The following is a 72,089-nucleotide window of genomic DNA, read 5'->3' as shown; positions in this document are numbered from 1 at the left end:
AATCATCCTTAAAAGACAATTATCCATTGCCTAAAGTGGATCAATTACTACAAAGAGTTTCAGGTTCTAATAGAATTTCCATGCTAGATAGTTTCTCTCGATAGAACCAGATTTTGGTAGCTCTAGAAGACAGCAAAAAAACAACATTCACAACTCCCTGGGGTACATTCATGTATGCTAGGATGCCATTTGGCTTAACCAATGCAGGAGCAACATTTCAAAGAGCAATGGATTTAGATTTTGTTGGTAAAATCAATAAGTTTATTGTTATTTATCTGGATGATCTAAGTGTGTTTTCAAACTCTGATGAAAAGCACTTGAGAAAGTTTTTTGACAGGTGCAGAAAATTCAGAATCTCACTCAACCCAAAAATATATCTGTTTACCATAAAATAAGGAAAGTTACTTGGCCACATCATCTCAAAAGGAGTGGTAATTGATCCAAAACGAGTCTCAGCTATTGAGGTAATTGGCCTCCCCATAAATAAAAAGGAAATTGAAGCTTTTCTAGGAAAGATTAATTTTCTAAGGAGATTTATACCAAACTATGCTGAAATTATTAAAGATATTACTGATATGTTGAAGAAAGATAATGAGATTAAATGGACAGTGCAGGCTAGATATGCATTTACACAAATCAAAAAGACCATTTCTGAAGCCCCAATATTAGCCAGCCCTGATTATACAAAACCCTTCAAGATTTTCTCTTTTGCCTCTGACACCACTTTAGCTATTGTTTTACTACAAAAGAATGATAACCAAGATGACCAAACAATTGCCTTCTTTAGTAAAGTTATGAGATATGCAAAGCTAAAATATGACATCATTGAAAAACAAGCTTATCCCCTTGTACAAGCTCTAAAAGCTTTAAGAAATTATGTCCTTCATTCCCATATTACTGCCTATGTCTTGAACAATGCTATCAAAACCATTTTGACCCAACTTGATACACATGTTAGGGGAGGGAGATGGATAGCTAAAATTATTTAATTTGATCTAGACATCAAATCCACTAAGTTGGTAAAATGACAGGGTTTGGCCAAGCTATTGGCTGAATCTAATTGTAAAGTTCTAGGAATAAGCACCATCATGCAGGTATCAAGAGAGAAGAATCCACAAGAACCTTCCTCTAGTTCACTAGAGAAGAATCCACAAGAACCTTCTTCTACAGATTCAACTCCTCTTCCACTTCATATTGAGGAAAAGTTCTTGTTATCTGAATGGTATGCTGATATTGTAAACTTTCTTCGTGATTTTGAATATCCTCCTGGTTTCACAAAAAATCAATGCAAAACTCTTAAATTAAAGGCTATGAAGTATTGTATTATCAATGCTAACCTTTATTGGAAAGATCCATTAAACATATTACTTCTATGCCTGACTGAGAGTGAAACAGAAGGAGTTATAGATCAGTTTCATGAAGGAATATGTGGGGGTCATTATGCTTGGAGAGAAACAACACACAATATTTTGAGAGCAGGTTTCTATTGGCCAAAGTTGTTTTCACAGGTTGGAGAAAAAGTCAGAAGTTGCACTCCCCCTTGTTCTAGTTTTGATCCATGCACCTTTCTTACAATGGGGACTAGATTTCATTGGAGAGATATACCTAGCATCTAGTAATCAACATAGATGGATATTAATTGCCACAAATTATTTTACAAAGTGGGTAGAAGCTATCCCGGTAAAAAATGCTACAGATATTGTTGTCATTAAATTTATTGAGGAAAATATATTATCTAGATTTGGATGTCCTCAGCAGATAGTCACAAATAATGCACAAGCATTTAATAGTGTTAAAATGATAGAATTTTGCTAGAAATATTAGATCCTATTGCATCATTCTACTCCATACTACCCTCAAGGAAATGGATTGGCATAGTCATCTAATAAGAGTTTGGTAAAATTCATAAAAAGGGTACTTGCAGATCATAAGAGAAACTGGGACAATCATCTCAAGTATGCAGTTTGGGCCAACAAAATTTCACCCAAAAGAGCAACAGGTAAATCCCCTTTTCAACTTGTCTATGGCACTGAGGCTATTCTTCCTACACAGTTAGCTTTCCCTATCATGAAATTTTTACAAGAGACAAATGAAGAACCTGATGATTTTTCTAGAAGAATCAATCAGATTATAGAATTAAATGAAGATAGAGACGAAGTTTAGTACAAAATTTGTCAATATCAGAACAAGATGAAAAGTTTGTTCATTAGGAAAGCCAGAGAAAGAGATTTTAGATAAGGAGATTTAGTTTTGAAATGGGATGCCCGAAGAGAAGAAAAGGGAAAACATGGTAAAGTTGATAATCTCTAGTTAGGGCCATTCAACATTGCAAAGGTCAAAGGAAATGATACTTTCATTCTGCAGAACCTGGAAGGGAGGTATTCTTCATTGCTTGTCAATGGAAAGTATCTCAAGCACTATATTCAGTACTGAAAGAGGTTACAACCATAATTCATTATACACTTCATGTTTTATTTACATTTTCATGGCAAGTGTGATTTTCACAACAAATCCTCCATAGCTTGAGGAGAAGGCACATGGATATGCATGTTCTCTACATCTCATAGGGAAATGCAATCCCCAGTTGGAGCCGATGTTGTAACATTATTCACATTTTTACATTTATATGTAAAAAAAAAATGAAAAGGGATAAAAATTAAAAATATTGAGAAAAAAAGGAAATGAAATCCCTAGAAAAAGAATAAAATTAGAGATGTACATTTAAATACCACTATCAGATTCAAAAAAGTTAATTTTGGATAAGTTAGAACTTTAGATATTTAATTTATTTGATTTTATATGCATTTGGTAAAGTTGTAATAAAGTTTTAAATTGAAGCGAAATTTTTGTCATGTTGTGATATCGCGGGCGTAATAACTGACTGCCACGATCTTCTCTGCTCGATCAACGGTGGAGAAGGCAGTTCAGCCCCCCCCACCTCTCCAACATTTAACTGGGGGGGGTGTCTGAAAAGAAGTTTTAAACCAAACCATATATGAAATGTGTCGAGCGCGGAGGCAGTTTGGACCCCCCCCTTTGTAATCCGCCAGCGACCGTTGCCAAAACCGCCCACGCCTATTTCGACCATTTCTGCTCCTGCCATATCCACTACACTACTTCCCCTGTATGATTCCGATTACATATTTCTGAAGTCGTTACCCAATCATAGTTGTGTCTCCATAAATACCCCGCACCCATATCAAATCCCATAAATGGTTAATTCCCTCTTTATATAATAAACCCACAGTTTTCCTATTACACCTTTACGCATTATGTTAAGGAAAGTTGTGTACCAAGCTCCAGTACAACCTCAATAGAATGACCCAACGTACAACACCTGCAAGCTGACCAATTACCTGGTAACCATCATTTCTTGTCCTTGTATTCTTTCCAATATCTTCTTCGAAGGGAAAATCCAAAATCACTGAGGAAAAACCCATGCTTCCGCATGTGATAGACCTGGACCAATTTCCATTAGTAGACCATGTTGAAAATGCAACAAGATGATGGAGCTTAGTGGAAAGGAGTCACCTTCACTAAGTGGGCCCGCAGGCTATTTTTGGCGCAAAGTCTATTTTTAGACATATGGATCATGGTCTATGAGTTGCAGGATGTTGTTTATGGATGATTGGTCATGTTGGGAAAAATAGATGGACTTCTATTTTTGGTTCACAGCGGAGTGATCAGAGTCTATTTTTAGACTGCAGGCTAAAAATAGAAACAGTCAAATATTATTAGCCCTTAGTAATATTTGGACTCTAAACATTATCTTATTCTCTTGGAGCACTTCAGTTCGAGCTACGGATGTGGCACATGCAGCTGACAGAAGGAATCACGTGGTTTCTTATGTGTTAGTTGAGCTATTGCATGGAGGACTTCAGTTAGAACTCATGCATGTGAGTTCTGTGGAGTTGGATGTGGCATTGTGGAGTTGATGGAGTTGTGTTTAGTTTGACTTAGTTGAACTAGTTGTATTTAGTCTAACTAAAGAATACACTAGTGATGAGTTGTGTGAATTGATTGTTAATTAATTCACTAATTATTAACTCATAAAGCAACTAAAGAATACATCAGTTAACTTAGTGCATGGACAGTTCAACAGAGACAGGTGTTAGAGGTAAGTGAAAGGGTGAGTTGTGACTATCAGTTGTGCATGAGATTTGCACATGCATGGGATTGAGTTATGACAATGAGGACTGCGTAGTGTGGGCCAATATCAAGGCAATTATAGCTTGTGCTCACGTGATTTTCAGTGTGTATGATTTTCACAAGGCATTGTGCAGTGGAGGCAAGCAAAGCAACGAAGGAGATTTGAACCTGTGACTTGTTCGGATCTGAGCTAGTTTTGTGTGTAACAGGTGGAGATAGTACTGAGTACTTGTGAGGAGTATTGTGCTATGTATTGTTACATATTCTCAATCATTATAATATACAGATAGTGTGGGGTTTTCAGCTGTATGCTTTCCCCGGGTTACATACTGTGTTAATGTGTGCATGCGATTGATGTTTCATTGTTTTTAATGCTACTAAATTGATGATCAACGTAGAGGAGGTTATGTATTATGCATGCATTCCGCAATAGTGTATAATTGGGATAATCTCTGTGAATAAGTGTTTAATTATTCAAAAATTTTACATGGTATCAGAGCTCTTTGATTTGTAGAAAAAGTTCTACAGGATATCAAAGTGAGGATTGATCATCAGATCTATTATTCAGAAAGTGATTACATTTTATTTCTTCAGGCAGAGTCTGTAATCGGGCCAGGTAGCCTCTGGATTCATCCTTCTTTTGGAAGGTGAGATATCCGGTGAATGCCCATATAGTCAATCTCTGTACGAGAAATACTTTGTTCTCATGAATTTTAGATCAAAAGCGGTTGAGTTTTGAGCTGGTGGAATGGCGCTCAAGGATAAACTTAGAAACATCTAAGTGTGAGAATGGAGATAGTATGCCCCAGTATCTCACGAAGTTCACCCAATGCCGGGTTGAGCTGGGAAGAGTCGGGGTGACTGTCAATGATGAGGACTTGGTGAGATTGGCTCTCCTTGGTCTTCCGAAGAGTTGGCATTCCTATCAGGACTCTGTCAATGGTCGGGAGAAATTGCCAGGATGGGAGAGACTTTGGTCGGATCTTGTGCAAGAGGAGATCAGACGGAGCACCAGAGGCAGTTCTTCATCCATGCATGATGAGGAGAACTGTGCCTTAGCGAGTAAGGTGAAGAAGGGGAAGGAGAAGGGTTCTCTTTCCGAATCCAGTTCTTCCAATGATGGGAAGAAGGTTGACAAGTCGAAGGTGAGATGCTTTTGTTGTCATGAGTTGGGCCATTATGCTACTAATTGCCCAAAGAAGAAATCCAAGAAGGGATCTGGGGGAGGATTTGAAGGTGAGGCACTTGCTTCGCAGTTTGAGTTGGATTTCACACTCTTCACATGCATGGTTTCATCTATGGTGGGAAGTGGTTGGTTTCTTGACAGTGGAGCTTCTTTCCACATGACCGGTGACAAAAGTTTGTTCAGTACTTTGGAGGAGAAAGATCTCCAGATACTCATAGGGATGGGTAATGATGAGAAGTATAGTGTCTCAGGTGTAGGCACGGTTATTTTTTAGAGGGAGCATGGAGCTGGCCTTACCTTGACTGATGTCAAGTATGTACCAGGACTGAAGAGAAACTTGGTGTCAATCGCGATGCTGGAAGACAGAGGCTATGATGTAGTCTTCAGTAAGGGAAAGGTTTTCCTTAGACACATCATCACTAGACAGGTGAAGTAGATTGGTTCACGGGTCAAGAACCTGTATGCTCTTGAGGTTCAAGATGCATGAAAAGGATTGAGCAGCGAGGCAACTGATGGAGACTTGGTAGTTGAGAGGGAGCGTATATTACCTCTTAACATGCAGAGCCATAAGAAGTCTCAGATGATTGTGGAGGAGCCATGATTGGTGCAACAGCTTCAGGAGGTTGTGGAGCAGCCACAACAAGGGAAGCTGAGAGGAGATCGAGTAGAGACATCTACTCATGCAGACACCTCCAGTAGGGGGAAACTTCGAGCCAGGTGGGCTGAGGGATCGCATGCAGCCATACCTCCAGGTAGGAGGTGGGGTGATGTGGATTGATCGTCCCAAGGAGGAGGGGCAGGATCCTTGAGATACCTAACCTCTTGGATGAGACCTTGCTACGAGAGACCCGATGTGGAGTAGCAGGAACTAACTGATTGGGTAGAGACAGATGCGGATGGAGCAGCAAAGAGAGCGATAGTACAAGGAATCCCAGGACAGCGCATAGCTGGCAGGCTGTAGCAATGCGAGAGGCATAAGTGTTTTGCACAGTGCTAGGTGGCACAGAGAAGTGTGCAATGGTGTGAGATGCATGGAGATGTTACAGTAGTGCAAATGTCAGAGAGGGAGCACTTGTCAGCAGCAGGTAGAGCTTCAGCATCAGAGTATGTTCCTAGCCCAACATAGTGGTCAGTTGGGAGTGTTTTTGTTCCAAGTGTTGTTGGAGCAAGTGGACCGGGCAAATGTGTTGCGTGCAGAACATTCCAGAGTTGCAGGATAGGGGTTGCAGATAATCCATATATTGTTGAGAGGGAGTGTTGAAAATGCAACAAGATGATGGAGCTTAGTGGAAAGGAGTCGCCTTCACTAAGTGGGCCCGCAGGCTATTTTTGGCGCAAAGTCTATTTTTAGACTATGTCTATTTTTAGACATATGGATCATGGTCTATGAGTTGCAGGATGCTGTTTATGGATGATTGGTCATGTTGGGAAAAATAGATGGACTTCTATTTTTGGTTCACAGTGGAGTGATCAGAGTCTATTTTTAGACTACCAGGCTAAAAATAGAAACAGTCAAATATTATTAGCCCTTAGTAATATTTGGACTCTAAACATTATCTTATTCTCTTGGAGCACTTCAGTTCGAGCTACGGATGTGGCACATGCAGCTGACAGAAGGAATCACGTGGTTTCTTATGTGTTAGTTGAGCTATTGCATGGAGGACTTCAGTTAGAACTCATGCATGTGAGTTCTGTGGAGTTGGATGTGGAGTTGATGGAGTTGTGTTCAGTTTGAATTAGTTTAACTAGTTGTATTTAGTCTAACTAAAGAATACACTAGTGATGAGTTGTGTGAATTGATTGTTAATTAATTCACTAATTATTAACTCATAAAGCAACTAAAGAATACATCAGTTAACTTAGTGCATGGACAGTTCAACAGAGACAGGTGTTAGAGGTAAGTGAAAGGGTGAGTTGTGACTATCAATTGTGCATGAGATTTGCACATGCATGGGATTGAGTTATGCCAATGAGGACTGCGCAGTGTGGGCCAATACCAAGGAATTATAGCCTGTGCTCACGTGATTTTCAGTGTGGATGATTTTCACTAGGCATTGTGCAGTGGAGGCAGGCAAAGCAACAGAGGAGATTTGAACTTGTGACTTGTTCGGATCTGAGCTAGTTTTGTGTGTAACAGGTGGAGATAGTACTGAGTACTTGTGAGGAGTATTGCACTATGTATTGTTACATGTTCTCAATCATTGTAATATACATATAGTGTGGGGTTTTCAGATGTATGCTTTCCCCGGGTTACATACTGTGTTAATGTGTGCATGCGATTGATGTTTCATTGTTTTTAATGCTGCTAAATTGATGATCAACATAGAGGAGGTTATGTATTATGCATGCATTCCAAAATAGTGTATAATCGGGATAATATATGTGAATAAGTGTTTAATTATTCAAAAATTTTACAAACCAAGAGTACAAGATTTCAAAAACACAATGTGAATTTGATTTGTATGAGTTACATAACTGGATGAAACAAAAATTCGTTGACTTCAGTGATGAATTGAGTCTATGGGATTCTTTCCTACCTCAATTCATATTTCCCCAGACTCACCCCTTCCCCAAATTTGTGTCATGGTGTCATTTTAGGTATATTCCTAGCCAAAGGGTTGTTTTTGCACATAATAACGATGTTATGTTTACAGTTACAACCCAATCCATTTGTCAAATGTTACAGATTGAATCCTCAACTCCATCACATCCTTTTTCTGTAGAATCCCTCATGGATCTCTACAAAAATCTTACCTTCCCTCAATGAGCTAAGATTTTTGAGATTTTTCTACCTGAAGATGCTGAATTACCTTGAACTAATCCACCTTACCCAACTTCAATGTTTCCATAGATGACCAAACAAATCATTTCAATAATTTCTTATTTGCTAGGTTATCAATCTGACCAATGGGTTGATGACATTATCCTAGGGTTTTTGTCAATATTTTCTAAAGATGAGAAACCTTCTATTATCTTCAATTACAATGAATTCTTAACACAAACTATCCATGATCAGTTCATGAAGTTTTCTACAGAAGGGGCTTTCAAACATGCATCAATCCTTGTATATTTGTTTTTTATTCTATCAACGAGACATGTTTTCAATTCCACTGCAAAAGTTAGATGAACAGGGAAAACCACAATATGTGATTCATTGGACCTCACTGGTTAGGAAAAATACAAATGAATTCTCTTTCAGTGACTACACAGATCAGTTTTTATACACAATTTCCTGTTTACTTAATAGTGATCTAATCCCTAGAATTTCTCCTGAAATTAAAAGGATTCTTCATCTTAGTGAACAAACAAAGAGAGGAGATTGGTATCTATACCAAAATTATACAGAGATTAGAGTGTATGGTTGTGAGCTTCCTCCATACAGGTTGCCAAAGTTTGTACCTATCAGAATTTTTGCACTAGAATACATCAGGCAGATGATAAATATGGATGAGCTGCACTTTGTGTCAGCTAAGAAAAAGTCCCAATTTAAAATCAAAACTCAAGTTGGACCTTTCATCTGTAATGCCAGAACAACAACAAAGGAGGCAGATCTTCTCCTAAAGGAAATGAAATTTAAACTGAGTTTTTCTTGGTCTTATGATCCCTTGGGGATCATTTCCAAGCTAAGGGTAGAACAAAAAACTACTCCTTATGCTCATACTCCTAGACCAGAGATTGAGCAGTATATGAATCAAGAGGAGTGGCAAGAGAACACATTGCAGGAAGTAGAAGAGCAAATTTTTACTCCTACAACATCTCAGACTCCAGTTCCCCAAGAAAAACATGCAAAGAGAGTAAGGGAAACTATTTCCCCTTCAGTTACAAAAATTCAACAAACAGAGTTTGTGATGTACAAGAAGAAGAAAAAGAATCCTCTTGAAGACTCCTTTCCAGAAGAAATCACACAGACTACACTAGTCCTAACAGGCCCTCATGTTACCACTTTTCCTCGAATTGAAGAAATTTCTACAAGCTCACCAACATCTTCAGCTTCTCATGAGCCATTGGAAACATCCCAAACAAGAGAATTAGCCCATGGTAATACTTAACCAAGAATTTTTGCTAGGTACAAGGAAATCAAAAGGAAAAATGAAGCATTGAAGACTACCACTTATACAGAATTTTGGAAACAAACTTCAGCTTCTCAACACAGATTACTTTCTACCTTTGACACTGAAAAAGGGCTGATGCAAATGGCATTCCTTGAACCGAAAATCCCATTTCCCAAGACTGTTGAAGACTATAAGAAATCTATCTTTTCCTTTGACACAAAGGAGATTCATCCTATTGACCATATTGATTTACATAAAAAAGTTGGGGAAATGATCTATTCAACTTTAACCAGTTCAGCCATGGAAAAATCTAAGTTGCAGGTTTCATTGAGTAATATTCAATCCTAGCTAAAGATGGAAAATATTTCTTCTCTAGCAAAGGATACTAAGATAAAATCTTTGGAGGATCTAGTAATTAAATTGGGATATGATCCCAACAATGTTAAAGTTGTTGAGGAAATGATTAAGAGGAAAAATGCTGACATTCAGGCATTGAGAAAACAATTAAAACTTCCTACTACTGAAGATCCTCAGACTAAAGAGATTGGTGAACTAGAGAAGGAAAAAGAGGACATGTTCAAAATTATAATTGAACAGAACACACATATACAAAATATGGAGACAGAATTAGAGACTTTGTTAAAGGAGAAAGAACAACAAGAAACTCAAGCAACAGTTATTCCTTTAGTAGCAATTCCAATTACAGGTATTTCAATAGCAGGGGCTTCCACTTCAGCAACTACTACAACATAAGAGATACAATCCACTGATTCAACAACTGATCTAGCCAAGGCCATGGGAGATCTATCATTAAAGGGACATGAAATTGAGAAATTGAAAGCACAACTTCACAACCTCCAAGAACAAAAAATTAAGATTGACAATGCATATGTGGCAGAAATCCAAAAAAGTCACATGTTGACTCAAAGAATAGAAACTTTGGAAAATGAATTAGCAATTTCTCAAACACTTGCACAGGCCAAAGAAAACATATGGCAAGACATAAATGAATCCATGACAGATTTGTGGCCATCAATTGAAATTTTGTTTGAATAGGAAACATTATTAGAAAAATCAAAGGAATTAATAACAGAAGTTAAGAAATAATTGGGTAACAAACTAGGAGAAGCAACAACATTAGTCAGGATTTTGAATTCAAAAACAAAAGACGAGCTTGAAGAATATGATATATATGACAAAACTAAAACAATTCTGGAGGTTAGAAAGATTCACATCAAAAGGAGTTTAATGTTGCAACTTGAAAACAAATGCCACAATTTAGAAGCCAACCTCCAAAAGTTTCATAGAAAATTTAACGTGATGTATGAAAAGGGACTGCTAGGTTTAAGGGGAATTGGAGATAAGTTGATTACTCTTGAAGAATACCAACGAAGGTTATATTCAATAGCTAGAGACAAAGCAAAAATTTCCAAGATCAGATGGACTATTACAGGGAAGGCTTTCATTGAGGATTTGACTTTTGACTTGTTGATTCAACATGAAATCAAACATTTGTTTGTAGTCATACCCAATTTTCAGAAGTACATTTAAGTCGATGAGACTTACAAAAAGTTAATCAAAGGCACCATTCCAGATGAGGAAAGATGGGAGAAAATATGTTTACTCATTGATTGAATTAGCAAACAAGTTTTACAACTGTAATTTTGAAGTTTTCAGCAACAACAAGCAGGTTTAGAGGAAGAAGTGAGAAAATAATTAGAAAAGGAAAAACAAAACAACAACTTTTTAGGCCCAGTCATCAGCAACAACCTCAAATTCAGTGCTAGACAACTTAAGTAGTTTTATTTTCTTATTTTTTTCTCTATATTTAGAAATATCTGTGTTTTCAAAATAGAAATTATTTTGTAAATATATTTAGTTTGGAATTTGATATCAAATTTAATATTTTTCTATAAATACTTAGAAATGGTTGAACCATTGTGATAGAATTTTGAGTAGACTTGTATCCTTCAAAGTTATTTCTGAAATAATAAAAGGATTCTGGATTTTTTTGAAAACAGATTGTGTTCATGTAAGTCTTCCTTTGTTATTATTTTCACTCTGTTTTATCTGCATATGTTTGAAGTTTATGGGAGCTTTGGGTAAGATAATATTGAGTTTCAATTTGTCTGAAATCCCCCATGAAGTTATAATCTATTACAGAGATTAGTTGATTAAACTGTCTGTTTGATTTAACTCCTCTACATCAATAAATTGTCATCTTCCCTTAAGTTTCTTAATATATATTGTTTGGCTGTAAAAGTATTTTACACACATCCACTGTATATGATAGTTAGATAATCTATTTGATGTTTAACAAATCATATAGTTTCTAAATTTTCAACCTTGCACATCTAAATCAAAGCTAAATTATTGTTTAGAGGTGAAGAATCAACCCTTCTATTTAATCATAACTAATTAAGAATTGCACCTATTCAAATAGTTTAGATCTTTGGTCATCCAAAAAACTTTAAAAACCACCAAAACATTTTAGATGCTTTGGCATAATTCCTAACCTAGAATTATCTATGGAGGTACAATAGGTGCCAAGCCGAGATGGCTTGAGTTTTGGCTTGTTTGCAAATTAGACTACTCCATCAACACTATCAGTGATATCTTCAAAGAATCTCTTCTAAAAGTCGCGTGGCAAGTTTATCCTAAATCAAGCAACGATGCATATTTCCATGAAGCAAGTGAAGCATTAAATAAGTATTTAGTTACTCCAATATCGCAATGTGCCACAACATAATGAGCGGATCCAGTTTCTTTACCTTTCCTTTTATATGATAATTTTCATTTCTCTTCATCCCTGTCATGTCTAATCCTGTCCCATGAGAGCTTACATGTGGAAGAATCGTGTCCATTTCTATTGCATTGTATGCAATGAAGATCATATATTTCTCCTTGGTAATGTTGCCACCCTTGCCTCCATTATTCTTCCTTTCATGTCATGTTCTATCACCTCTTCCTCTAGAAGAATCCTGTGCTTTATTCTTCTATTTCTATGCAAGGCACGCAACTTCTTTAGGAGGCTGAGCAACTGTCTTCTTCTTCCCAAAATCCTTCTCTCTTTCAGCAAAATTCTCCACAAGAGAGTCAAAGGAAATCTCCTTAAGTTTTCCACTAGCTTGTAATGACTCAAGATAATGGGAATAAGTGGGATACAATGCCTTGACGAAAGCTATGAGAGGAACATTCATTTTAACACTAATGGCTTTTATATCATGCATAATGACTCTTATTTCAGAGGCTAAGGCAAGGGGATCATCATCTTTTAATTCTAAATTGAAAAGTTTGATCATAAGTTGGACTACTTCCAGCTCATAGTGTGAGTCATATAAATCCTTCAACCTATTCAAGGCTTCAAAAGCATTTGTAAATGACATAATATAATGACTCACCTCTTCATTGTCTGATGATGCAATAAATGCATAGGCCTTGGTATTCTTGTTCTCCCATATGGAAAGCTCTTTGTCTGAAGTGGGCTTCTCAGGAGGATTGTCAACTTCTCCTTCACATACTCCTTTCGATAACTCATTAAAAATAAGGGTATGACTTATCTTCTTGGACCATTCATGATAGTTCTTTTTGCCAATGAGAACTACTCCAACTATGGAGATGAGTGAATGCATCATAAAAAATTAAGAATTAGAACGAAAATAATCACGATATTGGTAACAAAAACTTATATGTCTCTGCAATAAAACTAATTGGCATTCAACTATAACTTCAAAAAAATCATCAACTAAAGATGCAAACTCTCAATATTCATACTATATATATCTTGCAACATATATACCATCCATATACCATGCAAAAAAAATATATATATATATAGGTATGCGACCATTTTTAAAAAACTCAACACACAATCAATGGAGCACGACCTTTAAGAAAACGCATGCAGCATATACCACGACCTCAACATAATAAAAACAGATTTTAAATGCATAAAATTTATCACTATCATAAATGATTTGGAATGGAGGGCTTCAATCAACAAACTACACCATATGCAACGAATGGTTTTGATCGAACTCAACACTAAGGGTTAGGACTATCAAAAGTATATGCCCTGATTCATGATTTCCAAAAATCACCATACACAACCCATACAACTAGCTTTTGACCAACGCATATGCTTTCACCATACATAGCCTTTAAAAAAAAACTATTTAACACATGATAACATCAACCATAGTATATGCGATAATACATGCCATCAACCATAAAAAAAAATCAACGCATTGTGCCCACTATAATGCATATATCAGCCTTCAAAAATGAGTTAACGTAGAGATGTTAATGCATCATGGAATGTGACCCTCGACTTTCAATAGGAAGTTATAGCATACAGTGTTTGAATGTACATACCATGGCCTTAAAAAATATACAACTAACGCACAACATTCACCATTTAAACACACACAACTCGTTCTTGAACGCAAAATTTGTGCCTCTCTCATCCATTAAATTGAAATGAGCATCACACCATCTCCAAACTATTCAAAGCAAAGAACGCTCTTTCCAAACACAGAGAAAATAGGGACATATGACAAACTATGGCAAGGAATAATGGCAGGAATATGAGTTACACACAAAGAGAGGCTAATTTGGGCCATGCGTTATGATACCATGTTAGGCCAAATTTGTAATTCTAAATGAAATTGTATTTGTATTAAGAGAAATCATGAATATATACAAGGAGAGGGAGACTATTGAGATTCATCTTCCAATGTCTCTTCATCTTCTTTACTTTTTTATTTACAATATTTGCACTAATTTCCCAATCCCTTAGGATTAGGTGTCCACAGTTTGTCATCCATCTCGATGCTTTCAGAGTGGAAAAAGTGGAGAAATAAACTTACATGACCATTTTTATGGGCGGGTCCCAGTTTGGCAAATTGGAGTTTGAAACCTTCTAGGAGCATTTTGAGGCATCAAACAATGTTTTTTAGGGGTAAAATTTGACTTTTATTCATTGCATATTTAACTTGTATTCCACACACCTAAACCTTTCCAACGGGGCAAGAATCATCTTAGTGGGAGTCCGTATGCAAATTTATGCCACTTAGAAGTTGACCTTCTTATTTTGACCACTACAATTCGAGAGGATGCCACATCAACCCCAATAACACATGGAAAAGGGGCTAGTCACATGATTATGATGAAGAAGCCTCTAAAAGGGCCCATATCGTAACTCTGGTTAAGGGTTGAGGGAGTCAAACCTAACCAATTGTAGACTACCAGATTGCGTTATAACCGGGCCACTCGGAGGAAAAAGGGTTTTGTTATTTTCGAGAGAATTTATTCCATAGATGAGTAGTGTAGTTGAGAAGGATAGGAAGATATCACATTGAGAGAATTGTGCACTATAGTAACCCACAAGCCACAAGCAATACTTCTTTGTACTCGCCTTCCAGCTAGGTTTTAACCTAAAAGGGTTTCTAAGGATATATCTTATGTCAATTATGGTTTGTGAGTTTTTGTTCCATCGTTCTCTATTTTTTGCATCATTATAATTTACATGCATACATAATAAACAATAATTTACAAATCCATAAATATAAAAAATATAAACTCTCATAGCGTAGCGTTGGTTCCCAAATTGTTCTGGCAACTAAGAGCAATCCAAGAACACATTCAACGAGGATATGCATCCTCCTACTTTAGGTTAAAAGGGTTGGCCTCCCTTCGCCTTAGGGGGCATTCCCTATTTCTATTCTAAAAATATGTTCAACAAGCATGCACACACACACACACATGGCTAGGTTAATGATACAAAAACTTTTTTAAAAGAAAGAGTAGTTAAGTTTTGAGATTTAACGAAACTTATGTAAATAAATGATTCTTGAACTTGATGTAAACTTCAAGATGCAATTATGATCAATAATGTGAAACAACAAAAGAATATAACATTGTAAAATAAAGAGAATAAATTAAAAAAGAAAATGTAAAACACATGTAATCTCGGTAATAAATTATATTTATTCTAGTAGATGTAAAGAAATAATATCAATATAAAGTATTATGGAATTTCTATTACACAATTTTTTTTTTTAGGTTGTGGTTCACGGACACCTTGGTCAACAGGTGGTCGCTACGTCCACGGAAAAATCTGGGTTAATCGACCCCGAAGGGAATCTAGCCCCACGGCCCACTATCAAGGCCTAACCCCAAGGGCTTCGGGCAGAATGGACCCTGTGACCTCCCGAATGGCGAGGAACTGATTTTGATCAATTGAGCTAACCCTTGGAGCTATTTCTATTACACAAATTTGATAAATATATATTGAATATAAAATTCTAAATAATATATATATATATATATATATATATATATATAGATATATATATATATATATATATATATATATATATATATAGATATATATATATATATATATGAGAGTAAATATTCAAGTTATAGTTATAAAAGAATACAAAATTATGATTTCTAATAATGTTTTTTGTGAAGGGTACAACCAAATATTAATGTCATGCATTATAAATACAACCTGCAAGCTATCAAAGAAACATGCAATTAGTATAAATATCTAGAAAATGATCCAAGTTGAATAATGTAGATCAATATGTCATCTAATCAAGTTAGTCTATTTAAATTGTTCATTGCACTTAAATATAAAACACAAGAGTGAAATAAAGAAAATGAACATTAATTATCAAAACATATAAAGAGTTACATTATGCTAACCTCAATAGTATAAATATCTAGAAAAGGATCCAAGTTGAATAATGTAGATCAATATGTCATCTAATCAAGTTAGTCTATTTAAATTGTTCATTGCACTTGAATATAAAACACAAGAGTGAAATAAAGAAAATGAACATTAATTATCAAAACACATAAAGAGTTACATTATGCTAACCTCAGATAATATAAATATCTAGAAAAGGATCCAAGTTGAATAATGTAGATCAATATGTCATCTAATCAATTTAGTCTATTTAAATTGTTCATTACACTTAAATATAAAACATAAGAGTGAAATAAAGAAAATGAACATTAATTATCAAAACAAATAAAGAGTTACATTGTTCTTGAATTTGGTTCACACAACATGTGTATAGGAACCATAGCTGCATAAGTCTCCTCATCTCTAAAGCTTAACCTAAAACTCCTCAAAGCTTAACCCCCCTTCTTCAAATAATCGTTTACATTCTTTTTATACTAAAGGGAGTTAGTTTTTCATTTAGTTTTTATACCTTCCCTAAATAAAATATTAATTAATTACATTAATAATTTCTTTGTAACAAAATACATAATCCTTTTAAACCTTCAATGCAACCAACCTTTTCAAATGTCCAAATTACTTTTCGTGCTTTATAAAAGAAAAACAAAACTTACTTTAATATAAAACACATAATAATAACTAAAACTATAATAAATAGATGCTCATCCCATGTCAATCTCACCCCAAAATATGATTTTCATGTACTTTATATGAAATTATTTTTATTTTTATTTTACCATGAGTAACAAAGGAAAAAAATTCTCCACCTATACAAAAACCTTTAAATAACAAAATGAATGTAATGCAAATGAATTCATTTTCTAGATTTTTAAATGTTGCACAAAATTTGAAATTTACTTTTTTCTTTTTTAAAATGTTGAATTCATATTTTTCTAATAAGACTACAAAATTAATGAACAATGTTTTTCTAATTAACAAAATTAATGAACAATGTTTTTCTAATAAAACTGCAACAAAATTAATGAACAATCATAATTCAAATATATAACACTTGTTCATATATAACACGGGTTCATATTTAACTTGAAAAATAAAAAATCAAAATTCTTAATATGCTATAATCATTTCAGTATATATTTCATATTTTTAAATCATGACCTAATGCCTTTCAATGTTCCTCCCTATTACAAACAAGTTTTCTGTTTGAACAAAATATCTATTCAATTATTAATGATAAAAAATATAAGTTTAATAAAATTTCTTTTAAACTTAAAATGAAATAAAATCGGAATAACATATCTTTTAAATTTAATATAAACTTTAAATTTTAATTATATTTAATATAAGCTTTGAATAGGCATAAACTTAAATTTAATAAAGTTTAATTAATTTTTATATATCTTAAATGAGTTTAATTTTCAGTTTATGTGTGTATATATATATATAAACTTTAGTATATGTTTAAATTTATAATTCATAAGTTTTTAATTAAAAGAAAAACAGAAATTTGAAATCAAAGTTAATATCTTGTTGCGTTATTGGAGGAAAGAGAAAAACCTTAGCAGATGAGGCCTGATGCAACGCTGACGGTTGGGAGGTGTTTGGTCAGATGGTTACTATTCACATCCGGTGGAGAAACGTTTGATGGTTAACATTCAAGTTGGGCTCGATAGCTCTTTATATAGATGTGTATGGAGTTGTTTATAGAAGTGGAGGAATTGTTTTGTCTGGACGGTTAAAAGTAAGTAGCTGGACTTCCCGTAAATTTATTTATTTTGTGTAAAAGCAGTGTTTGAATCATGTTTTTGATAATGGAAATGGATTCAACACTATAAAAAACGTTTAAAACATTTGAAATTTTGAAATTTAACCACTGTAATTTATAGATTTACAAAAACTCCTACCAAATTTTTTCAAAATATAACCAAAATTTCCATAACTTTTAAAGCAAAAAAACAATCTCACTAAACTATGACTATAGTCATTACATCAAAGTTTGAGGCTTAATTAAGCGGTGGAGACAAAGACATTAATGCTTAAGCGGTGGGTTGTACACCTTAATAGGGTAATTAAATAAAGTATGTTAATGTTTAATAATAATCGTAAGTGTGTTTAGAGTGGATGTATGTGATATGAGATGAGTGGTTAGTGGGAAGGGAGACAATAAGTGCCTTTACAGAAATTTCATGGTTATTTTAATTTTAATTAATTAATTTTATATTTTAATATAATATTTTTTTATGTTAAGTTTGTGTTTGGTGTGGTAAATATTTAGGAGAATTATATTGTCAAATTGTTTAAAGAAATTTGGGATGTCAGTGTGTATCTAATCATTTTTATCGAGATTACATAAAAAAACTAAAGTCTTATCTATATTGTTATTTGCCAAGAGGAGTATATGTGGCAAAATTGAAACAAAAACCATAAACATTTAAAGCCAAACATTACAACACTGATTAATCTGTAGGGTTTGTTGGTTAGTTAAGGTCTATATCCTAGGGAGGCTCTACAATTTGTAATAGATATGACCTGCAAATGTATAAGAATAGAAATCTGCCCAGAGATAACAAGAGAGAAATAGATGAACTTCAGAACTTTATTAATCAAAACCCTTAAGGTAGGGTAACACCATACAATCACTCCTTAAGGAAGGAGAACACTTCACAAGCCATATGCTTGTCCATACAATATTCCTTGACATTCTCAATGGGGAGTCTCTAGCCTCTCTATATGATTCATACATAAAATACAATGGGTCATTCCCATGGTTCTCTCAATACCATATATTTAATACCATGGGCTTACCATATAACTATGACCCATCCCATTATTACATTATTCCCTTGGGTACCTTCCTCTGTACCCCATACTATCCCCCCCTAGGTATACTACATTCCACCCCCCTTAAACATGTTTCATCCCCGAAACATAAGAAGAACACAAATAATAAGATCTACTCAAAAGAGTAGTCCACTAGTACCATGCACGTGCATCTAGCCATCCAAGAGAAAGGTGAACCCTCGATCTAGCTGGTGCCTCGCTCGCTTGAGATGGAAGTTGACCCTGACGACTCTTCTGTGTTGATGTGTTGTGGGTGGATCGTCACCCCTCTCTATCTGTCATGCGGGGGTTGTTGTCCTTGTTGCTGATTCGTTGCCATCTTGTTGGTTGTTTTCTTGCTGGGTGATGTGGGTGGTGATATGCTGAAGTTTTAACCAATGGTGTATCTTGCTTTAATTCACCACCTAATTGAGCCTGATTGGTATCTGGTACATGTTGTGGCGCATGTTGTTGTTTCTTATCTTCCAGTATTACTTCAACCACAGATTCCTCATTTGATGTGTCAGACCCTGGAACATCTTCTGCTTCAGCCTCCTTGGACTCTACCTGTTTATTGATGGAAATATCCTGTAATGTAATTTTTTTCTTTTTATACCAGAGCTTTAGGAATTTCTTCTGCACATTAATATTGATAGTACCAACAGATTCCATTCAAGGGTATCCCAAAACAACATCCAGATTAGCCATATCTGAAGCATAAAAATCAGAATGCAATACATACTTATCCATAGAAATCTTCAAATCTTTATAAACTTGAACATCTGCATTATCAACCTATGTGTTTTCCATGTGTTTTGCTGGAACTTGCAATTTTTTTGCCAAATTGACATTTATAAGATTTTGCTTGCAATTAGGATTTATAGACATAATGATCTTCTCCTTCTGAATATATCCACGAACTTGTAATAAAGAGATACTAGTAGAAAATAACCGCTTACATGTCTCATTCCCCTGTTTTCTAGCATGAGACCATTTGTCCAAAATGAGTTTTTCAAATTCTTCATCCGAAAGTTTGGACCACTGCTTGGTGTCAAGTGAGTTTCACTATATGGTAGCCTCTTCTTTCATACTAAGCGATAGTAAACATTTCCAATGTTTTGGCCATAATGACTTTTCTATTTCTATGAATTCTTCAATAGTAGGACCATTATATTTCCCTGTAAAATATTTCTTGCTAGAAGCCATGAAGATGTTTTGCAAAAAATCACTTGGCGAAAATTTAAAATGGTCACAGTTCAGTCAATATTGCTCAGAATCCTTATTATGACCTATTTTCGGAAATTGAAGGACTATTCTGCATCTTCCCATGTGATAGAAATCCTGATCTAGGCACTAGAATTTCAGATTCGCGCTGCAATTGTCCCGCCTTCAGAAAAAAATTCTAAAAAAAAAGCTGATTTTAAATTAGCAATATTTCCCGTATCCGGACTCTGATTTGACCAATTCTTTTTTTGAAATTGGGTAATTTTTTAAGAGGATATCAAATCTGCAATTTTTTTCTCAAAATTCCCCACAAAAACGACAAAAATTAAATGGAGACATTATTCCCTTAGGTACCTCCCTCTGTGCCCCATACTATCCCCCCTAGGTATACTACACAATTGGATCATTCGGCCAAATAAACTGGAGCTTAAAATCTAAGATGATGTTGCAGAGTGCATCAAATTCATCTTCAAGGTGCGAAATTATTTGTTGAAGAGCCACTATAATTTCAAAAGCATTACATTCAGATGTCATATGTTGGTACAACTTTACATACAGATCATGAAGTTCAGAGTTAATGGTTGCATGTTCTTTTTTATTGTGGTTACACATTATGGAAGCTAATGATTCAGATGTTGAAGAACTAAAATCCATGAAAGGGACAAAATGATGCTGGTGCAAAGAGATAAGAACTATATTTGTAGGGAAAAAAGAGAGAATATATGAGGGTAGCCAAGATAATACCTGGTAACTAGTATTCTTCAACAAAGCATCTAGAGAGCATAAACTAAGACATAAGGACAACTTATAGAGACATAGCCTAGCAAAGATGAGAAATCCATTCTCAATTGAGCAACATTGAATATGATAGAGCTAAAGCTTGAGGCAGAGAAGATACCAACACTCTTCTAATGTCTCATAATGTTGAAGGGAATATAGATTGAGACGCTTACCTCCGACCCTAAAAGGGAAAGATTCCAAATCACCCAACAACAAGGATGTTGAGTCCAAACTTGGTTCACATAGTAAAATAAATCCTACATAATTACTTGAAGCTCATCACTAAGATTTCGATTATACCAACACCTAGACGCCACCCTTGACATAGAGGTTACCGATTGCAAATTACACAGAGTATTGAGGATTCTGAACCTACTCCACTCGTAGGATATGAATGTGGCTGAGCTCCCACATCCATATTTATTCTCATCGCACCTAGGGAGTCACGCATGAGCTTTATATTCAACATCATTAATTCCATTGCCCCGAGACAAAGTAATCATAAAAAATCAATCTGAGGAGATTCATTTCTTGCAGGCCATGAGATAAGGATTGAGAGTATATATATTCCACACAGTAACATTTAGTTGAGGCACGCTTGCATGAAGCCAACGACCATACAATGCCACGTCAGGCCGATGAAAGGTGGCATATGTAATCATTTGAAGGTGAGTAATTGAACGAGGCACGTTTGCAAAGATGTAATTATTACCAGCCATGGCATCATGATTAAGAGTGTACCTATTCCGCATAGTAGCATTTAATTAAGGCACACTTGCATAAAGCCAATAACCATATGATGCCATGTCAGGTTGACGAAGGGCAACATCTGTAATCATTAGAAGGTGAGCAGGGGACTTAACATAATGGTACGAGTGAACATAGATGACAAGGTGATAAGAGGAGGGGATTGAGGTAGGGAGGGGGCACAATGATTCATGAAGGAGAGAAGTAGGAATAGGGAACATAAGAAATCCAAACATGAACACGTTAAGGGATTGAGACATACCTACTTATTCCATTGATTTCTATCTGACCTTCACCCAGAAGGCAAGCCTTGTTGGCCTGAAGATAAACGTCAAAATTGATACTTATGAGTATATGGAAGAAGGAAGAGTTAGAGAAGGAGAGGAGGATACTTTTGATTCGTTGTGTTGTCTCTCCCAGAGACAACCTTGGATTGCTTACAAGACCAGTTCCTAGGCACATCTAAATTTTATGTATCTCATATGATCCTCAAGAAACCGTAGGTATCATATGCATCTTCTACACAAAGTAATTACAAATATACAAATATACACATAACAACATGGGTTGGTTCCTTCATCCAAGGATATAAGCCATGTCTTTCTGGTATCCTTTCACATATACAACTCACAAGAATAAGGCAAAAACAAGTGGAGGTCAAGTAATCAAGGACTTACAGTTTAATCAAATTTTGCAAAATAATGAAAGAAGAGAAAGAGAATACTAACTCATCACATAGAGCTTGAAACATCAAGAGTTATATACTTATCTGAGCTAAAGATAGACAGGTGGATGTAAGAAGAGTGAATGCTATGATTTCAAGAAGCGCACATTTAAAGATATAATCTCAGACTTGCATACATGCATATGTATTAACTAGTTAACACCAATGAATCTGTAAGAATATAATAGATATTTCTGGCAGCTACAATTTCTTGAAACTAGAGAGGAAGTGCGAACAAAATGGAAGTTTAACAAAGAAACAACATATTGTAATACTCGAATATGGGAATCACCACTGTTTCATTCATATTCAGAAATATGTAGATCTAGAATCCATACAACTTCAGAAGCACATGCAGTTTTTTCCTAGAATTCAGAACCTTTCTTCAATGTTTCTTCCTCCCTTTTATAATGAGAGGGAGGACAAGAAAATCAGTTACAGAAAATATCTTTCAGGCTGAAGTTGCAGCTGTCTCTATGAATTGGTGTCTCAGCGTGAATCCTCTAACTATTACAACAGGGGGATTCCTTTCTTGAAAGAAAAACAGAATAACAATACAATGATCACAACAACAAAACAAAATTAGTCCATCGAAACTGAAATGATGGTTTCTGGAAATATCTTCATGCCACTCCTCTTTGCTAGCCTTTGGTCCTGGCATGTTCCTGCTAAGTCATGACTGATCCTCTCTCGATCGGTTCCTGGTCACTGTCTGCCTTAACCACCGACCCATCACACCCTTTTTCCCTCTGTCCTACGCTATCGACACCTCACTGAAGTGTGACAACTAATTCTCTCAGCCGCGGGCCTTTAAACGTTAAAAAACGGATGAAATAGGCGGGCGCCTTTAATTTTCCCCTTAGTCTCTATGCTTTCAACCCCTTTTATGAATTTCCCCATAGGACCACAGGCAGAGACCGAGGGCTTTTCTTTGAAGCGCTTAAGGCCCTCAATAAACGCACGGGGGCCCTTTTTCTTTATATCGCAATATCCCTCACTGGCCGATTTCTCAGACCCGAAATTTTTATAAACTATAGCTCATGAAATATCGCATCTGGGGCCTTCCTTATCGCATTGCAATCGTCGATAAGCTCGAGACTCAGAGCCGCCGATTGCTGATAACCTACTGACATCATTGTTGACATCATCACTGCCATGTGGAAGAGAGAGAAGGGGAGGCCCGACCCTTGGTTTTGCAAGCCATTCCTATGTTATGTTGTTTTAACCCTCCCTCGACGGTTCAACGTTATATCGCAGATTGGCCCCCCGTTGATAACAATTTGTCTATGCCCCGGGAATCCTGTCGATGGCCGATTGCGATCTACCCAGGACCTCGATTGCGCTTCATCTCCACACTTAGCCATTTTTTTGGGTTTCCTGAGCTTTCCAAGGCAATCTTCAACATGCTCTAACTTTTGATTCGGAAGTCCATTTTCAGACTTCTATATACTGTTGGAAAACTTTTTCTGAGCACTTGGCAATGGAGAGGGTCTGGTTAAGCTCTGATAGCTTTTGTGGCCTGAAAAATGGCTTTAACTTCATTGCTCTCGAACAATCTTGACCAATAAAACCCACAATGCAGTGAGTGAAAACATGTTGAAACAAAAGGCTTAATGTGTTATCTTTTAGAGGAGTACCACTTCTCAAGTATAAAATAATTAGGAAAGAGTCACCCATAATGATAATGTCTTAGACACCACGATTTTGAGCTTGATTTATCTCCAAGAAGAGTCCATACGTTTCTGCTTGGTTATTGAATTTTCGTCTAAGTCCCCATGAAAATTTTTCCACAATGTTTCCTTTAGAATTTAGTAATATCCCTCCCCCTCCTACTACCCCTATGTTTTATTTGTATTTGTATTTTTATATTTAATTTTAATTTTTGACTTTTTTATATAATTATTTTTAATCATTTTTTAAAATTACTATAATAATAATTATAATGTTTTTTGCAATTATTTTATGATTAAATTTTTAATTTCTTATTTTATATAATAATGATTATAATTTATAATGACTATTATAATCCTAATGTTGCGCAAACATGAATATTTTTGCTCTAAAGATTTGAACATGCAATTTTGATCACAGGAATATAAAAATAAGTCATATGATAAGGGAAACGTTAACATAAGGCAAAACCTAAAGAGGTAACATAGTTTTAAAGGGGGTAGAATTTCATGACAACATTAGACTCCTATTAGGGATGGTGCCTCCTTGCGAGGCATCAAGAATTGCAGACCAGGAACCTTTAAATTGAGTATGGAATCATTTTACATTAAGAACAAAACTTTCATTTGTTAACAAGAGAAAGAAAATAACCTTTCAGTGCAACAAAATATAAACATTGACCTATCCTAGGAAAGAGTGAAAATCTTCACATCTAAAGTTTTAACTGATCTACAGCGAGAATGAAACCAAGATTAATCATATGAGATACATAGTATGTAAATACTGATGAGTTCAATGGTTATTCACATATAAGACATTTGTTCATATTTTCAGTCTATTAGGGTAATTATGATAATGATTTTAGGGCATAACGACCATCTTTTGATATATGTCTCAAACTTTATAAGAGCATTTCAAAACCATAAAAATAGTTGCATTCTTATAGTTATGATTAAAATATTGCAGAAGTTACGATATTAGTTTAAGATCACAAGGATGACATCCATTTTAAAATAAAATTCAATTGAAGCCATGAGACTAGTTATCATGGTTTATTTTTCTTTTTGTTTCCACTACATGAGTTTAAAAAATCGGGCATTGCTCCGCTGCCAGCGAGCGTCCATAGCCCCAACAAAGTCATCCATTTTCCTGACTAAGAAATGTTATCACTTTTCCATTCACATATAAGCATGAATTGTAGAAGCTTCATTTTTATTTCATCAATTAATTAACTATGTGATGATCATGCATTGGGATTTGACCAAATACCATTGGCCTTGCTCCGCTACCAGCGAGCATTCATAGTCTCAGCGGAGATGTCACCATTCCCCATTTTGAAATAATTAATGGGATGATTACGCATTGGGTTGACTCAGTACCATAGATATCTCTTTGCTGCCAACGAGCGTCCATATTCCCGACAAAGTTATCAGCATTCCTCATTGTGAAAAATGATTAGCGTCAAGTAGTCATCAATAGTATAGTGGTTAGGGAAGGTCACATGTATGGAGTATGATTGTAACTAACTAGTACAACAAGAGTTTTAGTATCATTAGATTTTGTGAAAGCCAAACCTTGTGTTTATATTTTTAGCACTCATAAGGTAATGCAATTCCTCATAATATTTATATGTAAGGAGTACAATAAAATAAGGAGGTAGTCAAGAAATACTGAATATGAAGTTCGAAACTATTAGAGAGATTGATCTGAACTTAAAGAGGAATGCAACAAATCACAAATATAACCATAAATAAAAAGATGGAGTACAAATAACACTTCATTTCATTAATATCAAATAACTGAAATATGCTTACAAACATAAATGGAAATAAACTAGCTCGGGCGATGGTAGCTTATCTCTGAGAAGAGATGTGGTGGCTACAGGCCTCTGAACTATGTTACAATGAGGCTGGAAGGTCTATTTATTATTGAGAAACAATGAAAAACCCTGAACATCCAAGAACCTAACCCTAGGAGATGAAGAGCCAAAACTGTGGGCCCTGTTAGCACTCCAGGAAACTCTCCTAGGTTGTAGCTCGGAGATGCCTGGTAAAATATAATCTTCAATATCGTTCTCTGAACTATTGAAATGGATTGGGGTTTGGATCAAGTCAAATGACTGTTTCAACTCTGTTTTCACTCAAGACATGCATGAACACCCTCAGCTTGACAAGGCTTTTGACCACTAATGCTCAATAGTTTATAGATTCAATGAATAGATGGAGAATCCTGACTGTACCAGCAGATACATACATAAACACATATGAATGGCTAGCTACATAAAGTAAATGAAGCTTGCAAATCTAATTTATCAACGCAGAGATAAGATGACAGTTATCTGGCATTAGACACAGAAGAAAACATGAATAACCTATTCAAGTGCAAGCTTAGAACAAAGGAAAAAATGGTGATTAAACATGTAACAACAAAAGAAGCTTGTATTACTGGAATGAAGATGAGACGTTGGGAGGAACAGAGTATCCACAGTCTCCAAAAGTTGAACCCTTAATACTTCGAACTTTCAGCCATTTATAGGATTTTTACAATGCTCTCGAACCCTCTGAGGCTCGAGATGTCTTAATCTATCCCCTCTGTCTTCTAACTACTTGATGCCATAACTAGACAAACATGAGCTCAGAGGGCTCTTTTTCTAACAAACACAGTAACCAAATTCTAGTAATTTCGCCGCGTTGTCAGGTGGCTCGCTTGTGCCAGCAATGCTCCATGATCACTTCTGTTGGTTCGGCTGCATCGTGCTGTTGCTTTTTTCCCCTTCCGGCCATGCATTCCGTTATTTCAGTTCAACTGTCCATCTGTGAAAACACTGTCAGAGCCAACAAATTTCTTCCCCGGGTGACTGATGGGAAGTGGGGTACGGGAGCACTTGGGCCATTGGATGGTGTGAATCGACGGTCGAGGTGAACTATGGTGATGGTGAACGAGGGCCGTTGGATCGGGAGGAATGGGCGGAGGAGATCAATCGCTGAAGGCTTGAAGTCATGGCGGGAGCGGAATAAGTCCAAGCTGTCAGATCTCAGATCGGTAGATCGAACAACTATTGGGTGGAGGAGGTTCTCGAAGGATAACGCTTGGGAGTGGTTTGCTTAGGTGGAAATGGTTTATTTCGGGTGGTCATCGGGCGGTAAGCAGTAAAGGATGGAGTCCACCCGATTCCATTCATCAGGCGCCATGTAGCAGCGGAGGAGAGAGAGAAAACCACTTTTATCAGGTGGGTATCCCTCTCGCTTGTTGCCCGAGCGATATGCGCGATAGCCGTTAGATCTGGTGGAAAATATCTAACGGTGGTGAATGGTCGAGCATATAGCGTCGGTCGGGTGAAGTGCGGACTGTCAGATCAATGGGAAGATCGACAACGAGGATCGGAGAATGGAGAGCGGAGCGGAAAGGAGATGAACCGAGAGTGGACGTCCGATATTTATGAGCGCGGGTGTATAATTCTTGAGGTCCGACTTATGGCCAAAGCGACGAAAGAGGAGACGTGGACCATCAGAGCTAAAACAGGGGATATTTATGTTAAAATAGCAGCAGTGCACCTTAGGGCTAACACTGGCTCCTTCTGGGGATGAAAGCCTTCCTGTGAGGTTTCAAGAACTGCAGACTACTCCCTTTCCAGTGACAGCCAAAACAAAATTATCTCCTAGTGTTCCATTGGGCATGGAGTTTATTTTCATAAAAAAACAAAACTAAAAAAACCTATTACAATATTAAGGCCTTAAAGCCTCATATGAAGTAAAGTTTCAAAAATCGCCCATTGACTGGGCCATCAAAAACACCTTCCCCCTCCAAATTGTGCAGAATAAAAGTATTGTTCATCTGAACTTGAGCAATGACAAACGGTCCCGTCCATAAGGCATCAAATTTACCATGGTTGCCCTTCTTTTCCTTCAATGCATCCCATTTGAGAACCCAGTCACCAACCTGAAAACTGTCCATTTTTTCCTTTCTATCAAAGGTTTCTTTGATCTTCTTCTGATGAATTCTTGACTTCTCAACCAGTTGTTCTCTGATTTGTTGTAATTCAACCAAGTTACTCATTCTCCTCACCATGTCGTTCTCTTCATCCTGTTCTTCTTGCAAGAATTTGGCCACAGGGAGAATTAGCTGGATAGGAAAAACAACATCAGCGCCATAAACCAGCTTAAATGGAGAATTTCCTATGGACTTCTTGTTGGTAACTCTGTCAGCCCATAGTGCAAACTTCAACTTGGAATCCCAGTTCTTTTTGTTGTCCTCCAGCAGTTTTTTGATTATCCTTACAAGACTCTTGTTAGATGATTTTGCCAGGCCATTTCCTTGAGGATAATATGATGTAGAATGCACCAATTGAATGCCCATGGATTCACACATGGCCACCAATTCTTTTTCACTGAAAGCTACTGCATTATCAATGACTAGTTTGGTTGGGCAACCAAATATAGTGAAAATATTCTCATTCAAGAACTTTATGATAACCTGATGATTAACATTTTTAGTGGGTATAGCCTCAATCCATTTGGTAAAATAATTAGTGGCTACCAAGATCCATTATGATGGCCACTGGAATGTGGATTGATCTCACCTATGAAGTCCAGGCCCCACTGCTAGAAGGGACCATTGGCGTGTACTGGCTTCAAGGGCAGAGATTTTAGCTGTTGTCTTCCTACAAACCTCTGACATTTGTCACAAGACTTCACAAAAGAAAACACATCAGAGAACAGAGTAGGCCAATAATACCCAGCTCTCAGGATCTTGTGGGCTGTGGTTTTCCAATAATGATGCCCTCCATAGATGCTAGAATGGAACTGGTGCATGAATTCCACAGATTGTCCTTTGTCTATACATCTCAAGAGGATCCCTGATGGGTCTTTCCAATAAAGCAGGTTTTTATTAATGCAGAATTTTGCTGATCTGAGCTTAATGGCCCGGGCTTGACTTGAGCTATGCCTTGGAGGGACTTCTAGCTTTTGCAAAAAATGAACTACACTGGAATACCATTCACAAGTGGCTAGATTTTTAGCCAAAGAATGATTCTGCTCTTGCTCTTCTGCTGCTTCCTCTGTCCACTCACCACTCACCACTTGAATTTGAACCCATGCAATTTATGTCTGACAATCTGCAATTTTCCTGAGCCATAAGCTTAGCCAAGCCCAAGCCTTTGACAAGATTGGCGGGCTTCACCTCTATGTTAAACCCTATGAATTTTGCAATCAATTTAGCTCTCTTTCCATCAATATCTGGCTGAGTTAGAACATCTTTTACTAAGGATGAAGGTACATATGCAATCAATTTGGAATGCAAAATATAAATTTTGAATGCCTTTAAAGATTTTATGAGAGCATAAGCTTGTTTTTCAATAAGGTCATACCTTAGTTCAACATACCTCAGAGTTTTGCTGAAAAAGGCCATAGGGTGCTCTACACCTTCATCATTTTTCTGCAATAGAACTGCTGCAAGTGTATCATAAGAGTAAAAAGAGAAGATATAAAACTCCCTGGTATAATCTCGACTGATTGGAGTGGGAGCTTACATGATAGCTTGTTTGATGGCTTCAAAAGAGCTTCTTGCACCATCTGTCCATTTTATTTCTGATCCTTTCTTCAACATGGAAGTGATGTGCTTCACTAGCTTTGCAAAGTTTGGAATAAACCTCCTGACAAAGTTAATCTTACCCAGGAAAGATTGAATGTCCCTTTTTGACCTTGGGATGGACAATGTCTGAATTGCTTGAACTCTTGCTGGATCGATCTTCACACTTTCAGCAGAAACAATATGTCCCAGAAGTTTGCCTTATTCTAGAGAAAACTGTGACTTCTTTGGGTTCATAGAAATTCCAAACCGTCTGCACTTTAGAAACACCTTCTTCAAATGCTGCAAATGGTCCTTGTGACTGCTGGAAAAGATTGTTATGTCATCAAGGTACATATGGACAAACTTGTCCTTCTCTTCCACAAGGGCTATGTCCATGGCCCTCTGAAAAGTAGCCCCAACATTCATCAGTCCAAAAGGCATCTTGGAGTACATGAAAGTGGCCCAAGGAGTAGTGAAGGCGGTCTTTTCTTGATCTTCTGGATGTACAACAATCTGATTGTAACCTGAAAATCCATCTAAGAAATACATGACTCTAGCCCCTGAAACTTTTTGCAACAAGTGTTTCATCTTAGGCAGGGGGTAGTTGTCTTTTTAGGAGCATTTGTTTAGATTCCTGAAGTCAACACAAAGCTTGATTTCTCTATTCTTCTTTCTTACTACCACAAGGTTAGCTATCCACTTTGAATACCTTAGGGGAACTATGATCTTGGCATCCAACAAATTCTTGATTTCATTTTCAATCAAAGGCAATAAGAGAGGGCTGATAGGTCTTAATTTCTGCTTAAAAGGGATGGTGTTCTTCTCTAGTGGAATCTTATGCTGGATGATGTTGGTGTCATAGGTCTTAAGATCATTGTACTCCCAAGCAAAACTATTAGCAAATTGTTTCATTAGGGTGCAATACTCGGAACTTTGGGTAGAAGACGAGTGAGTGGACAGATTTATGTACTTTGGATGGGCTGGACTCCCTACATTATGTCTATGAACTACAGACTCATTTTCTTTTTTGGCAGGCCTATAAGGTACATCATTATGATCAAACAACTTCTCTAGGGGCACTAATCCTTTGGGTATATGGTTACTAGGTAGCTGAACAATGCTATCTTGACCAATCTTGTCCTTTAGCTTGGACTAGTTGTATTCTTCAATGGTTTCGTTTGCTTGGTCAATGTGCATTTCAGAAAATTCATCAATGACTTGTAAAAACCTATTAATTTAATCATCATCTTCAAAAACTTCCAGTATTTGACATTGTCAGGCAGAGATGGTCTATATTTCATGTAAACTTCATAAGTCAATTTAGGGGGAAAAGGAGGAATAAATGTGCTAGCAGACACAGCAAGGGAATCAACAAGCTGGCTCTTCATTCTAGGGATGTAAGAAATGTTGAAACTATTAAAAGAACCCTTGAGCTTCCATACCTCATCTCTGTATGCTTTCAGCCTTGGATGCTTTGCTTGGAAAGTTTTGTTGACCTGCTGAATGATAAGGTTTGCATCTCCAAACACCTTTAGACCTTTGATGCCCATTTCTTTAGCAGCGTTTAATCCCAATATCAAGGCTTCGTACTCTGCTATGTTATTTGTGACCTGAAAAGTTAACTTGAAAGATAAATGAATGCATTCTTCTGTGGGGAACACAAGGACTACAAATTTGTGGGCCTTCTTCCTCTGTGATCTGGAAAACCGGTTTCTTAAGTTGCATGGAGGCCAACTGAGATTCTTCAATCTAAAGAATACAGGCTCCAAAATCAGTGTTGATAGAATAGATGGGATGATTAGTGGGATTCCTTTCATCACTGATGATATAAGCCAATTGAGCTTCTCTGTATAATCTCCTACTCTCACCTCTGAAAACTGGGACAGTAGCATAGGACAGATCATTTTGCAATGTTCCACCTAATCTCTTGATCCAACCTTTGGAAAGCAACATGCCAAACTTTGGGGGTACATCTGCTACCACAATATCCATCATCATGCTCTTCATGGGCAGTTGAGACAAGGTGATGGCTAGGTATTTGATTAATCCCAAACATTTCACTTTTCTAGAGTCAAAAGAAAACAGGTCATGATAAGACTTGGTAATGTCAAGACCCAACTCATCCATGATAGCCTTGGGCATTAGATTATGGCTGGCTCCTGTGTCTAGAAGGCAGTTGTGAAGGATTTTGTCATGAATAGTCAAAGAGACATAGAATGATGGGGAGCTGTCATCACAGTTTTCAATCATTGGGCTGAGAACAACAACTGGTTTGTCGTCTTGTAGATTTACATAGTCAGTGGAGGCTTGGATGGCTTTAGGCTCAAGGGCCTCGAGGATAGATCTCTTGAAGGACTCATTCTTCACTAGTTCAATCAGAGGTATAGGTATGCTTAGCTTCTGAATTTCTGATTCAAAACTGAAAGGAGAAGGAGACTTGTCAAGGCCTCTTACCTCGTGAGTTGGAGCTTTGAGGATGATGGGATCAACTGCTGGTCGTTTCTGCTTTTTAGCTTGCTGTATTGCAAGGATAGCAGCTCTCTGAACATGAGTTTCCTTGGCATTATTCATCTTCAACCTCAGATCATATCTGTGTTGATCATCAGTTTGCAGAACAGCTCCACCATCCCACTCTTGGCTGATCTGGTCATTGAATAATGACTTTTCATAGGCAGCTGAGGTAAAAAAGGAGGCATTGCCTTTGTCTTCCAGACAATGGATCTCATCATCTTCTTCAAATTGCTCTTCTTCCATGACTACATTTTGGAAAGGGGTCTTCACCCTTTGGTCTTCATTGGCATCTTTGATTCTTTGCAGAATCTGCAACTGCTCATTAGCTCTTCTATATGGATTTGGATTTCTAGGAGAAAAGGTATTAGGAACTCTTCCTTTCCCAGGGTGCTGCTCAACCTTTAATTTGGAGATTTCAGAGGCTAATGACTCTATCATCTTGGTCATTTTATCTATCTTGGGATCTGAATATGATGAAGATTCGCCCCTCTGTCTCCTTCTATCAACATTCCCCTTGAGCTTCTCTGCAGCCATGATGTTTGATTCTACTTCCAAGGCTGCATCCTGCATATCAGCCAAGGTAGCACATCGTCTCTCCCTCAATAGTAGACAGAAGTCAGAATCAAAGGCACTGGCATAGGTGAGTTTAGCAGAGGTAGTGGTGGGTTTTACTTCAGCTGGTATCTTGTTGTACATGCGATTAAACCTCTTATTAAAATCAAACAACAACTCACCATTTTCCCTCTTTAAGTTCCCAAACTTGGTGTGGTAGTAGAGTAGATCCTTCTTACCCCCCCAATGCTTTAGGAATGTATCATTTAAAGCCTCAATATCTGCTATAGACCCTGGGGTCAGTTCTCTGAACCATATTCTAGCCTCTCCATCTAGACTTTGGACAAAGACTCTCATCCATACATCATCTTCACTAATGTCCAGGTTATCAACATAGCTATAGAATGATTCAAGCTGTTCCTCAGTTGTAACACCTTTAGTCCCAGTGAAATTAGGCATATACTTTTGATATTCTCCAGTAGGCATGGCATTCAAAGGAGTGGGCAGTACTAGAGGTACATACCTAGCAGCTATGATTCTTTCCATTTTGGTAGGTGTTGCCATAGCTGTGGTGGCTATAAGGGTATTGGAAGTCTGAATGACAGAGGGTTGAGGAGTGACTAATAGGACTAAATGAGTATGATGGATAGGAGGAGAGGCTTCCTTTGGGCTTAGAACGAGAGGAGAAACTAAAGAATAAGGAGCTCTATGAATCTTTGAGATTTTTTCTTCACTGCTAGTATTAGATGCTATACTCTCAACATGTATTTGTTCTATTATAGGATTTTCTTGAAGAGATATAGAATATTGTTTAGAGCTACCTGAACCTGATGCTCCTTTCTACAACGCCTTTCTTTCTTTGATGATTTTTTCAAGGTCAGGTACTGGGTCAGCTCATGGCTTCTGAGGATTTCTCTGAGTATGCCTCACAAACTGAGCCAGAACTATGGAGTGGAGTCACCAAGAGGTTCGTCCTCCAGTAGAGTTTCCAGATAGATGACTACAACCCAAATAGTGTCCAGGCTTTGTCTATCATCAAAGCTGGATCTGTGTCGTCCCTCAGGGAAGCTGAGCTTCAGTCTCCTCTCCCTGGTAATGGCGCCAGTTATGTTATCACTCCAGGAAACTCTCCTAGGTTGTATCTCGGAGATGCCTGGTAACATATAATCTTCAATATTGTTCTCTAAACTATTTGAATGGATTGGGGTTTGGATAAAGTCAAATGATTGTTTCAACTCTATTTTCACTCAAGACATGCATGAGCACCCTTAGCTTGACAAGGCTTTCGACCACTAATGCTCAATAGTTTATAGATTCAATGAATAGATGGAGAATCCTGACTGTACCAGTAGATACATACATAAACACATATGAATGGCTAGCTACAAAAAGTAAATGAAGCTTGCAAATCTAATTTATCAATGCAAAGATAAGATGACAATTATCTGGCATTAGACACAGAAGAAAACATGAATAACCTATTCAAGTGCAAGCTTAGAACAGAGGAGAAGATGACAATTGAACATGTACCATCAAAAGAAGCTTGTATTACTGGAATTAAGATGAGACGATGGGAGGAACAGATTATCCACAGTCTCCAAAAGTTGAACCCTTAATACTTCAAACTTTCAGCCATTTATAGGCTTTTTACAATGCTCTTGAACCCTCTGAGGCTCGAGATGTATTAATCTATCCTCTCTGTCTTCTAACTACTTGATGCCATACCTAGACAAACATGAGCTCAGTGGGCTCTTTTTCTAACAAACACAGTAACCAAATTCTAGTAATTTCGCCGCACTGTCAGGTGGCTCGCTTGTGCCAGCGATGCTCCATGATCACTTCTGTTAGTTCGACTGCATCGTGCTGTTGCTTTTTTCCCCTTCCGGACATGCATTCTGTTGTTTCAGTTCAACTGTCCGTCTGTGAAAAACACTGTCACAGCCAACAAATTTCTTCCCCGGGTGACTAATGGGAAGTGGGGTACGGGAGCACTTGGGTTGTTGGATGGTGTGAATCGACGATCGAGGTGAACTATGGTGATGGTGAACGAGGGCTGTTGGATCGGGAGGAATGGGCGGAGGAGATCAATCGCCAAAGGCTTGAAGTCAAGGCGGGAGCAAAATAAGTCCGAGCCGTCAAATCTCAGATCGGTAGATCGAACAACTATCGGGCGGAGGAGGTGCTCGAAGGATAATGCCCGGGAGTGGTCTTCTTAGGCGGCAATGGTTTATTTCGGGTGATCATCGGGCGGTAAGTGGTAAAGGTCGGAGCCCACTCGATTCCATTCATCGGGTGCCATGTAGCAGCAGAGGAGAGAGAGAAAGCCGCTTTTATCGGGCGGGTATCCCTCTCGCTTGTTGCCTGAGCAATATGCGTGATAGCCGTTAGATCTAGCGGAAAAGATCTAACAATGGTGAATGGTTGAGCATATAGTGTCGATCGGGTGAAGTGCGGACCATCAGATCAGTGGGAAGATCGACGACGGGGATCAGAGAATGGAGAGCGCAGTGGAAAGGAGATGAACTAAGAGCGGACCCGCCGATATTTATGAGCGCGAGTGTATAATTCTTGAAGTCTGGCTTATGGCCAAAGTGGCGCAAGAGGAGACGTGGACCATCGGAGCTAAAACAGGGGACATTTACGTTAAAATAGCAGCAGTGCACCTTAGGGCTAATAGGCCCTGCTTGGGTAAATTGGTACATCAACTTCCTGGGGTCGTAACTTTGTCATACGATCTCTGTTTGGCTATCATAATACCTCGTTTCGAAGATCTCGAAGAGGATGCCAAAAACAAATCAATATATAAGTTTGGGACTTTTTTGGTCTCTTTGTTTTCCCTAAAAACACCTTTTAGTCCCTTAAAACAACTCCGAAAGTTTAGGACTCGAAAAAATGCCAAAAATAATATGTTGTGCTACAATTAAGGATACTGAAAAGAAACAACGGTGGGGGTGCAAGTCGAATAGACAGGTGGTCACCAATATCCACCTGGATCAGTCTTCCCCTCTTAGGAAATAATGGTCCCCATTGCGTTGAGTGCCTCCATGAAATGGGGAAACTTCTACTGAACTTGGTCCCTGGTGAGCCATTTGCCTTGGTGCAGGAGTTGGCCAGCTTTGACAACCTGATACACTTGGATCTTCTGTTGGCGAGTGTACTTGATCTATGTGTCCATGATTCAATCAGTTGTGGCATGTTCCATGTAGTCTGGGTTTAACTTTGTTGGCATGAGCTGTTTCCAGCAATGTCGGATGTGTCCAACGATGTTGGAAAGTATGGTCGAAGGCTGTCTACATTGACAATTGGACGCAAACCAAGGAATGGTGGAATGTTGAGCTCAAAAGAATTCCCCCCCACAACCTTCGTGATGGTGTATGGCCCATATCAGAGCAGGCGAAGCTTGCGGTGGTGTCCAGTGAGATGCTCTTTCTGCAAATGTAGCCAAACTTTGTCGCCCACCTTGAACTTGTGCAGAACCCGATGTTGGTCATGGCGATGTTTGTACTTAGCATTGACTCTATCAGATATATCAGGGACCTGTTGGCGAATGTGTTATATGCGCTCAATGAAGTTAGCCCTGTTAGCTTCACACTATACGTGAGTCGAATATCCCTGAGTAGTTGACAATAGTATGGCCACATCGATGGTACATAATCGTTGAAATCGTAACCCTACCTAAAAGGGCTTGTGGCCCGTTGAGCTATGGAGAGCTTTGTTGTAGCTGTGATGGTCATAACAGAGGCTTTCATCCCATGTATGTGGATGCTTTGAGCTATACATGCGCATAATGTTTACATTCATCATGTTGACAACCTTTGTTTGATCATTAGTTTGGGGATGGAAAGTCATGGACCTAGTAAGTTTGGTATCCAACATTGACCAGAGACTTAACCAAAATGCACTTAGGAATCTGTTGTCCTGATCTGAGACAATAGACTGTGGGATCCAAAAGTGTACCCACACTCGCTCGAAGAAGAGCTTAGCAGTGGCCTCTATTGTGATACTCTTCTTGCAGGCCGCCATAATGGCCATCTTAGAGAATCTGCTACGATCATGAAAACACAGTCGTTGTCATGTTTACAAGAAGGAAGGCCTGACATGTAATCCATGGAGATGGATTCCCACGGTCGACTAGGAGTAGGAATATGAGTATATAGGCCTTGATTCTTGATGGGTGGTTTGACAATGGCATAGGTAGTGCAGGATTTAATGTACCTCCCAGCATCCTGATGAAGATTCGGCCAATAAAAATACTTTTGTAGTACTACCATTGTTTTCTCTACTCTGAAATGTCTAGCGACCTGATTGTAGTGCGCCTCCCAAATCATCTTGTCACAATCGCTTGAAGGAACACAGATGTGTCCCAGGTGGCATAACAATGCATCATGGAGGTAAAAATTTGGAACTTTCTTACCTTCCTAGAGTGTCAGGTAAGTGTTGCCGAATTCTGGACCACTCTTGTAAAGATGCGGCCACCTCGAAGTTTCGTGCCCACAAGAGTCAAGCACAATGATCAACGCGATGACTTGTGGTCGGCATAGGAAGTCTGCAACATTATTGGTGTTGTCCTTCTTGCACTTAATGTTCAAATGGAATTGTTGCAGGTATGTGGACCATTTCTGATGGTGATCATTCTACAACTTCCCTTGTGTCTGTATGAACTACAGGGGTCGATGGTCCGTGTGGATGAATGTTTCCTTCCCTAAAATGTAATGCTTCCATTGATGACAGTCCTGCATAATGGAATACATTTCTTTGTCATAGGTGGGATACTTTTAGACTATTTATGAAAGTATCTCACTGTGGTAAGCCATTAGATGCCCCTGCTGAGTAAGAACTGCACCAATAGCATAGTCGGGGGCATATATCTCAATCTCAAATGGTTGTTGTAGGTCTGGTAATGTGAGCATTGGTGCAGAGCAGAGGCGCTGTTTCAACTCAATAAACACCTTCTGTTGGGTTTCAAACCAAAAGAACTTTGCTTCCACTCCGCCCTTAGTGAGTTGACTTAAAGGCCAAGTGATATGAGAGAACCCCAATACGAACCTGCGGTAGAAATTGGCAAGCCCAAGAAAGCTGCAGAGCTTTGTTAGAGTGGTTGGGGCTAGCCAATCCCGAATGACTTGTATCTTGGCTGGGTCCACATGCACACCCTTCTTGCCAATGATGTACCCTAAATATTGAACCCGGTTCATGCCAAAAGTGCACTTATCCAGATTGGCACACAACTTGTGTTGTCGCAGGGTTTGAAGGACCTATCGAATATGGTGGAGGTGCTCTTCCCAACTATGGCTGAAGATCAAGATGTCATCTAAATGAAGGGTCGCAAGATGTCATCCATCAACCTCATGAAGGTTGTGGGGGCATTCGTCAACCCGAAATGCATGACCAACCATTCGAAAAGGCCCTCCTTGGATTTGAAGGTAGTCTTCCACACATTAGAGGATTTGGTAGGCACCTGGTGATAACCAGACTTAAAGTCAATTTTGTTGAAATATTTAACCCCCTTGAGCTGGTTCAAAAGGTCATCAATCCATGGGATTGGACACCTATTCAAGACATTTATCTTGTTCAGCACCCGATAGTCAATACAAAGTCCCCAGGTCTCGTCCTTCTTTTGTACCAATGCAATTGAGCTCCCATAGAGTGATGAGCTTGGATTGATGTGCCCTTTTTGTAACAAATCCTGAATCTACCTCTTGATCTCATCGTTCTCTGGAACAGAGTGTCGATTGATCAGTTCATTGGGTAGTGATGCGCCTGGGGTCAAATTGATGGAATGCTTGACCCGACAATGCAGAGGTACCCCCATAGGTGAGGTGAAAATATACTTGTACTCCTTCACGACCTTGTCCATCTGCTGCTGTTGTACAAAGGAGCCCTGTTTGGAAGTCGTGGCCACAATCTTCTTCTTGCCTTGAGGGAGAATCATAAGGAAAACAAATTTCTTGATTTGTGAAATGATCTTACTGCATTGCTTTGCAGAGATCAAAGAGATGGTGATAGGTGGGGATACGTCCGGTATCCTGTACAACTTGTTGGCAAAAGTAATAATCATAGAGCGAGGTCTAGACTCATCTACAACATGTCGCTTCCACAAGTATGGTTTTCTTGATAATAGATCACAAGCCTCAAGAGGAGAAACATCATACAATACCTCATCTGTGAAGGGCTTGATGTTGGAGGGAAGGCGACACTGTTGACTGACGCAAAGATCTTGTCCTTGGTGAAGCCACCCGATGGTGTACGACTGCGGATGTGTTGTAGTCGATAGACCCAGCTGCTTCAGGACCTCTTCTGAAATGAGGTTCTTTTGGCTCCTGCTGTCGCCAATGAATTGCAGCGGAGAACTCTTCACCCACATCTATGAGTGGAAGAGGCATTCCCTCTCATCTAGACCTTTAGGCTCGTTCTTTTGGATCTTGGTGGTGGCCACAGTGGCACTAGGCTCCACGTCAATGATCTGCTTCCCTTTGTCATTCCCCTTGTCAGGTTCTGATTCAGAGTCGGAACATGTGTATGGTTCGGAAGCCTTCATGTCGACCACAGGTGACTACTTGGCCCGACACTCACTTGTGTTGTGAGTGGAGCTCTTATGGAACTCACACCATTTTCCTGTGTCCTTCATCTTCGGGGTGTTATTCTTTGCTTGAGGCTTCGGCGAGTTGTCCTGGGTCTCCCTGCCTTGGCTTTTTCCTTTGCTCTGTGGTGGGTGTCTTTCCCTTGCTTCGGATTCACAGATCCAAAGTCTTGCTTCTTCTGTTTAAAGTTCTGTTCAATCTTGACAGCGTATCGGTACACCATGCCGAGCGAGGAGATGTCCATGAACTTCATATCGTCTTTCATATATATGTGTAGAAAGTCGCGGTACTTGAGTACTAAATGGCGCTCATAATGCTTGATACCCAACTTCGTGTGAAGAGTCTGAAAAATATTGGTAAACTCTGGCACATCTTATTCCCTTCCCCCGCAACGTGGTCCACTTTATGTATTTATCCTCATAGCTCCCGATAGTGTAGTACTACTCCTTGGTTGCGTCCTAGAATGAATTCCAAGTGGGTGCGACTGAAAATAGTGAGGGTGTAATTTTGTCCTTATTCTCACAGTATGTTTCCCACCAGTCCTTGACGTGGGGCACTACTTTGAGAAGTGCAAAAGTAATCTTTTCCCAACTGGAAAAATGATGAACAAAAAAATATCCTTCTAGAAATTTTAACCATTTATCTATGGCATCTGCATCTATCTAACCTTCAAATATGGGGATGTCAAAGTTAGCTTGCACCTTAAAGGGTGTGCCGCTTCCAGAGTGACTGCTGGAAGACGATGTGTCATCTTTGGGTAGCCGCTGAAGGATCTGGGCAAATTTGTCCATCATCTTGTTCCTCTATCGCTCGAGGGATTCTTTGAGCAAGATTTTGAAAGGATCTCATGCCCCCTCATCTTTCTTCTCTTTCACCATGGGAGGCCATTGGGATTTGCGAGGCTCGTTTTGCAAAGGTTTGACCAGTTCGAGCCCTAATTCCTTATATCCCGACCTTGTTGGGGACATGCAAAGAAAAACAGAGAAAGAGAAACCCGCTTTGATACCACTGATTCGAACTTAAACAGGAACACAACAAATCAAAGATATAACCATAAATACAAAGATACAATAGGAATAACACTTCATTTCATTAATATCAAATAACTGAAATATGCTTACAAACAGAAAAATAAATAAACTAGCTCGGGCGATGGTAGCTTATCTTTGAGAAGAGATGTGGCGGCTACATATCTTTGAAATGTGTGACAATGAGGCTCGAAGGCCTATTTATTATTGAGAAACAATGGAAAACCCTAAACTTCCAAGAGCTTAACCCTAGGAGATGAAGCACCAAAATTTTGGGCCCTATTTGCGTAAATTGGTACATACTCTTCCTAGGGTCGTAACTTTGGCATTCGATCTCCGTTTAGCTATCATAATACCTCATTTTGAAGATATCGAAAAAGAGACCGAAAACAAATGGTTACACCTATTTGAGATTATTTTGGTCTCTTCGTTTTCCCTAAAAACACCTTTTAGTCCCTCAAAATGGCTCCGGAAGTTTAGGGAGCGAAAAACTACTAAAAATAGTAAGTTGTGCTACAATTAAAGAAACTGAAAAGAAACAACGATGGGGGTGCAAGTGGAATAGGCGGGTGGCCACCAATATCCACCTGGATCAGTCCTCCCCCTTAGGAAGCAATGGTCCCCATTGTGTTGAGTGCCTCCATGAGATAGGGAAACTTCTGCTGAACTTGGTCCTTGGTGAGCCACTTGCCTTGGTGTAGGAGTTGGCCAGCTTTGACAACCCGATACAGTTGGATCTTCTTCTGGCGAGTGTTCTTGATCTTCATGTCCATGATCCGATTTGTTTTTGCATGTTCCATGCAGTCTAGGTTTAACTCTGTTGGCGTGAGCTATTCTACAATGTCGGATGGGTCTAGCAATGGTGGAAAGTATGGCTGAAGGTGGTCTACATTGAACACTGAGTGCATACCAAGGAATGGTGGAATGTTAAGCTTGAAGGCATTGTCCCCCACAACCTTGGTGATGGTGTATGGCCAATATCAAAGTGGGAGAAGGTTGTGGTGGGGTCCAATGAGGCACTCTTTCTGCAAATGTAGCCAAACTTTGTCGCCCACCTGGGACTTGTACTAAACCCGATGTTGATCATGCCGCTGTTTGTACTTACCATTGGCTCTAACCAATATATCACGGACTGACTGACGGATGTGTTGAATGTGCTCAATAAAGTTGTTAACCTTGTCGCTTCAGACTGGATGTGAGTTGAATCTGTCTAAGTAGTTGCAAATGGTATGGCCACATCAATGAGACATTAAGGTTGAAATACCAGCCCTACCTGAAAGGGGCCGTGGCTCATTGAGATGTGGAGAGCTCTGTTGGACATAGGGGAGGATTTCATCTCTTGTGCGTGGATGCTTTGAGTTATACATGTGCATAATGTGTACGATCATCCTGTTGACGACCTCTGCTTGGCCATCAATTTGGGGATGGAAAGTTGTGGACTTAGTAAGTTTGGTATCCAGCATCGACCAGAGACTTGACCAAAATGCACTTAGGAATTTTTATCCCTTTCTAAGACAATGGACTGTGGGATCCAAAGTGTACCCACACTCACTCGAAGAAGAGCTTAGCAGTGACCTCTACTGTGATGCTCTTCTTACAGGCCACCATATTAGCCATCTTAAAGAATCTGTCGATGACCACGAAAATGCAGTTGTTGTTGTGTTTAGAACAAGGAACGCTCGACATATAATCCATGGAGATGGATTCCCAAGGTCGACTAGGAGTAGGAAGAGGAGTATGTACGCCTTGCTTCTTGATGGATGGTTTGTCAATGGCGTAGGCAGTGCAAGATTTAATGTACCTCCCAACATCCTGACGAAGGTTGGGCCAATAAAAATACTTCTGCAGTACTGCCACTTTTTTCTCTACTTTGAAATGTCTAGTGACCCGATTGTACTGCGCCTCCCAAATCATATTGGCATGCTTGCTTGAATGAACACAAATGTGTCCCAGGTGGCATAACAGTGCATCCTGGAGGTGAAAATTTGGAACTTTCTTACCTTCTAGGAGTGTTTGGTATGTGTTGCTAAATTCTGAATCGCTCTTGTAAAGATGTGGCCACGCCAAAGTGTCGTGCCCACAGGGGTCGAGCACAATGATCAACGCCATGACTTGTAGTCGGTTGAGGCAGTATCCAACATTATTGGTGTTTCCCTTCTTGTACTTAATGTTCAAATGGAATTGTTGCAGGTATGTGGACCATTTCGGATGGCGAACGTTCTGCAACTTCCCTTGTGTCTGTATGAACTGCAGGGGTTGGTGGTGTGTGTGGATGATTGTTTCCTTCCCCAGAATATAATGCTTCCATTGACGATAGGCCTACACAATGGAATACATTTCTTTGTCATAGGTGGGATACTCTCAAATTGTGTCTGAAAGAGTCTCACTGTGGTAAGCCATCGGATGCCCCTACTGAGTAAGAACTGCACCAATAGCATAGTCGGAGGCATTTGTCTCAATCTCAAATGGTTGATGCAGGTCTAGTAATGTGAGCACTGGTGCAGATTAGAGGCGCTACTTCAACTCAACAAACACCTTCTATTGGGTTACAGACCATGAGAAATTTTCTTTCGCTTCGCCCTTAGTGACTTGACTTAAAGGCCAAATGATATGAGAGAACCCCAATACGAACCTACAGTAGCAATTGGCAAGGCCCAGAAAGACGCAGAGCTCTCTTAGAGTGGTTATGGCTGGACAATCTCAAATGACTTGTATCTTGGCTGGATCCACATGCACACCCTTCTCATCAATGATGTACCCTATATATTGAACCTGGGTCATGCCAAAAGTGAATTTCTCCAAATTGACACACAACTTGTGTTTTCAAAAGGTTTGAAGGACCTGCCGAATATGGTGGAGGTGCTCCTCTCAACTCTGGCTAAAGATCAAGATTTCATCTAAAGACACCACCACAAATGCATTGGTGAAGGGTCGCAAGATATCGTCCATCAACCTCATAAAGTTTGTGTGGGCATTCATCAATCCGAAAGGCATGACCAACCATTCGAAAAGGCCCTCCTTGGATTTGAAGATAGTCTTCCACACATAAGAGGGTTTGATAGGCACCTGGTGATAACCAGACTTCAAGTCAATATTGCTGAAATATTTATCCCCCTTCAGTTGGTCTAGAAGGTCATCAATCCATGGGATTGGGTACCTATTCTAGATAGTGATCTTGTTCAACACCCGATAATCAATACAGAGTCTCTAGGTCTCATCATTCTTTTGTACCAATACAATCAGGCTCCCACAGAGTGATGAGTTTGGCATGATGTGCCCTTTCTGCAACAACTCCTAAATCTGCCTCTTGATCTCATTGTTCTCTAGAACAAAGCGTTGATAGATCAGTCCATTGGGTAGCGGCGTGCCTGGAGTCAGATCGATGGAGTGCTTGACCTGACAGTGCAAAGGTACCCCCATAGGTGAGGCGAAAATGTCCCTAAACTCCTCCACGACCTTGTCCATCTATTGTTGTTGTGCAGAGGAGCCATGTTTGGAATTCGTGGCCATAATCTTCTTCTTTTCCTGAGGGTGAATCATAAGGAAAACAAATTTTCTGGTTTGTGAAATGATCTTATTGTATTGCTTTGTAAAGATCAAAGAGATGGCAGTAGGCAGGGACGACTCTGGTATGCTGTACAACTTTTTTCCCAAAGTAATAATCATAGAGTAAGGTCTAGACTCATATACAACATTTCGCTTCCACAAGTATGGTTGTCTTGACAATTCATCACAAATTTCAAGAGAAGAAACATCACATTGTACCTCATCCGTAAAGGATTTGATGATGTAGGGAAGGAGACATTGCTGGCTGACATAGAGATCTCGTCTTTGGTGAAGCCACCCGATGGTGTATGGCTGTAGATGTGTTGTAGTCGATAGACCCAGCCACTTCACGACCTTTGCTGAAATGAGGATCTTTTAGCTCTCACTGTCGACAATGAACTACAACGGAGAACCCTTCACCCACATTTGTGAGTGGAAGAGGCATTCCCCCTCCTCTAGATCTCCAGGCGCGTTCTTTGGATCTCGGTGGTCACCACAGTGGAACTGGGCTTCGCGTCAATGATCTGATTCCCTTTATCATTCCCCTTGTCATGTTCTGACTCAGAGTTGGAACATGCGTCACATTCGGAAGCCCTCAGCTCGACCATTAGTGACTGCTTGGCATGACACTCACTAGTGTTGTGAGTGGAGCTCTTATGGAACTCACACCATTTTCCCGTGTCCTCCTTCGTCTTCGGGGTGTTGTTATTTTCTTGCGGCTTCAGCAGGTTGTCCTAGGTCGTCCTGCCTTGGCTTTGTCCTTTCTTATGTGGTTTGGGGGCACCTTTCCCTTGCTTTAGATTCGCAGATCCAAAGTCTCGCTTCTTCTATTTAAACTTCTGCTCAATATTAACAGCGTATCGGTACGTCGTGCCGAGCGAGGAGATGTCTAGGAACTCCATCTCGTCCTAGATGTATCTGTGTAGAAATTTGCAGTACTTGAGTACCAAATGTCACTCAGAATCCTTGATACCCAACTTCGTGCGAAGGGTATGAAAAACATTGGTAAACTCCGACACATTTTGGTCCCTTCCCTGCCGTAACATGGTCCAATTTATGTATTTATCCTTATATCTCCTGACAGGGTTGTACTAATCCTTGATTGCATCCTGAAATGAATCCTAAGTGGGTGTAGCTGAAAATAGTGAGGGTGTACTTTCATCCTTCTTCTCACAGTAGGTTTCCCAACCATCCTTGACGTGGGGGGCATCTTTGAGAAGTGTAAAAGTAATATTTTCACGACTGGAAAAATCATGAACATAAAAATATCCTTCTGCATATTGAATCATTTATCTACAATGTCCGCATCTATCTGACCTTCAAATATGGGAATGTCAAAGTTAACTTGTACCTTAAAGGGTGTAGCACTTCGAGAGTGGCTTCTGGAAGAATATGCGTCGCCTTTGGGTAGCCACTGAAGTATATGGGAAAAGTTGTCCATCATCGTGTTCCTTTGTCGCTCGAGGACTTCTTCGAGAAAGATTTTGAAAGGATCTCCCGCCCCCTCGTCTTTCTTCTCTTCCACCACGGGAGGTCGTTGGGATTTGCGAGGTTGGTCTTGCAAAGGTTTGACCAGATCGAGCCCTAACTCCTTATAATCCGACCTTGTTTGTGACATGCAAAGAAACGCAAAGAAATAACAATCCACTTTGATACCACTGATCCAAACTTAAACAAGAATGCAACGAATCACATATATATCCATAAATACAGAGATGCAACAGAAATAACACATCATTTCATTAATATCAAATAACTAAAATAAGCTTACAAATTGAAATCGAAATAAACTAGCTCGGGCGATGGTAGCTTATCTCTGAGAAGAGTTGTGGCGGCTACATGCCTCTAAACCGTGTTACAATGAGGCTCAAAGGACTATTTACTATTGAGAAATAATGGAAAACCCTAAACATCAAAGAACCTAACCCAAGGAGATGTAACACCAAAACTGTGGGCCACATTTGGGTAAATTGGTACATCAACTTCCCGGGGTCATAACTTTGGCATACGATCTCCATTTGATTATCATTATACCTTGTTTTGAATATGTCAAAGAGGAGGCCGAAAACAAATCAATATAGTACTCTAGGACTTTTCTGATCTCTCCATTTTCCCTAAAAATGCCTTTTAGTCCCTCAAAACGGCTCCTGAAGATTAGGACCTGAAAAACTACCAAAAATAGTAAGTTGTGCTACAATTAAGGAAACTGAAAAGAAACAACGGTGGATGTTGTAGTATTTTTGGAGCACAAGTGTACCAAAAAACACCCCCTTAGCTGTGGATTGTTACCTGCGAAGGATCACAATCAAAATTGGTGTTGTTAGTGGATAGACTTAATAAACACAACATTGTAAATAATGGATACAATGCATACATAAAAACAAAGAGGTGCATGAACATAACAATGCTCAAATGGAGCAAACACATCAATAATATATGGAAAAATCTCCCTTATTAATTGCTGGTGGTAGAGGTTGAATACAATCAAAGTAATAAAACACTTGAAGAGAATTCCTTGAGCTAGGGATCTCAAAAATCCTCAGTAAGGATGTTTCTTTTCCTCAATCTCTTTACAAGTTTTTCCTCTCTCTCAAAGAAGTGTGAAGACTCTCCAAATGGTGGATTTCTCTTCACTCACTAAGATGTTGGGTTGCTTAGAAGCAATTTGGCCAACATGCTAGTGCTCTTCACTTCCTTGGTTCAACATTGAAATGGTGGTTTTCTTAGAAGCAATTTGACCAACATAACAATGTCTCTTCTTTTGGCTCTCCCATGGCCTATTTATATAGAGTTTTTTGAATCCCTCTTCCTTCTCTTGGTACATGTATGATAGAGACACATGAGTAGGACAAAAGGATTCCATTGAGGGTTGCACTTCTCCAAGACGACTTGAATTCAGCTATACTAGGTCGATCTCATATTAAGAAATCAGCTCCAAGTGTGTAGAGTGGTCCTAGACTACTGAGTCACATTTTCTGCAACTGTGCGAATTTTTTACGATATGCCCTGCGCGCACTTATCGAAGAAATCTACGCGTAGCCTTAATTGATTTCCTTTATAAACTTTGGACTTTATGAGAACCTTTGATTTTTTTAATCTTTATAATGTATTCCGCTGGAAAAATGTCCACCTATTCATTTTGCTGGACAATTTTAATGTCTTCTGGATTATACTAGCAAGTGCATGATTTTCCAATGTTAATAGTTGCCCCCTGATGTATGAGGTTAGGAGCAGACATATAGTAAAAATACATCATGTTTTCATTTTCTTTGGAGAGTTTGATTATCTTTTCGAGAGAGAGGATAACTTGTTTAAGAGATGAGTGGAGAAAAATCCTTGATTGAGTATGAAAGATACCCATGCTCTGGTGGAAAAACTACAATAATGGTGTGTTTTATACGAGGCGGGCATGTCCCATGCTCATTATGATGGCTGATCGGAATCGATTACAATTGGACAACAACTGATTTGTGTCCAGTCAACTTTTTGGTTGTTGACCTGCTGATGGTTGATGATGAACATTGTTGACGCCCTTAGGGGCGTTTTCTTGTCAAAATAGGCGAAATATTATTTTCCTATGCATATCTTGGTGAAGCACTTTGTTGATGGGTGCTATGGCATGCACAGATATTTTGTAGCAGGTACCTCCCCCACCTGATAATATAAGCATTGCTGAATGAGGTGCTTAGTGAAGCGAGGGTCTTCGACTATGTGAATGGGCTGCAACAGTAACTAAGTACGACACTACCTTGACATAAATGATTCCCAATGTGCCACCCGAGGATATCCCTATTAAGGGAGGGAGTATTGAAGGTACTACCTCTTTCCTGGAATACATTTGTTGAAGTCGAAAGGAAAGGGGTGTAATCCGCCCGACGTGGTGAGTCAGGAAATAGATATGAACAACTTGTAATAAATTGGGTCAGATAGTCATGATAGCAAGGCTATCGATATTGGAGGATACAGATAGCTCTTCTGAGGTCAAAGCTCGAGATGCAAACGACGACAGTCAAAACATGTTTTCTGATGATCTTGAAGTCGGTAGGATTTTCCAAGATGGGTGTAAGAGATTGATTTTTGACAGATGTGAAAAATGTGGGTGATTTGTTGATGAGTTGTGACCAAAGGTGATCAGAAATTGCAGGTGAGCGAGGGCCATGGATTATAAAAATCAAATGTGGATGGGAGATTTTTTTTTTTTTTTGAAAAAATCTTTGTACATTTGCCAAAAGAATAGGGTTTGGTTTGGATGTACAACCATAGAGTTGGGTGCCCGATGATGATAGTAACCTGTGCAAATGTGTAATGTATCTACTGAGGGTGGGGGAGCCGTTGGTTGTTTTCTGTGTCGGGTGGGTGGGTGATTTGGTACAAATGGGCTATGTGATGTGGGTGACCGATATGCCAAATGTAAGACGCGGAGGTGCATCCATTAGTATTTGTGAGGGGGCTCAGGAGAACGGGGTGGATGCGTAAATGAATGTAGCATAATGAGGCTAAACTTTCATATATGTATGTGAGATGGTTCTCAGGCTGGAGTGAGTGGTCATGGCTCCTTTGTGTGAAGAAGGATCGACAATGATGAAGGGAGCCATGGGGGGGTTTTTTTCTATCAACCGATGTGAATGCTTATCATGTACAAGTGTGAGATGGTGATAAACATGGTCGAGATGTTGGACCTTATGGCGCATTTCAGAGAAATGATGTCAAGATATGCAAAGCTTTTTAGGGGGAAGCCTATCATGCTGAGTGGAGAATGATACCTTCTCTTTTTTCGCTTGTCGAGGTGCTGGTTGAAGCTGACCATGTGTGATATTCCTGCAATGGATACAACCAAAACCCAAAGTGAAAGCATCATTCAAGACATATATATGTAATGAATGTTATGGACTTAGAGAGCTGGAGAAGTACTTGACATGTGCGGTAGGTCTAAAAAATGACTTTTCGTGTTTACAGGAACGAAGGGTTCAATGATGAAGATGTTGTGGGACTGATCCTCGCATCTCTTTCGATTTTGTCAATGGAGATCCCAGGCTTTTGCAATGTTCCTCTAGAGATGGAAAAGATGACAATAAATAGGGCTATGGGGCCCAAATATCAATCATTTGTATTGTTGAGTTATGGAGGTCAGAGATCTTTCCTAGAGTGTTTCTTGTCGTTGCGATCAGCCTGTGTACCCAAGATTCGTGCCGTTAGAGACAAGTAGGAACTTGAGCCGATACCTTTGTGATTTTCAGTTTGGTAAATTAGGTAGGTCGTACAGGGGTCCCCTGTATGGATTTTTAGGGTCAAATTTGGGGACCGCACAAATGACTTTGGTTGAGTTGTACGATCTTCGTGCATAACTGGAGTTATGCGAGAAGATCCCACGTAAAAAGGATACTTAGATGCGCACTACATGTTTGATTTATGGGTTTGCGTGACGAGCCCTGCCGGGGGTTCATCGTGACTTTCCAAAGATATTGCGCGCCGGGCACGCACCTGTATGGGATACAGGCACCCACACTGTGCGTTGTTCTGAAGAACAAGCGTGTGCACCATGCACTTGTTTAGGAAACAGGCATGCGGTGGGGGAAAAATTGGTTTTTTTCCCCCATTTTGGTTTCTTGAAGACCTAAGGGGTTCCGTGCACTTGTATGGGATACAGACGCACACATTGTGCGTTGTTCTGAAGAACAAGGGCGTGCACCGTGCACCTGGTTAGGAAACTAGTGCACGGTGGGGGAAAATTTGGTTTTTTACCCCCATTTTGGTTTTTTGAGGACCTGAGGGGTTGTCCTTTCTGACTTGTGGCATCCCTGGTGGCAGGATGATTTGGAGAGAGAAAATTTGGACTCTTCTCTGGAATACTGTGATGCAGGATGCTGGTGCGAGGCAACATCTAGTGTAGTGGGGGTTACTGAAGTTTCTTCAGAACCCATTGATGAGGTCGCAGGACAGGTTCCTATGATATTTGGTTAGTTATTGGGATGCGGATCACCATCTGATGGTTATCCATCATACATACCTCCCGATTCTAGCGGAGGTTGACATATATTTTGTTACCGGTTTGATGTTGCGAGGGGAGGTGTTTTATTATCCCCTTCTAGGAGGTGATGCTGACATGAGGCTTTGGGTTACAGAGCACTGTGGTCCAAACCCTATTTCAAATGGTTGCATGAAGATCACAAAAGTGGAGGATCTAGCCGAGCGAGCAGCGCTGGCTATGATTGTTAAACTTGTGGGGTTGGCGTCCCCCATCCGGTGCTCGGGGTCGCATATCTCAGTTTTGTAGCGACTTCAGGCGGGGGCATTTTTTGACTAGGCTCGACTTGTGCGGCGGGGGATAATGTCGCAACTTTGTAGCATACTCTATGAGAGGGTGGTCATGCTTCGCCCTGTTCTTCTAGTACCGGCGGGGCCTCCTTGGGATCCTCACATGCACCATTGGGGACGGGCGATGCCTCAGGAGGGCGAAGGAGAGGTGGGTCGGTATTGGATTGACGTGGTACGACATTGATTCGAGTCGAACCCCCAGCTGATATTGGACTACCCATACCATAGGGTTGACTTCCGGGGAGATTCGGAGATGGGGCTCCCTCCAAGTGCTGCCTAGGGGCGATAAGGTATATGTTTGTTAATTCTGCATTTGTATACATGTGTTTCTTCATGTTTTTATGATTTATGATGATATTGACACTATGCTTTGTTTACTTGCAGATGTGGGGCCATAAGGACGTCCACTGGCCTTTCAGGTTGGCCATGATCTGAGACACATGGGAGTTGCGAGGGACATGCCTGTTCCTCAGAGACCCTGGCTACCAAGGCCACCGATTGCTCCTTGGGATGATTTAGAGCGACCGACACAACATCGTTGGCTGGAGATTGGTGGGCCCTCCGGAGAGGGGGCTATGGTTACAGAGAGACTTGTCGTGCGAGCTGAGGACGCTGAGGTGCGACGAGATGCTGCAAAGGCAGAGTTACAGTAGAACTGTGACTCCTGGAGACAAGTGGAGACCTTGATTGGGGGTGTGCCCTTTAAGGGATGGGCTCACCTTCCAAAGGTTGTGGTTGAGACGACAATGTCCCAGGAGCGGGAGCATCAGATGACTTTGCGTCATATTGCTATGGCGATGGCTACAACTGGTCCCATCTTGGCTCCTGATGCACAAATGGTGCTAGGGCCTTAGGGAGGTTGGTTATGTACCTTTGTTTTGGGTTGAGATGATGTATGCACCAGGGTAAGCACCCATTTATGAGGATGCTCCCTTGTATTTTTTGTTGACTTATCCTTCCTGGTCTCGGGTCAGTGATTTTTTGTACCCATATATATTTTTTGATGTATATACAAGGCATTTTTTGGCGGCTTTCATGATGTGATATATGTGTCCATACTTCTTGGTGTATTTTTGCATTTGTGTTTCTAGATGTATCTTGTGTTGATGTTTTTATATATATCTTGATGGTTATATATGTGTGATGCATGCTAGTCTAGGATTTGATTAGCGATGTGATAAATTATATAATTTTTATCTCTAGGTATATGTGTAAACGTGATTTGATCAAAATGTCTAGCTAACCTTTTTGCATGCAAATACTTGCGAAAAAAGCATGGATCACGGACTTTGAGCGTCCTATTTAACTGAGATACTACGAGTTGGGAATCAAGGAATACATGCAGGTGACAAATACCTAGATGGTGGGCATCAACCAAGAGGCCTATGATGACATCATATTCTGCTTGATTATTGGTGGTTAACCCGATACATAGCCCATTGAAGAGACGAGGTACTCGGTCAGGAGAGTTTATGGCCCATGCTGCGGCAACGAGATTTTGCGACCATCGAGATGCGCCGTCAGCGAACCCGTGGTGATAAGTTGGTGAAAGATCCATCTGTTTACATGAGATGAGAGAGAGATTTTTAGAATACATCTATGATGAGGTGATCATCATAAACAATAAGTCATTGTACATACATGCTTACTCTAACATTTTATGGGTGAAATTTTTTGAGGTAGAGACCATTGACGGGGTTTTTTAGGCAAGTCTCATCAGGCTTTGATATTATGTATGCCCCCTTGCGAAGGCAATTTTTGATGATGTATGGGCCCTTCCAAAGGGTTTTGAACTTCTGTTGTGCCATGCACATGGTATCTCTGAACTAGTTCGGCACTAACCACAGAGATTGTATGAGAGGCGGTACTACTCATGGCATGGGATGTTGATGCCTCTTTGTCATTGTATGACTGGATATCTTGTAGAGGTATCCATATCTGGGGTGAGGTCTGGTTATTGTGAGATAGGATATCTTGTGGAGGTATCCATCTATGGGGTGAGGTCTTGTTATGGCGAGACAAGATATCTTGTGGGGGTATCCATCTCTGGGGCAAGGTCTTGTTATGGCGTGGCTTGTTTGTGTGGGTTTGTTTTAGTGCTCTGCACAGAACCGTGTAAGGTACTGACAATTCCTTGTGTGGTGGAATTGAGAGCATATGCGACAATAACACCGTGTAATTTTTTCTTGGTTTGAGAGGTGATTATAGGGGATTTGGGCTACTAAGCAGAAGATATCATTGAATCTACTCAGTTCACGACATTTATTGATCAAATGATTGGGTTTGTCGCATAATGCGCATGTAATGGGCGAATTTCTTTGCCAAGTGTTTTTTGATTTCTTTTGGCCTGGTCTAGCCTGGCGATGGTGATGGGAGGTGAAATGGCAGGGGCCTAGCCGTCTTTTCTCCTCGAACACACATAGGACATCTAGGGGTCCTTCTTCACCGGGTGGGGGGATGGGCTCCGTGGATTCCGTATTTGACTCCAGTAGATAAGGATTTGCCTTTACGAAGTTACGTATGAAATTCGTTGTTTTGCAGAATTGAGGAAGGTGAGGGCACCTCCTTTTATGATGGTTCTCCCCGCATATAGTGCATACATGGTATTGATGCCTAGACCTCTTTCTTGGGTCCTCTAGGGTGTTGGGTCAGACTTGGTAGCGTGTCCATAATTTTGGGCACTAGTCTATCGAGTGGGTAGGGTCATTACATATAGCACATGGTAAAGTAGAGGGGTGAAAATATGGCTTATTCCGCCCTTGTGTGTTATTAGTGTGGGCAGAGCTGGATGATGCCTCTTCTTGTATGTAGAAGATGTTTTGGAATTTTTCATTTTGTGGAGGCGGGGTTGGCGTTATGGGCTCATTGTTGATGGTTTGTGTTATCACTCAGGTTGTTCCCTGCCTCCTGAAGGGAATACGGCCGAGGTAACCACTAACCAATCTTTCAGCTGCAGGTCCTAGCCTACCTGCAACCAGAGAGGGCTCTCTCTTAATAATTTAGCTTTGTTTTGGAGTAATTTTAGGCTAGTTATGATGTACAGGGTTTTGTTTTAAATTTGGTTGGATGATGATTTCAGGCAGAACTAGTATGCAGTCTCAGAACAGTCTATACTATTGGGCAATGGAGTCAATGATGGTGTACTGCTGAAAGTATTTCTCGGGGAAAAGGTAATGCTACAGAGCCAGACAGGCATCTATGGAACAATTCTTCAAATCTGGGAATCGATGGCATGAAATCAGGGAATGAAAGGCAGTCAAGGATCTTTCACTATACTGATAGAGGGAAAGTGTAAGAATATTATCTAGGAGCAATTAAGAATTCCTAAACAGCATTCATAATGAGAGAATCAGTGCAAACATGAGCAATTAAGAATTCATATTTATGACCAATTCTAAAGAAAACACAGTTAGAAACAGAGATTGAGCAGAGGGTGCATTCAAACAAGTCCTGAGCTATTCTTCTTCTCTATTGCTAAGATCATGAAACATATATGTGAATTTTGCAAACACGGAAAAGACAAAACATGGTTTAGGAAAACTTATTGTTCCATTAAACGACACAGGAATTCTGTAGCAGAACGCAGTTCATTACTTTCACATCCAGACAGTGCAGAGACCATGAACTTCACCAGCCATTTGTATTATAAAGTCTGAAAATTTACAGTGCAGCTCTTAGAGAGAAAATCACCAACCCCAAATACGTTCTATGGGGAGGTATATATACAAAAATGAGATACAAAATATCTAGATGATGAGTCTTCATGCAATAAATTACATCACCAACTCTTCCAAGGAAGTAAATGAAGAATTAAATGCTGCAGTCAGTATTGGTGCACTAGCTGTCTTTTATGTCAGAGAAATTTTGACTTTTTTGGACCAACAAAGTCGGCTGTGGCTACGTCTTTAATATGCGTTTGCTGGGTTTTGCTGTCCTGCTGTCTTTGTTGTGTCATCACTTTGTTGTCCTGCTCTTGGCATGCATACTTGGTCTTTCATAAAAATTTCCGTATTCACGCTTTGACTCCTTTTGCTTGTTGTCTTCGTGCTTTAACCGGTGGCCTGTGTACCCGATTTGTTGACCTGTAGATGACCAAAATCTGAAGCTGATTAAAAGAGAGAAAGGACCGAGATTACTTTGGCAAAATCTCCAACATTGCTTGCCACCAATCTTCTTTAGGCAGTTGATGTCTTTGTATCTTTATTAATGTCTCATCTGCCTCGGTATATCTGTAAAAATTGGGCGGGACCTCAAACAAGTGATTGATCTCATGCTCAATATAAAATAAGTTTTCCAGCTTGTCATAAAGGCTCTGTCTAGATGGAGGCCCTGTTTCCTCTGAGGTACTTGTGGATGCTGTAATCTGATTTGAAATAAAATTATTCATCCTGGTGGCATACTGTTCCCGGGTCAGCAGTCTTCCGGCGCTGGTTAACAAGCTGGGTAATCCCCTGTTTTGTAATGCTGCAAGCTTTAGCTTGAAATCATCTACTTCTGCCTGCATTTCCTGACACTTTCTTTCTAGATTTTGCACAAAATTTCTTAGAGTCAGCACCTTTTTTGCTGTCAGAACAGTATCTGTCCTGTTACTGATGTCTAATGCCGCCAACTCCTCTTTAGTATGAGTGTTCAGGAAATGAATCATTTTACTGGCCTGCTCAGGCATATTCCCTAATGCTGCTCTAGCCCTTTGATTCTCAAATTGAGCCAGGCCTATCAATTCTATCTGTTCATGCATGGTTTGGATCGATTTCCATTGGTGAGTGATTGATTGGCCAATTTTGGCCCACAAAATCTTCTTTATTTCAGCTAGAGTCTTGTCCAAAGTCAGCTCCTTCTCCAAGGCTTTTATTTTGTCATTCAAGGCCTTAATCTCCCTTGTTTTTTCAGCTACTGTCATCTTGGACTTATCGTAGCTTACTTCCAGTTTGGCCAACTTTTCCTTGGCCTCTTTTACCTCTGTTGCCTAAAGTTCTAGCTCCTTGACAGCTTTCATCATTTCTTCCATGCTCATGCTAGACTCAGGTGTTGTTGTTGTTGCTGCTGTAGCATCTGTAGTTGTTGTAGTTGTTGGGATAATAGGAGGGGTCACCGCTGCTTGTGTAGGAGGAATAGTAGCAACAGTTGGAGTTGTTTGAGGTGGCTGGGAGGTCGACTCTCCCTGCTTGCCTTGGACTGTTCTTTCCAATTCTTTCTCCATCTGAATTATTCTTTGGTTCATTCTCATCAGTAGATCCATTGTATCCTCAGCATCTTTTTCTTGTACCAGCTCTACAGTTTGAGGGTGCATAGTAGAAGGCAACCCCAATTGTTTTCTAAGGGCAACAATATCATCTTCTTTTTTCTTCATAAGGGCTCTGACACCCTTAGGATCCTTAGGATCATGTCCTAGGTCCACAATAATGTCCTCCAATGTTTTTATTCTGTTATCTTTGGCTGAGGAGGACATTCTTTCCAAATCTAGTTGAGTATTTGTATTCTTCAAAGATTCCTTCAATTCATGGGCCAGCATGGCCTTATCTGCTAGAGTGGCATAGACCATCTCACCTGTTTGCTTGTGCAATTCTATTTGGTCCATGGGGTGAATGTCCTTGGCAAGGACCTCTAAATTTGTCTTCACATAATCTGCAGCTGACTGTGGCTGCTGTATCTTCGGCTTGAAATGGCTAAGAATCATTTTTTCTTCTTTGAAGTCATAGGCTGCCATCAATCTTTGTTGTTTGGTAGGTGTTGCCTTGAGGAACTGATCATATAACTGTACTCTTAACAGTTCATTTTGAGCCTTGATTTCCATGAAAGCAGTTTTGATACCAGGTGGCCGCTTGCTTTGTTGTGTTGAGGAGGATACCTCCATGCCATGCTGCCTCTCTTGCTCTTGCTGGAAAGAGCTAGTAGGTGTCTGCTGGCTTGCTTCCCTTTCTCTCCTTGGACTTTCTAGGACCTCTTCACTAATTTCCTCCTCAATTGGAGGATCAACTCTTTGCCTCTTGGCTTCAGGCTGCTGTGTAGACCCACTAGCAGGTGTGGAGTCTTCTCGGTCTCGCTTCTTACCTCTTTCCTCATTAGCAGGAGTTTGTAAAGCTGGCACTTGCAGTGCCTCTGTTTGCTGTGGAGGAGCTTTTTCTTGAGTTTGCTCCTTTGAGGTGGTAGGTTGTTCTGTAACCATTTCTTGCTCTGCATCCATTGGCTCCTTGCCTTTTGTTGTACCTGTTGCTGGTGTAGACCGTTGTTGGGCAGCTTGTGAAGCTGCAGCTATAGATGGGCCTTCTCCGACTTGTTGTGGAAGTTTGAAAGTTACCTGGTCAAAAGAATCCAAGTCAAGAGTTTTTTCTAAATCTTTGACATTTTGCTCCATAATTTCTTCTTGGGTAAATTCCTCAACTAGTGTCCCTGCCACCCACTCATCTTGGTTGGCATATTGTTCAATTTGTGGGAATTTACAATGCTCATAGGCTGTCAGCCTATATTTTACTTTTCTAGCACTGATAAAGCCCTCCGGGTCATAAGGGACCCACCAGAAACTTCTTTTTAACTTGAATTTCTCCTTCAATATTTGGTCAGCATCTTGCCAACCTTCTTTCTTGTTCATAATAAAGGGGCCTAGATGGTCTTTGAATTTCAGGCGAGCTTTCTTCTTGGCACTATGAAAATGAGTGAGATCTAAATTGATGAGTTGCCTGTAATATTCTAAGGCAAAAAGTCTCATTGGTACATATCTTGGGAGCCTGTAAGGACAGAGCTCACAGCCATAGATTCTAATGACAGTGTGATTTTGGTAGAGATACCAATCACCTATTTTGTAATTCTTGGATAGCTGCAAGATCTTCTGCATGTCATATGATAATCTAGGAGGGGGAGTTCTCATTAGGAGACAAGAGACTGGGTAGACAAATTGGTCAATGAACTCACAGTAGGAATATGGAGAGTTTTGAACCTCATGAAAAACTGATGACCAAAAGATAACAGACCTTCTTTCACCCTTTGAATCCAACTTCTTGATGGGACATTGGAAACATTCAGACTGGTAATACATGAATAAATGATAGATATATGATGAATATTTAAAGACTCCCTCCCTATCCAGTTTTACTAGCTGGTCATGTATTTTGTTGGAGATAAATTTGGCATAGTTATACTTGACAGCAGGGGGCTATCCTGGGCTGTAGGCAGACAACAGAACCAACACTATTTCATCAATGTGCTCACTTGTTTTAAAACCTAGCACAGAGGAAATCATATCTACAAGCAGCTTGCCCACCTCATTGAAGTTGAAATATAGGAATGGAGGTGGCTCAGTAGGTTGGTGGTCTTCCCTCATGAATGTCTTGGCAATTCTTGCAATCTCAGAGCTGGAGAGCTTGGAGCCTTCATCCAGCAAGTATTTCATAGAGAAAGGAAACAATAGCTGAGTCTGTTTGAAGTTTAGCATCTAGTTGATAGAGTCAGGAGTAATATGAAAAAGTATGCTCCCAGATGGAGACTTGACAGCTCTCCGAGTTGGCTCATAGTTCTCAGCACATAGATGGATAATCTCAGGAAAAATATTAACAGAGGGGAGGAAGTAAAAAGGCAAATTAGACTCCCATATGCCATACATGTCACAGTTGTTTAAAAAACCGTTTCTCAACTGGCAGAAGGTCTACAAGTGATTCCTGTCCCCAACCAAATCTTGAATGAGGTAATCTTTATCAGCTAGGGGCATTGCTTCAAGCTCTTTGTTGGGTGGGTTCATAGGAGTGATGTTTAAAGCTGTTGGAGTGGCCATTTTGAAATTTTTATGTATTTGTGCTTGGAATAAAGATTAGAGCAGTAACAGACTGAGGATAACTGCTTCTGAGGATTTGCAAATGAGTTGCACAATGAGTTCAAATGAGGCAATAGTCTTCAATATCTGTAACTATAATGGAAAAGGCAAACTTTGCAGAGTTTGGATAAGGCCTTTTTTTTTCTCTTTGATAAATTCTCTAGGTTGAAAGACTGTAAGGGAAAATTGCAGAAGGAATGGGGATTATTTCAGCCCAATTACTAAAGTCTTTTGCAGCGGAATGTGGCAAAAGGGGATAATGCTGAGCTTTTATGAAGTTCTTGCCAGGAATACGAGCTTAAAAACAGCTTTCAATGGTGAAATTGTAAGTGGGCGCAGGTTTACACAGTTTCTTTTGAGCTGGAGATTTATCAGTGAATTTAGGTAGCATTTGGGTACATGAGTAACTTTAATTTGGGGATTTGCAGGTATTTAAGCAAGTGAAAAGGAGAAAATGGCAAGAACAGGGGTAAACAGATGAAAATTAGGCAAATACCTGGTTTTTAGTCGCCGAGGGTGGTCGAGCTGGTACAATGGCAAGCAATGGAGGCGAAATCGCAGGCGGCAGTGGCTCAATTGGTTGAATTTGAACTTTGGAGGAAAAATGACATAAAATAGCATGCGCAACACACCCAACTCGACCAATAAAAATGAACTAAAACGGTCGAATTCGCGTGTTTTTTATAAAAATTTGGGACTTTGGTGCTTTCGGCGCTTTTTTGGGATGACGTCAGCATGACGTCATCCGGCGGGTAGGGGTACGGCAGGGTGACGTGGCTGCTGACGAGGATGGTGACGCGGCAGAGGACATGGTGGCGGGACGGGAATGCAAGCAGATGAGGTGGCGGTGACACGGGGCAGCGGCGGGTCGACGCGGAGGTGACGTCATGGCGACGTGGTGCTGATGTCACTAGCGGATGGCGGTTTCTGGTTTCATCCCGCACCACCTTTGGGCATAAGCGGTATCGGGGAGGGGGCCTCCGAACACGCCGGGAGGATGACGCGTGGCGAGGGTACGACAGGGAAACCGCCCATCCCCCGGACGCTAACCTCTGGCGGATAGGCATATGAAATCGACCGCCCACCATTGATCTGCGGCTTGGAAGATCGGACGGAGGACGGGGCGGGCGAAGCGACAGTTGGTTAGGCGCGGGACCCACCCGAATATAAAATGAAAATGCGCCATGGGGGGGGGTTGAAAACTTAGGTTTATGATGGTTTATGGGTTTATGTGCGGGGGCAGCGTAGTTTGATGTTTTAAAAAACATTTAACCATTAAACTTTAACAATGAGCGCGAAGAGGAGAAGGGTCAGGTTTATAAACAAAGGGGGGGAACCATGGTTATTAATTTAACCAGAGGTTAAACTAACTCCGGATTTAGGACGCGGAAGGGTTCATAATAGTCCCAAATGGACTATTATTTCCCAAAACTATGTTACATAGCTATAGTGCTATAGGGTAGGATATTTAGTATTTTTTGGGGTTTTTTATATGATTTTTTGTAAAAATAGGGATGGGAACATAGGTTAGGGAGCTACATAAATAAATTAGAAGTTAATATGATTTTGTGGAGTGAAAGTGCAGGGGCATGAAGCTAAGTTTATGAAAGAAAACTTAGATATAAGAAGTGAATGGAATGTGGAGAAATGTTTTTTACACAAGAAATGTGGCTTCTTTTTATTGAAGAAAGTCAAAGCTTGACTTAGTATTTTACAAAAATGAAGTGAAAGCAGGACTTGTTGGGCAGATCCCAAGGTCCTTCAGGGGATGTTAGTGAGTGATTTATGGGGGACTGAAAGGGGAATTAGACATGCTTCCATAGTTATGCCGTCAAACAACTGCTTTGAGATTTCTGTCATTGATGAGATGGACCTTGTTTGACAATACAAAGGTGATCCAAACCTTGCTGCTGCAACCTCAAACTACCTACCCAGCCTAATACACCTAGTATTTTTTCTTCCTTTTGAATGGGTGCACTTAGACTTGCAAACCCTGATTGTTCTCTTTTCTTTTGACTGCCCTCCTATCTAAATGTACCCTTATCTCTTCCAAGGGCCCAAATTAAGCAGTTGGGCTCCTTAACTTCTCTACCTAGCTACTCATCTGCCAAGCTTAAGCTGTTTGGACAGACATTCTTTCACTATTCTACAACAGCAATTTAAACATGGCATGGTCCAGGTTGAACTGTTGGGCCACCCATCAAGTGTGATAACAACAATACTTGCACATTGTGGACTTGCAAATAAGATAGTAGTGGCATTTTGACTGCCCACTTTCCTGGTCTTTCTTTGGGGTTCATTTTTATTTTTCTTTCTGACCAATTTACTCTTTTTTCCCTTTGATAATTCTTTTAGGGCATACCCTCTTCACATTTTTTAATTCTGTCTATCTGTATAGAAAATATGGAACCTTTGCAACATCAAAGATGAACATATTTGGCACTTTCACTGTCAATCATGAAAAATGAAACCTATTGGTATAGGAACCTAACAGTTTGGATGAGACCTTTTAGTGTCCTTTGGAGTTCAGGGATATTCAGACAATGATGAGTGTAGTGTCCATATTTATCGCATATGGTGCATGCATGGTTGGTGCGTACTTCCTTGTTATGTAAGGGTACAACTTTCGCTCCTTTTGGTGGAGCTGAGGTTACCAATGTGTTGGAGGCATTCATGATTGTTTTTAATTCATCTATTTCAGGACATATATGAGTTGGGTGCTTGAATTCCTCACATAACGCGCAAGGTTGCATGGGTTTGGAGGAGTTGGAAGTTTCTCCTTTTTTACCATTTTGTTTCGCTTTTTTGGTGGCTCCAATTGTGGTAGGTGCTAGACGGTTTTGAGTAGGGGTGTTCCTCTGAAATGGAGGTACAGGGAAGCTCCCTTCCTACATGTGTCCTGACTCAGTTGACACAGTCATGGGGATTAGGTACCAAACTGGTATTGTGAGAGTCATATTTGGTAATGTGAGGGTTTCCATGGCTTGGTGTGAGATGAACCTGAGTGGGGGGCATAAGAAAGGGGTTTGCGTGATTGTGGGAGGTAAAGACCTAACTTCTTCAGTTGCAGGTGTTGAGGTGTCTGGAACTGATTCCAGTCTTTGAGCGGTGTTTAATGAAGTCATCATGCAAACTTGCACTCTAGGATTTGGGACAAGCTCTTGTATTACCTGAGGATCTCTTGGGAATGTTCCTAGGAGGTTTGATGGCTTAAAATGTCCTGGGCTAAGCTTAGTGTAAGTAGTGACCACCTCTTGGTATACTAAGGGAAACACGCCATCTAGTGTGGGTGAAGTTGTCTTCTCGTAGTACATGAGTTGATCGATGGTAATGACCTTCCCATCATGGGGGAACATCATGATTCTAAACACCGATGAGACGACTGCAAGCATTTTGTACATATAGCTTCGACCTAGGAGGATGTTGAAATCCAACTGGGCATCGAGTACTTCAATGTCTATTAACACAATTTTTCCAACGAACTTAACTGACACGCTAGGGCATAGACCAACTAGAGTAGAAGGGCATCCGTCGTGCGCTCTGAGCGTTATGTTAGAAGGCTTAATTTCAGGGGATCCTAATTTTTTCCAAATAGATTTGGACATGATGAATGCAAAATCCCCTTCATCGATGATGCAATGATGGATATTGATATTCTGGACTGAGACAAGGATTTGGAAAGCGATGGCTGAGGGTAGCCGAGGAGTAGCTTTGTCCAAGTCAAATACCATGAGGCGAGAATCAAATGGGTCGATTGCGCTTAAAGTGGAAAGTAGGGCTTTCCGTTGGGTTGGGCACATCTGCAGGACTTCAAGTGCTGACATAGCTGACGATGATTCAACCAAGTCATCAACTATGCTATAACTATGGGCAACTCTTGAATTGGGTCCTACATGCCGGTCTTTTAACCATTTTGGGCATGACATCAATGGGAGGCCGCGTAATGGTCAAGGGTCCAGTAGGTATGGCCTTAGCCGATGTGGACGGATTGGGCTCTAGGGGAGCCTCATAAGTTCAATTCATCATTTGTAAGAGGACGTCCTCTCCTATCATGAAGATATCATGGTTAGGAGTATTGTTTAGGTTCTCTTTAGATGGGTGAGCTTGGGAAGTTTGTTGCTAGGTGTTAACAATTCCCTAATGGGGAAAGGGTTCTTGCATGATTGCAATTAGTTGGCCACTTTGCCCTCTACTGTCTTGTATCCTTTTTAAATCAGGAAGTTGGGGACAATGATGGGTATAATGGCCATACTCCCCACAAATGGTGCATGCATGATTAGTTCGGAGACTAGTGTTCTTGCCTTGTTTCTACAAGTTGTTATTGGTCGTACCTTGGTTTTGGTTCCGGGTGGGGTTGTCCCTTCCCGGTGCCCTTGGGGGTTGCCGTTGATTGCTACCTCCCCACTCGGGCTCTCCCTTTGGCTTATTTTTTGGTTTTTTCCTATCACTGTAAGAAGGATTAACCGAATTTAGTTGTTCTAATTTATGCAATGAAGTGAGAGATGGTTGCACTAGATTTACCCATGCATTGTTTTGCTTTGATGGGATATTCTGTTACAGTGTTAGAAAAGGAGAATATTGGTTCTCTTGTCCCTAGTTAACGTATTGGTTCGGGGGAGCAGATGTTTTATCTGTACTCCAGGAGGAGTATTGATTTCCCTATGGGGGATGATACGAGCCTCCTTGGGGGCGGGCTGGTGCTGGTTAACCTTGTTTCCTATATTCTGCATAGGTGCGGGTTGATCGTAAGATGGGTCATTCATTGGATACGTAGGGTATTGGCAGCTACTGCCGTGATGTCTTGGGATAGGACCCTAATTAACCCGTCAGCAGTATTGGATGTGCCTGCTATTTCTCGATAAGATTGCAAGCGCGGGGTGTCTCGGAGTACGTAATAAATGTAACCCGACTGGTTGTAGATCAGCTCCAGTTGTTGGGCTTTGTTGATGGATTCTTCCTCGCTTTGCGGGAATGTTTTAGCCACATCCTTTGAGATTTCATAGGTGAGGGATCTCAAGAAAATGTCCAAGAGGACTTTATCTTCAAAATCGGTTTTGCACAAGCTACAACGTTTCTACCATTCATGGATATGGTCCGAGATGTGCGTAGCTTGTGTTTGTTTGAAGTTGGTTAGAAGTTCCAACCCAAAATCATGGTGGATTGGGAGTTGGAAGAAAGTAAGGAATGCTTTAGCTAATGAGCTAAAGGTTCTGTGAGACGCAGAGGGTTGGTCTATATACCACTTCGCGGCGGGCCCTGTTAGGGTGCGTTGAAATAGCCTTAATTTAATAGTATCCTCTATGATATTGTTAGATGAACACCATAGGTGAAATGTCATGACGTGGTTCCCTAGGTCTTCGCCCTGCTTTCCCTCAAATTTTGGAATATTTGAAGGGATATTTGTGGGCATAGTTGGCCAATTTTGGCCATGTTCAAAAGGGTCATTTGTGAGCTTGCTTAAATCTGGGAGATTTAATGAAGCTAAAAATGGGATGTGCATTCCCTGCCATCGCAAAGCGATTTTGGATAGCTATATGCAATGGAGTCCTCTGTGGGGATGTCATAAGAGGATTAACCTGATGGGTAGCTAGGGGGCTGTCTGGAGGAGAAGTGTGTGCGTCTCCAAAGGGGGTAGCATGCGTGGATTGTTCAGGAGTGGTGAAGGGTGTTCCTTGCCAAGGAGGAGTTCCAAGCAAAGTTGCACCAATAAAGGAAGATCTAATAATGGTGGTTGAATGACGTCTTCTCCGCCTAAATGGTGAAAGCCCTGATATACCTCCCGGTAATGGAGGGAGGTTTAAAAAATACCTAGATCGATGGGGAGTCGCGGGGTCCCCTATGGCGTCGATTTAGATTGTGCACTATTTTGATTTTGGTGATGGGTGGAGATATATATATCAGTGTAATTGGAGCACATACATAAATCAAAGTGAAATATCAATGGTTTATTTTCCTTTAATTAAACTATGTGACCAAGCAAACAAAAAAGGGTTTTTGTTTGTTGCATATGATAAATAGTCCTATGAAGACCTAATTGTCCTGTCCACTCTCAAAGTAACTGGGCCTTGCGAAGATAACCTATGATGGGTCTTAGGGAAACGTCCTGAAAGAACTGGCGACACCTTCCAGCAGCCGAGGAATCAACCAAGGTAATGGTAATGAGGGTTGAGTGTTGCCTGCACCATCACCTATAGGGAAGGATGCCCTAGATTTGGTCACTAAGTACCTTTGTCCCACGTGAGCATTTGAGTCTTTATCTTCTTGGTAATCAGTTACCAATACCGAGCACTAGATGGGTCAGGTAGCCCTAAAGAGTACTGCACACACTGGGCCTAAGCCAAACCCCCTCTGAATCGGGTCTCTGCCATGCTTGGGTTTTATTTTCCATGGGATTGTTGAAGGATTTTTAAGCTCCCTAGAAAGTCAACAACTATGTTTCACTGGTGAAGCATGACCATGGCGGATTATGGGATGCATATCCCCAATGGTCCTAACCTAAACTATAAATTTTTTGGTGGCCCCTGTGGGGAAAATTAATTTGTTCAAGTTATGGTTGTTTTTAAAGAGGCTTATTTCACTTATGGGGTGACTTGGTAAGCCAAAATAGACTAAGTAACCAAAGATCCAAAAGATGGATGGTCTTTGAGTACAAAGTGTATGGAGACTTAGTGTGTGATGCAAGTGAACATACAAGTGTGATAAGATTTGGATATGCAATGATTCTTTTCAATATCGTTTTAATTACACTAGGTTTTGGTTGTTCCTTGCATGGAAAAAGAAATTTGTTTGTAGATTATGGGCCACTTAGTTTTTCCTATTAAAATATGTGGAGTTTAATAAGGGAGATGGAAATTCAAATATTTTCAAGAAATTTTTCATATGCAATCCCAGGTTTGTCTAGGAGATGCAAGGGAAGCAGGGATTACTCACTTTCTCTACTAACATTTGCTCCTAGTCCCAAAAAAAATTGCTTTGGTTAGTAGTAAGATTCGTGGACAATGGGCCACTTGCTTTACTAATTAAGCTAATATGATTTGCAAAAATTAAGCGAAATAGTTTGAAAACATATGTGGATTATGGCCACTTACGTTTCTCCCTAGTTAAGAAATATGTGTATTTGTTTGCAAATAAATAAAAAATAAAAGATAGAAAAAATATGATTGCTTGATGAATTAGGGTTCATTCAAGCAACCAGGGGTACTGAACAGAAAACACAGAATGCAGAGTTGAAGGCAATTCACTAGAGGTTGCCAATCACATGAGAAAAATGAAAAATACAAGGATTTTTTGTTGTTTTTCTGTCTGCCGCGCGTGTTCTATAGAAACAAACGCGCACTTCGTGGTTTTCAAAGATACAGATGTGTGCTTCGCGTATGTCAGAGAAGAAAATGTGTGGGCGAGAAAATTATGAAAATGCTTCACTTCCACGGGCTCAGAAAAGGTCCACGGGGGACTGTAAAAAATCCAGGGAGGTGAGGAGTGCCTTGAAGGATGTTTATTCAGAGAGGAGGTCCTGTAAACAATCCCTATATTAATGAAAAGGGATCAATATGGTCACCATTTATGTTGTAGTGTTTTTGGAGCACAAGTGTACCAAAAAACACCCCCTTAGCAGTGGATTGTTACCTGCAAAGGATCACAATCAAAATTGGTGTTGTTAGTGGACAAACTTAAATAAACACAACATTGTAAATAATGGATACAATGCATACATAAACATAAACTTAAACAAAGAGTTGCCTGAACATAACAATGCTCAAATGGAGAAAACACATCAATAATATATGGAAAAATATCCCTTTCTTGATTGCTGGTGGTAGAAGTTGAATACAATCAAAATACTAAAACACTTCAAGATATTCCTTGAGCTAGGGAGCTCAAAAATCCTCAGCAATGATGTTTCTTTTCCTCAATCTCTTTGCAAGTTTCTCCTCTCTCTAAAAAAAGTGTGAAGACTCTCCAAAGGGTGGATTGTTCTTCACTCACTAAGGTCTTGGGTTGCTTAGAAGCAATTTGGCCAACATGCTAGTGCTCTTCACTTCGTTGGTTCAACAATGAAATGGTGGTTTGCTTACAAGCAATTTGGCCATCATAACAATGTCTCTTCTTTTGGCTCTCCCATGGCCTATTTATATAGAAATTTTTGAATCCCTCTTCCCTCTCTTGGTACATGTATGATAGAGACACATGAGTAGGACAAGAGAATTCCATTGAGGACTGCACTTCTCCAAAGCGACTCAAATTTGGTTGTACTAGGTCGATCTCGTATCAAGAAATCGACTCCAAGTGTGTAGAGTGGTCTCAGACTGTTGAGTTACCTTTTCTGCGACTGCGTGGCTTTTTGATGATATGTCGCGCATGCGTTTATCGAAGAAATCTACGCGCATCCTTAATTGATTTCCTTTATAAACTTTGGACCTTAGGAGAACCTTTGATTTTTAAATCTTTATAATGTATTAGACTGGAAAAATGTCCACCTGTGCATTCTGTTGGACACTTTTAATGTCTTTTGGATTGTACTAGCAAGTGTACGATTTTCCGGTGTTAACAGTGGGGGTCCAAGTTGAATAGGAGGGTGGCCACCAATATCCATCTGGATCAATCCTCCTCCCTTAATAAGCAATGGTTCCCATTGTGTTGAGTGCTTCCATGAGATGGGGAAACTTTTGCTGAACTTGGTCCCTGGTGAGCCACTTGCCTTGATTCAGTAGTTGGACAGCTTTGACAACCCGATATAATTGGATCTTCTGTTGGCGAGTTCTCTTGATCTGCGTGTCCATGATCCGATCAGTTGTGTCTTGTTCCATGCAGTCTGGGTTTAACTCTATTGGTGTGAACTGTTATGCAATGTCGGATGTGTCCAACAATGGTGGGAAGTATGGCCAAAGGCAGTCTACATTGAACACTAGGTGCAGACCAAGCAATGATGGAATGTTGAGCTCAAAGCCATTGTCCCCCATAGCCTTGGTGATGGTGTATGGCCCATATTGGAGCGGGCGAAGATTGCGGTGGGGTCTAGCGAGGTGCTCCTTCTGTAAATGTAGCTAAACTTTGTCGCCCACCTCGAACTTGTGTGGAACCTGATGTTGATCATGGTGTTGTTTGTACTTAGAATTGGATTTGTCTAATATATCATGGACCTACTGACGAATGTGTTGAATGCACTCAATGAAGTTGTTAGCCTTATTGGCTTCAAACTGGATGTGAGCCGAATTTACCTGAGTAGCTGCAAATGGTATGGCCACATCAATGGGACATAATGGATGAAATCCCAACCCTACCTGAAAGGGGTTGTGGCCCGTTGAGCTGTGGAGAGCTCTGTTGTAGTTGTGTTGGACATAGGGGCTGCTTTCATCCCATGTGTGTGGATGCTTCAAGTTATACATGCACAGAATGTGTACGATCATCTTGTTGACGACCTCTGTTTGGCCATAAATTTGGGGATGGAAAGTCGTGGACTTAGTAAGTTTGGTATCCAGCATCAACCAGAGACTTGACCAAAATGCGCTTAGAAATCTGTTGTCTCGATCTGAGACAATGGATTGTGGGATCCCAAAGTGTACCCATACTTGCTCGAAGATGAGCTTAGCAGTGGCCTCTGCTGTGATACTCTTCTTGCAGGCCGCCATAATGGCCATCTCAGAGAATCTTTCAACAACCACAAAAATGTAGTCGTTGTCATGTTTAGAAGAAGTAAGGATTGACATATAATCCATGGAGATGGATTCCCAAGGTCGACTAGGAGTAAGAAGAGGAGTATATAAGCCTTGCTTCTTGATGGGTGGTTTGACAATGACACAAGCAATGCAGGATTTAATGTCCCTCCCAACATCATGATAATGGTTCGGCCAATTAAAATACTTTTGCAGTATTGCCACTGTTTTCTCTACTCTGAAATGTCCAACGACCCGACTATAGTGCGCCTCACAAATCATCTTGGCACGCTTGCTTGAAGGAACACAAATGTGTCCCAGGTGGCATAACAGTGCATCTTGGGTGAAATTTTGGAACTTACTTACCTTCCAAGAGTGTCTGGTATGTGCTATGAATTATGGATCGCTCTCGTAAAGATGCGGCCACCCCGAAGTCTCGTGCCCATGAGTCGAGCACAATGATTAATACCATGACTGGTGGTTAGCTGATGCAGTGTGAAAAATTATTGGTGTTTCCCTTCTTGTGCTTAATATTCAAATGTAATTGTTGCAGGTATGTGGACGATTTTTTATGGCGATCGTTCTGCAACTTCCCTTGTGTTTGTATGAACTATAGGGGTTAGTGGTCTATGTGGATGAACGTTTCCTTCCCCAGAATGTAATGCTTCCATTGACGGCAAGCCTGCACAATGGAATATATTTCTTTGTCATAGGTGGGATACTTTTTGGCTGTGTCTGAAAGTGTCTCACTATGGTAAGCCATTGGATGCGTCTATTGAGTAAGAACTGCATGAATAACATGGTCGAAGGCATTTGTCTCAATCTCAAATGGTTCTTGCAGGTCAGGTAATGTGAGCACTGGTGCAGAGTAGAGGCATTTCTTCAACTCAGAAAATGCCTTCTGTTGGGTTTCAGACCAAAAAACTTTGCTTTTACTCCACCCTTAGAGAGTTGACTTAATGGCCAAGTGATATGAGAGAATCCCAATACGAACCTGCGGTAGAAATTGGCAAGGCATAGAAATATTAAGAGCTTTGTTAGAGTGGTTGGGGCTGGCCAATCTCGAATAACTTGTATCTTGGCTATGTCCACATGCACACCCTACTCATCGATGATGTACCCCATATATTGAACTTGGGTCATGCCAAAAGTGCATTTCTCCATATTAACACACAACTTGTGTTGTCGTAGGGTTTGAAGGATCTGTTGAATATGGTGGAGGTGTTCTTCCCAACTCTGGTTGAAGATAAATATGTCACCTAAACACACCACCACAAATGCATTGTTGAATGGTCACAAGATGTTGTTCATCAACCTCATGAAGGTTGCGGGGGCATTCGTCAACCCGAAAGGCATGACCAACCATTCGAAAATGCCCTCCTTGGATTTGAAGGCGATCTTCCACACATCGTAGGGTTGAATAGGCACCTGGTGATAACCAGACTTCAAGTCAATTTTTCTGAAATATTTGGCCCTTTGGAGTTGGTCCAAAAGGTCATCAATCCATGGGATTGAGTATCTATTCTAGATAGTGATCTTGTTCAATGCTTAATAGTTAATTCAAAGCTCCAGGTCTCGTCCTTATGTACCAATACAAGCGGTCTCCCACAGGGTGATGAGCTTGCCTTGATGTGCCCTTTCTACAATAGCTCCTGAATCTACCTCTTGATCTCATCATTTTCCATAACAGATCGTCGATAGATCGGTCCATTGGGTAGCAACGCGCCCGAGGTCAGATCGATGGAGTGTTTGACCTGACAGTGCAGAGGTACCCCCATAGGTGAGGGTGAGTATCATTCTGTACTCCTCCGCAACCTTGTCCATTTGTTGCTACTGTGCGGATGAGCCCTGTTTGGAAGCTGTGGCCACAATATTCTTCTTGCGTTCCCCCTCCTTTGGATCTTCAAACTCATTCTTCTGAATCTTGGTGGTGGCCACGGTGGCACTGGGCTTCACGTCAATGATCTGCTTCCCTTTTTCATTCCCCTTGTCAGGTTCTGACTCAGATTCGAAACATGCATCTGATTCAGAAGCCTTCAGGTCGGTCACTAGTGACTTCTTGACCTGACACTCACTTTTGTTGTGAGTGGAGCTCTTATGGAACTAACACCATTTTTTCGTGTCCTTCTTCGTCTTCGAGGTATTATTCTTTGCTTGTGGTTTCGGTGGGTTGTCTTGGGTCATCCCGCCTTGGATTTGTCCTTTGCTTTGCAGTTTGGGGGCGTCTTCCCCTTGCTTCAGATTCGCAGATCCAAAGTCTCGCTTATTTTGTTTAAACTTTTTCTCAATCTTGACAGCTATCATTACGCTGTGCCGAGCGAGGAGATGTCAAGGAACTCTATCTCGTCCTGAATGTATTTATGTAGACAACCGCGGTACTCAAGTACCAAATGTCGCTTAGAATCCTTGATACCCAATTTCATGTGAAGGGTATGAAAAAAATTGGTAAACTCTGGCACGTTTTGGTCCCTTCCTTACCACAGTGTGGTCCACTTCCCAACTCTTGCTAAACATCAAGATGTCATCTAAACACACCACCACAAATGAATTGGTGAATGGTCACAAGATGTCGTCCATCAACCTCATGAAGATTGTGAGAACATTCGTCAACCTGAAAGGCATGACCAACCATTCGAAAAATCCCTCCTTGGATTTGAAGGTGATTTTCCACACATCGGAGGGTTCAATAGGCACTTGGTGATAACCAGACTTCAAGTCAATCTTGCTGAAATATTTGGCCCTCTGGAGTTGGTCCAGAAGGTCATAAATCCATGGGATTGGGTATCTATTCTAGATAGTGGTCTTTTTCAACGCCTAATAGTCAATACAAAGTCTCCAGGTCTCATCCTTATGTACCAGTACAAGTGGGCTCCCATAGGATGATGAGCTTGGCTTCATGTGCCCTTTCTACAACAACTACTGAATTTGCCTCTTTATCTCATTGTTCTCCAGAACAGAGTTTCGATAGATCGGTCCATTGGGTAGCGGCGTGCCCGAGGTCATATCGATGGAGTGTTTGACCTGACAGTGCAGAGGTACACCCATAGGTGAGGGTGAGTATCAATTTGTACTCCTCCACGACCTTGTCCATCTATTGATGATGTGCGAAGGAGCCCTGTTTGGAAGTCGTGGCCACAATCTTCTTCTTGCGTTCCCCCTCCTCTGGATCTTCAAACTCCTTCTTTTGAATCTTGGTGGTGGCCACAATCTTCTTCTTGTGTTCCCCCTCCTCTGGATCTTCAAACTCATTCTTCTGAATCTTGGTGGTGGCCACGGTGGCATTGGGCTTTGCATCAATGATCTGCTTCCCTTTGTCATTCCTCTTGTCGGGTTCTGACTCGGATTCGGAACATGTGTCTGATTCAGAAGCCTTCAGGTCAGCCACTAGTAATTGCTTTACCCTACACTCGTGTTGTGAGTGGAGCTCTTATGGAACTAACACCATTTTCTCGTGTCCTTCCTCGTCTTCGGGGTATTGTTCTTTGCTTGCGGCTTCGGTGGGTTGTCCCAGGTCACCCTACCTTGGCTTTGTCCTTTGCTCTATGGTTTGGGGGCATCTTTCCCTTGCTTTAGATTCGCATATCCAAAGTCTCGCATCTTTTGTTTAAACTTCTGCTCAATCTTGACAGCTATCGATACGCTGTGCCGAGCGAGGAGATGTCCAAGAACTCTATCTCGTCCTGGATGTATTTGTGTAGACAACCGCAGTACTTGAGTACCAAATGTCGCTCAGAACCCTTAATACCCAACTTCGTGCGAAGGGTATGAAAAAAATTGATAAACTCTGGCACGTCTTGGTCCCCTCCCTGCCGCAGCGTGGTCCACTTTAGTATTTATCATCATATCTCTCGACAGGGTAATAATGCTCCTTGATGGCGTCCCAGAATGAATCCCAAGTGGGTGCGACTGAAAATAATGTCACTGTACTCTCGTCGTTCTTCTCTCAGTAGGTGTCCCACCAGTTCTTGATGTGGGGGCGACTTTGAGAAGTGCAAAAGTAATATTTTCCCGGATGGAAAAATCGTGAACGAAAAAATATCCTTCTAATAGATTTAACTATTTATCTACGACATCCACATCTATCTGGCCTTCAAATATGGGGATGTCAAAGTTAACTTGTACTTTAAAGGGCGTGGCGCTTCCAGAGTGGTTGCTAAAAGAAGATGCATCGCCTTTGGGTAGCCGCTGAAGGATCTGGGCAAAGTTTTCCATCATCGTGTTCCTCTATCGCTCGAGGAATTCTTCGAGCAAGATTTTGAAAGGATCGTCTGCCCCCTCATCTTTCTTCTCTTCCGCCATGGGAGGTCATCGAGATTTGTGAGGCTGGTCTTGCAAAGGTTCGACCAGTTAGAGCCCTAACTCCTTATATGTCGACCTTGTTGGGGAGATGCAAAGAAAAATCGAGAAAGAGCAGCCTGCTCTGATACCACTGATCCGAACTTAAACATGAACGCAAAAAATCA

The sequence above is a fragment of the Pinus tabuliformis genome, chromosome 8 (genome assembly GCF_031772625.1).
Source record: "Pinus tabuliformis cultivar Carrire ecotype Pingquan chromosome 8, CPIR1, whole genome shotgun sequence".
Taxonomy (NCBI): domain Eukaryota; kingdom Viridiplantae; phylum Streptophyta; class Pinopsida; order Pinales; family Pinaceae; genus Pinus; species Pinus tabuliformis.
Note: the sequence above shows the minus strand (reverse complement) of the source record.